Source organism: Crotalus tigris, unplaced genomic scaffold (assembly GCF_016545835.1).
Source record: "Crotalus tigris isolate CLP2741 ecotype Arizona unplaced genomic scaffold, ASM1654583v1 scf7180000017628.32516253702:7417878, whole genome shotgun sequence".
In the NCBI taxonomy this organism is placed as follows: Eukaryota; Metazoa; Chordata; class Lepidosauria; order Squamata; family Viperidae; genus Crotalus; species Crotalus tigris.
This window is the reverse complement of record NW_024096523.1, coordinates 5,037,321-5,109,409: the sequence shown is the minus strand read 5'-3', so window position 1 is coordinate 5,109,409 and position 72,089 is coordinate 5,037,321. Positions and strand designations below refer to the sequence as shown.

Sequence of the window (72,089 nt, the reverse complement as noted above, 5' to 3'; positions counted from 1 at the left end):
ACTGTTTCACCTAGGTACCGATATAATGGAAGGGAGAATATTATGGGATAGAGAAAACAAGAAGTTGATGTCAAAAAACCCTTCAAATTCTATCTTCAGGCAATCATTTTAATAGGCCTATTCAAAGGTGACACACAGGCATGTAAAGATAGATAAGAGACAGGGCAACTATTAGTGTTCATTCATTCATTCATTGATATCCCACCTTTATTATTTTCACAAATAACTCAGGATGGTAAACCTATCCAACACATGCTCTATCTCCTATTTTCCCCACAACAACAACCTTGTGAGGTGAATTAGACTGAGAGAGAATGACTGGCTCAAAGTCACCTAGCCACCTTTCATGCCTAAGGCGGGACTTCAACTCATGGTCTCCCGCTTTCAAGCCTGGTGTCTTCACTACTAGACCAAACTGTCTCTCATTACCAATATTACCAATATTGCTATTACTGATAAAATTATACAACCTTTCGGTTACGGCAGCTCTTGGAAAGGCCTTGTCCAACGGGTAGGCAACCTTGGCTCTTTTATGACTCGTGGACTTCAACTCCCAGAATTCCTGAGCCAGCACGGCTCAGCTTGGAAACTTCTCCCTTTCCCCTCAGCATGGCTGGCTCAGGAATTCTGGGAGTTGAAGTCCACGAGTCATAAAAGAGCCAAGGTTGCCTACCCTTGGCCTTGTCCAACTTGAATTCATCTAAGTATCTGACAGAACCTCAGCTTAACATCTCGAATCCCTCATGTTTCATTTTCATTCTTTAATTAATTGTAGACTTTGGGGTCTTCAACCTGGATCAATTTTTTCTCCTCCCTACCCCACCCCACAGATGTCTGCACAGTGGGCTCAAAAAAGAAAAAAAAGTCAAAATCAAGAAAAGACAAGGCAGCCATTCATCCACAGTGGTATAGGATCTCCTGCCTTGAGCAGGGGGTTGGACTAGAAGACCTCTGAGGTCCCTTCCAGCCCTATAGATCCTATATTCTGTGGTGGCCACAATGATGTGATCAAAACTCTTCCTGCTTTCATGGGGGACAGGTAACCGTCATCTTGACTTATTTTACCCTAACCTGCCAACTCCCTTGCCCCTTCCTTTTTGGTTGATCGGTTTTTCTTCAACATTAAACTTCACTTATCCTTGGTTGACCAGCTCTGACAAAGCTGGCCAGTCTGGCAACAGGCGGAGAATGTAGAAGTCGTGAGATCTCCATTCTAGTTTAGTAAGAAATTTATTAATGAAGCAATTATCAGTGTCTGTACTTTTTGTTTCTGGTCTCCGACCTATGACCTCATTCTTTGCACTCTCCTCCCCAATTCTGCACTCCTGACTATAACATTTGGTCTGTAGTCCCAAGAAACTTATAAACTCCTTTTGTTTTTGAAACAATGATATTTTGCATAACAACAAGGACAAGGACAAAGGGGGACTTCCTGCCAGTCAATAGATCAAAGGTTCAGAAATATACTGTATTTCCTCTTGCTTGGCCAATTCTGTTATCTTCCTGGTTGTTTTATCACATCCCCAGTTTAAGGGAGGGGTAAGCAAGTGAGGGCATCTTTCTCAAACTGGACAAGGTATCTCTTTCCTAAGCCTGTTAGATTTACCCATCAGATCCCCTCAAGAATCTGACCACTTAACCAGCCATCTGTGTGACAAAGGACTAATCAACCAGCAACCTCAGCTTGTAGTTTCCGTCCTGAGGTTTGTTCACCTGTGATGGGCTATTATTCTGGAATGGAAACTGTTTCATGGAAGTGGGGGTGGAGAGGGGAGATATATGCTCCTCCTCCTCCTGCTCCTTTGGTTCAGTTCAGGATTCAGAATGCACATGAATCAATCAAGTCAGTATGCATAAAGCTATGCTCAACTGCAGGATTTGTTCAAAAACTTCTACTCAGTTATTTTTGATTTGGGGAACATTTTTTTCAGAAAGCATATGGAGAAAGAGGCAAGGTGTAAGTCAACAAGGGCAGGGCAGTGGATTAAGTTTGAGCCAAAAAACTGGAAGGATAAATAATTAGTTAATTGGGATTTTAGTCCTTCTGATAGATACTTTGGTGCTGATACAAGTAGTCCTCACCTCACAACAATTTGTTTAATGACCGTTCGATGTTACAACTACACTGAAAAAAATGACTTATGACTCTTTTACATACTTATGACCGTTGCAGCGTCCCCATGGCCATGTGATCAAAATTCAGATGCTTGGCAACTGGGTTCATATTTTTGATGGCTGCACTGTCCTGGGATCATGTGATGCCCTTTTGCAACCTTCTGACAAGCAAAGTTGATGGGGAAGCCAGATTCACTTAACAACTGTGTTACCAACTTAACAACTGCAGTGATTCACTTAACAACTGTGGCAAGAAAGGTCTTAAAATCGACCAGAACTCAACAACTGTCTTGCTTAGCAACAGAAATTTTGGACTCAATTGTGGTCGTAAGTCAAGGATTACCTGTACTCTGAAAGACATGACATTTATCCATATCCAAGAAGTCCTTCATTTCCTGTAACTTAATTATAAAATTATTTGATTTGTTATGGTGGCTTACTCCATATGGATAGAGGCAGTCCTTGATTTTGTTTAGCAACCATTCAGAGTTACAGTGGCATTGAAAAAAGTGACTGACGGCCAACCAGTCCTCACACTTACAGTCATTGCAACATCCCCATGGTCACCTGACCAACATTCGGGCACTTGCAACTGGCATTTATTTGTTGTGGTTGCAACATCTTGAGATCCTGTGATTGCCATTTGCGACCTTCCCAGCTTGCTTCAGACAAGCAGAGTCAATGTTCATTTCCTGAACAACAGTATGATTCACTTAACAACTCCATGATTCGCTGAAGAAAAGTGGCAAAAATGTAAAACGCAGCATGACTCGCTTAACAATTATCCGGCTTAGCAACAGAAATTCTGCTTCCAATTATAGTCATAAGTCGAGGACTACTGCAGTCTGTGTTAAAATTCTTGCACCTCTTTCTGCCACCCAGCCTAAGTACAGATAGTCCTCAACTTACAACCATAACTGAGCCCAAAATTTACGTTGCTAAGTGAGACATCTGTTAAGTGAGTTTTTCCCCATTATACGATTTCTCTTGCCACGTTTGTTAAGTGAATCACTGCAGTTGTTAAATTAGTAACATGGCTGTTGAGTGAATCTGGCTTCCCCATTGACTTTGCTTGTCCCAAGGTCGCAAAAGCTGATCACATGATTCCGGGACATTGCAACCGTCATAAAGATGAGTCAGCTGTCAAGCATCCAAATGTAAATCATGTGGGGATACTGCAATGGTCATAAGTGTGAAAAATGGTCATAGGTCACTTTTTTCATTGTAACTTTGAACAGTCACTACATGAACTGTTGTAAGTCAGAGACTATCTTTAAAGGACTAGAACAGGGCTCTTCAAACTTGGTCCTTTTATGACTTGTGGACTTCAACTCCCAGAATTCCTCCGCCAGTGTGCTTGGTATAGGGTCTCCTGCTTGATCAGGGGTTGGACTAGACGACCTTCAAGGTCCCTTCCAGCTCTATTCTGACTAAATATGGGATTTGAGATCTAACATTTGGGGAAAGGCTGAGTTTATCTGACCATTATGTTCTCATCTTTCCTTCTAAGACTCTTCAAGGTTACAAACAGGATCACCTTCATTTTTTCCCCCCAACATCCTGTTAGACAGGCTGGATTGCAAGCCCAAGGCTCATTAAGCGGCACAGTCTCTGTGTTGATTTGAACCTTGACCTGAGCAGTCTTAGTTCAATTCTGTAACTATCAGAGGTACACCTCAACTTACAGCCATTCAGCCACCAACTGTTTAAAATTTCAACAGTGATTTATGACTAGTCCTTGCATTTATGACTGTTGCAGCACACCCATGGTCATGTGATTAAAATTTGGAGGCTTGGCAACTGGCATGTATTTATGATTGTTGCAACATCCTGGGGTCATGCAATTGGCATTTGCAACCTGGCTTCTTACAAACAAACTCAATGGGGGGGAACGCAGATTCACTTAACAAAGCTAAGGTTCATTGAACAATTGCAGTGATTCACTTCACAACTGTGTCAAAAATGGTCGTAAAATAGGACACGAGTCACTTTACAGTCATCCTGCTTAGCAGCAGAAATTCTGGTCCCAATTGCAGTTAACACTCAAGGATTACCTGCATACTCTCTTAATTCACAAAAATAGCATAACAGTTAAACTTGCAGAAAAGGAGTATTCAGGCATAGCTTTGAATTTCCACCCAAGACCATAAACTGCATCTGGTGGCCCTGGACCTTGACCATTACAGGTAGTCCTCGACTTACAACAGTTCATTTAGTGACCATTCAAAGTTACAACAGCACTGAAAAAAAGGGACTCATGTCCATTTTTCACACAGCCTTTGCGGCATCCCCAGGGTCACGTGATCAAAATTCAGAGGCTGGGCAACTGGTCTATACTTATGTCTGTTGCAGTGTCCCCGGGTCATGGGATCACACTTTGCAACCTTCTGACAAGCAAAGTCAATGGGGAAGCCAGATTCACTCAACAGCCACGTTACTAACTTAACAACTGCAGTGATTCTCTTAACAAATGTGGCAAGAAAAGTCGTAAAATGGGACAAAACTCACTTAACAAATTTCTCACTTGGCAACATAGATTTTGGGCTCAATTGTGGTCGTATGTTGAGGACTACCTGTATTACCTTGGGTTATTTGAAAGACAAGCAGGGCAAAAATATGTGTGAATAGCCCAGGGAAGAGCAACTTAATGCTTACATATATTTTGGGCCTCCATTTCCATCATCCCTATCCAGCATAGACATTGGCAAGGTAGAGGTAGTCCTCAACTTACAACAGTTCATTTAGTGACTGTTCAAAGTTACAGCAGTACTGAAAATAGTGACTTATGACCGTTTTTCACACTTACGATTGTTGCAGCACCCCCATGGTCACGTGATCAAAATTTGGAGGCTTGGCAACTGATTCATGTTAACGACGGTTGCAGAGTTCCAGGATCATGTGATTCACCTTTTGTGACTTTCTGACAAGCAAAGCCAGTGGGAATTCACTTAACAACCATGTTACTAACTTAATGACTGCAGTGATTCACTTAACGACTATGGCAAGAAAGGTCTTAAAATGGGGCAAAAATCAACAAATGTTCTCACTTAGCAACAGAAAGTCTGGGCTCAATTGTGGTGATAAACCGAGGAGTACCTGTACTTGGAGTCCAGAGAGCATCAGAAAATCTACAGTCCAGCAGGAGGTTGTCCTATACAAGCTATGTTAAAACGTGAGCTCTTGTCAGTAGGGACTTATGCAGGAAAAGTTTCTGGTGGCTTGTGCCCTTGGGTTAGTAAAAAAGGAAAGAAAGAAAGAAAGGAAGGAAGAAAGAAAGAAAGAAAGAAAGAAAGAAGAAAGAAAGTATTTTTAGCTAAATTTCCAAACTTCCTTTAAGTTTTGAAGCCTTCACTCTAGATCTCACCCTGGGCATTTTTAGCACCTTCAGAGCAAGCTCCCATGGCAGGAAGCCAAAGTGTAACATGCAGATGAGAGTGGAAAAAATGGTTTAGTGGTTTTTGTTTTTTTTGGTTTTGTTTTTTAGATGGCTTGTGCTTTAAATCTAAAAATAAAAACAGGTTATTAGAACCTGATAAAGATTCAGATAAAGCTGTCAAATTTTACCACTGGAGCTTCAAGATATGCAAAAAAGAGATCAGCATTCAAGCAACAGTCACTCTTCAAAGTAATCAAAATGATTGCAATTTTAAAAAAAGGTATCATCCTATATTGTATAGCCTGACTGATTGCTACAATTTATTTCCAAACTTCTTTACGTGTTTTTTCTTCTTCAGTGCAGCACACACAGGCAAGTCTCTGGAAGGAATGGCCCACCAGATCCAAGAGCCACATTACATTTTGAAACAGGAGTCTTGGGAGACAACATTATCTAGGCTTCCCACTTTGATATTCTTCAGATGTCTTAAGATTACAACTCCTGTAATTAAAAATCATGGGGTTCCAGTCTCCATACAAGTGGAACATAGCAGATTGAGAAAAACTGGTGTCATTTTTTTCAAAGTAAATAAATATGACCATGGGCATTTAGATTGAACACCAGAACTATTTAAAAGTTGCCTGATTTTCTGGCTTGCTCTAGAATGTCTGGTTACTGAAAATAATTTGCCTGAATACAGGTAGTTCTCAACTTACAACCGTTGCAGTATCCCCATGGTCATGTGATCAAAATTCGGACAAATGGCGACTGACTCATATTTATGACCACTGCAGTGTCCCGGGATGATATGCTCACCTTTTGCAACCTCCTTACAAGCAAAATCAACAAGGAATCAGATTCACTTAACAGCATTATACTAACTTAACAACTGCAATGATTCACTTAACAATGGTGGCAAGAAAGGTTGTAAAACAGGGCAAAATTTACTTAATAAGTGTTTCACTTAGCAACTTAGAAATGTCAGTCTCAATTTTAGTCATAAGTCAAGGACTACCTGTACTTTTAAAAATAAATCAGTATTGTGCCGCTCAGTTGGTTGCTAAGCTCCTTTTTACATTGCACAGAATGCTTTGAAACATCATCATACGACCCTAGAGGCATTATGGGAAATATACAATAGCCAATAAACTCTCATAGCCATTACCAAATAAAGTGAGCACCTTAACTTGTCTAACATAAGAATGTTGTAAATCTTCATTGGGATCTCTTTGAACTCTAAGCACATTCATAAAAGTTTCCACTGAAGGTACTTGTAATATGATTGGATGTAGTTCAGTGCTAAAACATCTGCATACATAATAAAAAGATCCTGGGCATTTGCAGAAAAGCCTTCTTAGTTCTGGATTGCAACTGCTAATTCCTCTAAAACAGACCGTGGCAGATTGAAAGGACCCACTTTCTTTGTTCCAACAAGGATCCTTTCCATAACTCAAAAAGAAATTCCAATACAGCTAATCCTTCACTTATGACCACAATTGAACCCAAAGGTTCTGAGGCTAAGTTATTGAGTTTTGCCCCATTTTGCAACCTTTCTTGCCACAGTTGTTAAGTGAATCACTGCAACTGTTAAGCTAGTAACACAGTTGTTAAGTGAATCTAGTTTCCCCTCTTTGCTAGTCAGAAGGTCACAAAAGATGATCACATGACCCTGGGACAGGGCCAGTGGTGGGATTCAGCCAGTTCGCACCACTTTGGCAGAACCGGTAGCTAATTTTTTGTTGCCCAGGCCCAGAACGGACTTCTAGAAATGTCATCCACACACAGAGAACCGGTTGTTCTCATATTTGAATCCCACCACTGGACACGGCAACTGTCATAAATATGAGCCAAGCATCCAAATTTTGATCACGTGACCATTGGGAGGCTGCAATGGTTAAAAGTGTGGAAAATCATTACAACTCACTTTTTTCAGCACTGTTGTAAATTTGAACGGTCACTAAACCTGTGGTTCTAAGTTGAGGACTACCCGTACTAGCTCTTCCCTGAGACCTTTAGCTAACAATTACACCTAATCAGAATTTCAAGTACGAAGAAAAGTTGGTCACTAGATCCTTCTGCACTGGATGCAATCTTTGGATTTCTGGTGCACTATTCCATTGAAGTTTCATTAGAGAGAATATAGCAAGAATCTTCAGAATATCCATTTCAGTTCAGAACTCTGTAGTCTCAACCCCATAAAGTCCTTCTTCCTTACAGAAGATTTACAAGCATATTTTTAATGTATCCCTTTATTATCACCTTCTTAGGACCTTCATGGTAAGGAGTAAAAAAAAAACAAAAAAACCCAGGGATCAAACCTCTTTTTCTCTCACTGCCCATATGCTTCTAGTTAGTTTACCAACATGGCACAAAATCAATAATCTTCCTTCATTGCTGCTTCCCAGTGATTAGAATATAAAGATGTGCTGTCTCTGAACTGGAGTAACAGCCACAACCCTTTGTTAACCAAGTTGTGTTGTTGTTCTTGTTGCTAATGTATCTTACTTCCTTTTAAAGCAGAGTAACAAGAGTTGGAAGGGACCTTGGAAGTCTTCTGATCCAATCTCTTGCTCAAGCAGAGATCCTACACCAATTGAGACAGTCTCTTCTTTAAAAACCCCCGTTATGGAGCACTCCCAGCTTCCAGAGACAAGCTGTTCCACTGATTAATTGTTCTCACTGTCAGGAAATTTCTTCATAGTTCAAGGCTGCTTCTCTCTTTGATAAGTTTCCCTCAGTTACTCCTTGTCCTGCCCTCAAGTGATTTGGAGAATAGATTGATCCCCTCTTTTTTGTGGCAGCCCCTCAAATATTGGAAGACTGTTATTATGTCACCCCTAGTCCTTTCTTCTCTAGACTAGGCATAACCAATATCTGCCATTGGTAGCTGGTGGCCACTTACCATAAGATCTAGAAACAGTGTTTACTGCATGAACATTAAACAACACATTATAAGTTAATGTTGATAAACTTGAATATGCTTTTTGTGCAAACTATGTTTTTCTGTCCCAACTCTGTAGTCAGCCTATTTCCAGAATAGTTCCCCATGCAAAAAATGTGGATAAAATGTGGAGCATTTTTAAGCATTTTTCCAGTAGGAAAAGGCTGCAACATACCCAGAAATCATTTTTCAGACTGATTGCATCTCCATGAACACAACAGAAGATAGTATTTTGCCTGCAGTGGTGCAGGAATGCTTGAGGAGGCTGTAGGCAAATGAAACTCCTTAAAGTGATATCAGAGTTAAGAGAGACCCCCTTTTTTCAGGGGTCTGAACTGTGGGAGGTAACAAAACTGACAGGCAGATTCTTTCATTCTTTTGGAAGATTTAGATTCAGGTTTTTGATGGAATAATTCCCAAACAGCCTACAGAAATAGGTTAAGCCTGTGTTTCTCAATCTTGGCAACTTGAAGATAGGTGGATTTTAACTCCCAGAATTCCCTGCCTGGCAAGGCTTGAAGATGTGTGGACTTCAATTCTCAGAATTCCCTTCCCTTGGAAGATATCCACATATCTTCAAGTTGTCAAGGTTGAGAAATACTGGTATAGGCCATGAACACAGGCTAAGAAAGTGTTTTGGCCGCAGTTTTTCTTTTCCCACAGCTGCCAAACTCTTAGGGCCAGAATGGGCCTTTTCTGACCCCAAACCTGGAAAAATGTGAGGACTTCAGAATGTATCACCCAGAGGGCCAGAAAGTGCAGCTTCAAGAAAAAAAAACATATTAAAGACCTAAATCTGTCTAAGCCTGAACAGAACAGCATAACAGAATTGGAAGGGAGCTTGGAGTCTTCTAGTCTAGTTCAACCCACTGCTCAAGCAGGAGACTCTATACCATTCTGGACAAATGACTACAAATCTCTTCTTTAAAAACCTCCAATAATGGAGCACCCACAACCTCTGGAGGCAAGCTGTTTGACTGATTAATTGTTCTAACTGTCAGGAAGTTTCTCCTTAGTTCTAGGATGGCTGGATCTCTCCTGGATAAGTTTCCATCCCTTACTTCTCATCCTGCCTTCAGGTCCTTTGGAGAATAGGTTGACCCTCCTCTTCTTTGTAGTACCTCCTTAGATATTTGCCTGGGCCTCTTACAAAGGCTCTCCCCAGCTGCCCTTTTCCTGCCCATGGCCTGGATGCTCTGGTAAAGCTGCTAGCCCCTAGAGGATATGGGGTGGGGAGGAGGAGGTAGTTCAGTGACTTGTTCTGAGTCACCAATGGTCCAGCACCTGTGTGTGACCTCAGGCAAGGGCTGGAAATAGACTGAGGCAAACCCCTGCAAGGCACTGGGTATTTTCTCACTCAGCTGACACCAAAACCAAAAACACACAATGGAGGGCAATCAAGCTAAATTTAAGCCTTATCTTTTGAACACTTTGCAACCCTCTGCAGATGGATGGGCCATTTAATATGCATATCATTCTAAACACAGGAACGCACATGAGAATGAGAAGATTAAAAGAGAGAGAAGACCCTAGGCAGATTTCCATAGGGAAGACCTCAGACAAGGCAGAGAGTGTAGAGGGGTGTTTCTCAATGTTGGTAACTTGAAGATGTGTGGACTTCAACTCCCAGAATTCCTCCTAACCAATTAATTCTCTCCTTGACCTGGTTCTCCAAACCAGGCTTGCAAAAAAGCTTTCAAAAGCTTAAGCCAGCATTTCAAGAAAGCCATGAAGGGATAGAAGCTGCTCAGATGTCCTGCCTTGCAAGTTTTCAGACATCTGTATTTCTTCCTCCTTCTGAGAAGGTCAAAGGCAGCCAGAGGTTTATCCTGTTTTCCCACAACTTTGGGAGCTAACATCGCTCAAGAGACAAGGTCTGGATTCACACCACACTAAGCTAAACTGCGGTTGGATAGATTGTGGTTGAATGTGTGGCAACACTCAGGCGGCCATTATGCTGATCATAATTAATGTAGTTTATTCATTGGTGCATAGCACACTATGAAAATTCAACACTCCTGTTTTGGTATTGCATGTTAGCGTGCCTTGGGAATGCAATCTGTGTTTTGTGGCTGAGCAGCAATTTTGCTTTGGAGGAATAACAGAATAGTAGAGTTGGAAGAGACCTTGGTGGTCTTCTAATCCAACCCCCTGCTCAAGCAGGAGACCCTATATAATTTTAGATGTATGGCTATCCAGTCTCCTCTTAGAAGCCTCCAGGGATGGAGGACCCACAATTTCTGGAGGCAAGCCATTCCACTGGTTGATTGTTCTTATTGTCAGGAAATTTCTCCTTAATTCTACCATAGGTTGCTTCTCTCCATCCATTACTTCTTGTCTTGCCTTCTAGGTTCCTTGGACCTAGTCAAATTCCTCCTCCTTGTATTTTCCATCTATATTCTCTCCATTGCTATCTTTCAGAGACCAGATTTGACCCTGGAAATGCCACTTGCTGATCCACAATGAATATCTGCAAAACAGTTACAATCATGCACCACATTCAGGTAAGTGGGTATATTTAAGAGCTGCTTGGAGCAGCCTAAATGAACACACCATTCTTTACTTTCTCCAGTCTTGTTTCCCCCTCCCCCCAAGTGAGCATGCCACTTTTTCTCCTTTCCTGTACAGATGGCACTCAATCTACAGAGGTATTTTATTTGCTTTGTACTGGCAAGTCTGGGGCAAGGACTGAGCATAGCATATGAGGCAAGGCTAGGCAAGCTAATGGATGTGGATTGTGAGATTGTGCTCTCTCTCTCTCTCTCTCTCTCTCTCTCTCTCTCTCTCTCTCTCTCTCTCTCTTATATATCCACCCACACATTCCTATATTGCACCTGCAGAAGAAACAGGATTTTACCCTTAAATATATCTATGGGACACCTGAGTGTTTATTTAAGCTGTCTTCACAATCAGTATGAGAAATATGCTGGTTATTTTTGGGGGGTTTTTTTTATCCTGCCTTTATCCCTTTTATTATTTTTATAAATAAGGCAATGAACATACCTACGGTAGTACTCTTTCCTCTTCCTATTTTTCCCACAATAAGTCTGTGGGGTGGCCGGGCTGAGAGAAAAAGAGTGGCCCAAAGTCACCCAGCCGGCTTTCATGCCCAAGGCAGGACTAGAACTCACAGTCTCCTGGTTTCTAGCCTGGTGCCTTAGCCACTAGATCCAATTATCTCTTATTCCCATTTCACAGACAAGGTGAAGGTGGAAAGGCAGACCTTCCTAGATCATCTTAGATCATTCCACAGTTCTGTTGGTTGAAGATACATGCTGCATACTCCTATCCTGGCTAGACTTTCACATTGTTTTTATTAATAGGTTCCTGAATTATTCGGCAATGAGATCAATGTTTCAAGGAGAAGGAGAGGGAGATAAATGATACTTAAAGATATCCTAAGCTATCACCCTCAAATTCCTCAGCCTCATTTTAGGTAAAATACAATATGCCTCATCATTTTGTAAAAACAGTAACTAAGGTGGGGGGGGGAGTGACAGGTAACAGATTAAGATGGTCAGATCCCTTTTGGAATTCAACTACTCTCTGGATCATTCTTCCTTGTCAACTTTCCCAGGTTTTTAGGAGGTGAGGTGAGAGGAATCAGTCAGAAACTCCTAGCAATGTTCATCTGCAGTATTATCTCTGCAAGATAGGAATATCCAACAATTTATGTATTCCCCATTTAAGCCAACAAACCACTCATCTGAAATAATTGTTATAATGCCAGTCTTTGTGAAATAAAGCATCTTAAAAATTACAGTTTACTCATAGATTTGATTCACACATTGTTTGAAAGCCTTATATGGTTATTTAGTCTTTGGCTTAATGTGCAGTATAAAACCACTCTTGAAAAATGTAAATTCAACCAATTATAAAGTGAAAGTACACCGAGTCAGCAGAATAAAAGAAAACGATGGCTTCTCATGATTTGGCAGTTATATTTCTGTCAATCCATTCTAGAACTGCATTTGGCTTTTTTTGCAGCTACATCACAACGTAGGCTGATATTCCTTTTACAATCAGCTATTATCCTTGACTTACAACAGTTTGCTTAGTGACTTGTTCAAAGTTAACAAATGTCTCATTTAACAAATGTTTCACTTAGCAACAGAAATCTTGAACTCAGTTATAATGGCTATATTCTTACACTGGTTCCCTTCCTTCCATATGACAAAGCCAGTTTGAGAACAGGGACCAATGGCTGGCTTCTCTCTTTTCCGCAAGGCTTTTGAGTACATCTAATATGGTATCCATCAGGACATTGAGAAAGCTGCTTATACTATGCTGACTTGACAGTATAAACTACTCAGTACAAAAAGAGAATCCACATAGCTCCTTTGTCAATTCTCTTCTCCTATTCCAGAGCCAGCAGGAAATCAGGCTGCCTAAATCTTGCTGCTACAGTAAGGGCAGTCACACTGTACAGTCTGTGCTGTGCAGTGTTGTCCATTCAGATTTAATGTGCATTTCAAAGATTGTGATTGGTGGTTCTCGTGGCTAAAATTCCATACACCCCCCCTTCAACATCACGAACCATGCAAAGCAGTGTTTCTCAACCTTAGCAACTTTAACATTATCTGGACTTCAACTCCCAGAATTCCCCAGCCAGGCTAGCTGGGAGTTGAAGTCCAGACATCTTAAAAGTTGCCATGGTTGGGAATCACTGTTGTAAAACATTTCCTCTAACTGGCAAGGCTCCGGTTAGTCCATGTGCCGCAGCACATATTTTCCCTTTTTTTTAACCATCAAACTGTTGATGGATTGCATCTTTTTCGTTTGACGCACACTTTTAAGGAATTAAAGCAATCAGTTGACCAGCTGACTTTTCAGCCCTTAGTTGACAGCAAAGAATTATCAGAGGGTTAGGAGGGACCTTGGAGGTCTTGTAGTCCAACCCTCTGTCCATTGTAGGAGTCTTTGTACCATCTCAGACAAATGGTTGTGCAATCTTTTCTTGAAAAACTCCAGCAATGGAGCACCCACCGCTCCAAGCGGTAAACTATTCCATTGCTTAATACTTCTGTGTCAGGAAATTCCTTCTTGCAGGTATTCCTCGAATCAGAAGCAAAATTGAGGGCACAATTTCTGTTATTAAACAAGGTAGTTGTTAAATGAATCATGCCCCATTTTATGACCTTTTTGCCACAGTTGGTAAGTGAATCATGCTGTCATTGAGCAAATCTGGCATCCCCCATCTACTTTTTGGAAGGTGACTGGGAAGATACAAATGGCAATCACCTGACCCCAGGACAGTGCAACTGTCATAAAAACATGCCAGTTGCCAAGCACCTGAATTTTGATCACATGACCATGGGGATGCTGCAATGGTTGCAAGCGTGAAAATCAACCATGAATCATCTTTTTTTACAGTGCTGTTGTAACTTTGAACAATCAGTAAATGAATGGTTATAAGTCAAGAACTACGTGTGGATTCAATTTGAATTTCTCCTGGAGACATATCGGAAATTGGTAAAGTGCATCCAAGACAGGTGTAAGATGACTGGCAGGCTTTGGCACATTCAAATACTGGTGGTAGACTTTGTTTCAGTACTGTAAATTGGGGATCTTCAAACTTGACAACTTTAAGACGTGTGGACTTCAACTCCCATAATTCCCTAGCCAGCCAACCATGGCTGGCTATGGAATTCTGGGAGTTGAAGTCCACAAATCTTAAAATTGCCAAGCTTGGAGCCCTCTGATGTAAATTAAAGGCACCGTGTCTTTCAAAGATACTTGCTCATTTAGTAAAACTGGGGCTGGGGACTCCCATGAAGATGGGATATAAAAATAGGTGCACAGGCCATCCTGTTGTGAGAGAATTCAGGTCAGCAAGATAGCCAAAAAGAGCAAAGCCCCGGGAGGGGTGCAACGGGAACGAGGATTATTTTTACTTGATGGGTTACTGGGCTGGCTTACTGGAGCCCTTTCGAGGAGTCCAGCTGACCTTCAGGCAGGTCGTGAGAAAGAAGGCGCAGGGCAGTGTCCCGGTGCAGGAAACAGACTGTGCAGGAGGACTGAAATGGGGGGGGGTGTGCCGGTACCACATCCCTTCAAGATGAGCCCATGAGATAGCAAGCTACAGGAAACAGCTGTCAGGGTGTCCCAAAAAACAGACACTGGGGAAAAACTGGCCACCAGCTGCTAACATTTGCTCAGCATCCTCTCCTCCTCTCCCCCTCCATTCCCCATCTCTTCTTTTCCCTTGTCTTCTTTGGCTAACCAAGGAGAACAAGGCTGTAAAATGTTTTTTTTTAAAAAAAAAAAAACTCATGAGTATGAAAGAATCTATCTGCCTCTCTGTATCCCAAGGATGATAGGTTCCTTTGTTGAAATGCATTTTTTTTTCCAAAATTCCTTGATGCAGCCTGACATCCAATCTGAACCTTGAGATGCAGGCGTGCGGTGAATCACCTCCCTGGCGCCAGCAATCTGCGGCACACAGTGTTTCACATCCTGCCCCATCTGACACCCTTGTGCCTTGGCCCTTTAGGAACTTCACATTCAGTCTCAGGCAGTTGAGAGTTTGGTTATAAAAAGCCAGATTGTCCCACAGCTGCTGACGTTCCTTCCCTTTCCTCTGATTCTGTTTTAGCCCTTTTGGAAGGCTGCTGTTTCTGATTTCAGCTGCAGAGATCGGCTGGGCCTCCAGTGCATAGAAGAAGGAGAGAGCGAACTTTGAGAAGTATTTGACCCATTCAGAAAAAGGTGATCCAAGGAGGTGTAAAATCCTGAATTGGGCCACACTTCTGGTGGCAAGGGAAGGAATTGTTGGTAGAAAATAAATACATCAAGATGATTATTATACTGAATCCTGATATGTTAGTTTATTATCAGTAAGGGCTTTTGAATGAAAAGGCTCCTTTTAAAACTAGCTTTGAGCAATTTGGAAGGGAGAAAATAGAGATAACTATGTTGTTACTGCTGTAAAGAATATTGGAAATCCCTTCCTTCCTTCCTTCCTTCCTTCCTTCCTTCCTTCCTTCCTTCCTTCCTTCCTTCCTTCCTTCCTTCTCTTCTTTCTTTTTCTTTCTTTCTCTTCTATTTTCCTATCTTGTCCATTTTTTCTCTTATATTCTTTTTGCATGTATACATAAGAGTAGCTGTCCCATCCTTACTCATTTCTATCACTTCTGAGGCTCATTCTGTTGCACGTACACCCCAGGTTCAAAGTCAGTTTTGACATCATACAAGCCACAGATGGGGAAAAAGAGCACCTTAGCCTGGAATTTCTCTCAAGCAACAACTGAAAACATGCCTAACCTGACCTTGCTTTGCCCCACTGACTGATTCACCTCTGTTGAAAACTGATGTAGGTGGGGAAAATATAGTAGAATAATGCTGTAACCTAAAGCAAGCACTCCTAGATTCACTGGAGGGGAAGAATGCTCATAGCAGGCAAAGTTATGAGATTGGCATATATGCATTCAGTTGGGGAGAAATAAAAACTGAATGGGTTTTCGTTAACTAAATAACTCCAGCCTGGGACCACTTTCATTTTTAGTCCTGCATCTTTATGATTTTCATGCATTGCTATAGATAATCCTTGATTTACGACCACTATTGAGCCCAAAATTGCTAAGCAAGACAGTTGTTAAGTGAGTTTTGCCCCATTTAACAAACTTTCTTGCCACAGTTAAGTGAATCATAAAGTTAGTAATATGCTTTCCCCAATGACTTTGCTGGTCAGAAGGTCACAAAAAGTGATCACATGACCCCGGGGCACTGCAATCGTCACAAATACAAGCCAGTTGCCAAGCATCAAATTTCGATCACAGGGATGCTCCAATGTTTGTACGTGTGAAAAACAGTCACAAGTCACTTTTTTCAATGCCGTTCCAACTTTGAACTGTTACTAAATGAATGGTTGTAAGTCAATGGCTACCTGTACAGTGTTTTTCAACCTTAGCAACTTTTAAATATATGGACTTCAACTCCCAGAATTTTCAAGTGGCTCAATATGCAGTTAATTTACTTGTTCCCAAAGTAAAATAATCTCTCTTGAGTCTAGTTCAACTGTGTGACCAGTCCATGAGGTGGTTTTCTTAGAAACAAGGCCGAAGGGGATTGCCATAGCCATGTTGTGGAATGGTCTTGAGACTTCCCAGCCCAGATTTCATTTCTAGGGCTCCCCACTGATCTTCTGTCTATTGGTGTTTCTCAAGCTTAGCAACTCTAAGACAGGTGGACTTCAACTGGAAGCAGAATTCTGGGAGTTGAAGTCCACATATCTTAAAAGTTGCTTAGCTTGAGAAAGACTGGTCCAAACGCTCATCTAGAAATCTTTTTCAAGATCATTCTAGGTCAACCCGAGATGGTCAGTCACCTGCTGGGTTCCCATTCCTCTCCCATCCCTGCATTTATATATAGTACCCGAGGTTCTTCTTCTGCAGGTACAGGAATGCTTGTTGGGCATCAGGCTCAAGAAGGTGATATGAGGGTACAAGAAACAGAAACAGTAATGGAGTTGGAAGGGACCTTGGAGGTTATCTAGTCCAATTCCCTGCTCAAGCAGGAGGTTCTATACCATTTCAGACAGGTGGCTATCCAGTTTCTTCTTAAATGCCTCCAGAGATGGGGTACCTACAACTTCTGAAGACAATTTGTTCCACTGGTTAATTGTTCTCACTGTTAGGAATTTTTTTCCTTAATTCCAGGTTGCTTCTCTCCTTGCTTAGTTTCCATCCATTATCTCTTCTCCCACCCTCTGGTACTTTGGAAAATAAGTTGACCCCCCCCGCCCCTCTTCCTTGTGGCAGCCCTTCAAGAATTGGAAGACTGCTGTTATGCCACCCCTGGCCCTTCTTTTCACTAGACTAGGTATACCCAGTTCCTGCAATCGTTCTTTGTATGTTTTAGTTAAACCCCCTTCCAGGCCCCAGTGGAGAACCCCAGCCCATCTGCTTGTAGGCAGGCTCCCTCCCCCCCCCCTCCGCACACACACGTAGACACACACGTAGACACAACCTCGTTCCCTGCACATTTCTTATACATTCCAAGCAACACACGCCTGGACCACGTTGCTCCATCCTCCTGCTTCCAAAGGCTCTCCTGCCTCAGCTTTAAAGACCTCCCCTCTTCCCAGCGCCCCTCCCCGCAGAGATGGTTCCTCTCCCACCCCAAATCTCTTTAATCTGTTGTTACAAAATAATGCCTCTTTTGTTGGGGGGGGCAGGGCGAGAGCCCGGCCGGGGTTGGGAAACTGGAGTTGGGGGGGGGGGGAAGAGAAGCGGATCGCTGGGCGCAAAGGCTTCAGTGAAAGCTGCTGGCGAGGGTCTGCCTGGCTCGCTCGCTAATTATGCCGAGCCCCGAGAGCGAGGCAGACTCGCTGACGCCAGCCTGAAAAAGCCCCAGTCACAGGCGAGAGTTGCTGGTATTGTTTTGCACGGCCTTACAAGCTCAGCACCTGGATTCGGCTTGACAATGTTGGCATCTCGGAGCCTTCGCGGGCGGCGGGGGACGGGGGGGGGTAGGAGGGAGGGGGCTAGAAACACAGCCTATCTGTGCAGCCCCGAGAGGAGGGAGCTGGGGGGCGCGGGGGGGGGGGAAGAAAGGCCACCTCTTGAATGAAGGCTGTTAACCTTTCACTTTGGGAAGGCTGCCAAGGAAGAAGAGCTCTTTCCAAGGCGAGACAGGGAGAGGACTGAAAGTTCACCCTAGGCCGCGCGCAGAGTACCTGTGGGAGAGAGACGTGGGAACAAAGGACAATAGTTAGGGTTGTGCACCAAGCGTGCACACACGCACACGGGAGGCATCCACGCCGGTAGCTTCTCCCCCGAAGGAAGCAGTTTGGGGGTTTGCACCGAGAGATCTACATGCACTCCATTGAGTAAACTTTAGCCAAAGTTTGCCGGTTGTGTAAATGGAGCAGTCGGGTCAAGGGCTGACCTGGGAGGGGTGTTGTAAGAACTCAGACTCAGGTCCTGAATGAAGAAGAAGAAAAACGGAGTAGGGCAGTAGGCCATTATGTGCAAGCCAAGCTTCCCTTAAAAACTCAGTCCAAAGTGCAGTGGCTTGACTCCAACAAGCTTGGCACAGGCAGAGATACATGCCTAATAATGAAGACAAGGGCATCTAAGGCAGGGGTCCCCAACCCCCGGTCTGTGGACCAGTACCGGACCGTGGCATGCCAACAACTGGTCCGCACAAACAGGGAAAGCCCCATCCACAGGATGCAGTCAGCACACAAAACCACACTCTCTCCGGTCCACGGAAAAACCTCTCTCCATGGAACCTGTTCCTGGTGCCCAAAAGGTTGGGGACCTCTGATCTAAGGGATGTCCTGATGGCCTGACAGCCCCCCAACATGAGCAATTTATGTTGAAACTATTCTGTGCTTCCTTCTCCTGTCTCCTCTTTGAACACTTCAGCTATAAACCCTTTTCTCCCACTCTAGTTTTCTATTCCATTGGTCGTCTCAGGTAAGTAAGCATACACCTGGTTGCCTGCCCATATGCCCCAATAAATTGGTGGATGTTTCCAAGTTCACCTGCATCAGAAGTGCACTTACGAGAAGGGACTGTAAGCAGTCCTTAACTTACGACCACAACTGATTGATTTTTATTGCTAAGTCAGACCCTTGTTAAGTGAGTTTTGCCACATTTTAGGACCTTTCATGCCGCAGTTGTGAATCAGTGCAGTTGTTAGTAACATGGTTGTTAAGTGAATCTGGCTTCCCCATTGATTTTGCTTCTCCAAAGGTCACAAAAGGTACATGACCCAGGGATGCCACGACTGTCAAAAGATATGAACCAGTTGCCAAGCATATGAAGTTTGATCACATGACCATGGGGATGCTGCAACGGTCGTAAGTGTGAAGGACGGTTGTCACTTTTTTCAGTATCATTGTAACTTGGAATGGTCACTAAATGAACTATTATAAGTTGAGAGCTACCTGAATTGGGAGAGATTTATATTAGAGACAGGCTTTTTTTTTTTTTTTAGGAATGGGTATTTTTTTGCTGGGGAGGGTCAGTATTATCCACATCAGAGCCTTCTTGATAGTGGTGCCATAGCTGAAATTACAGGTAGTCCTCAATGTATGACCACAATTGAGCCCAAAATTTCTGGTTATTAAGTGAGACATTGGTTAAGTGAGTTTTGCCCCATTTTACAACCTTTCTTGCCTCAGTCATTAAGGGAATCGTAGCAGCTGATAAGTTAGTAACCCAGTTGTTAAGTGAATCTGGCTTCCGCACTGACTTCGCTCATCAGAAGGTCGCAAAAGGGGAGCCCATGGCACCGGGACACAGTGACCGTCATAAATATGAACCAGTTGCCAAGCATCTGAATGTGGATCGCATGATTATGGGGATGCTGCAAAGGTCATAACTATGAAAAAAAGCTTATAAGTTGCATTTCTCAGTGCTGTTGTAACTTTGAGTGATCCCCAAATGAACTGTTGTAAATATTTTCTTCTTAGGGGAGTCAATACGATAGAATGGGGGGAGGAGGTGGATCCTTAAAAGGGAGGGCTGCATCCTAGAGGAGGAAGGGACAATTTAATCCAGATTTCATGTTTGAGAGAAACAGGGTGAAGACACCCCTTCCCTAATAGTTCACAAAGTATATAGGTGGTCCTTGACTTATAACTATTCATTTAGTGACCATTCAAAGTTACAACTGACCAGGAAAAAAATGACTTACGACTGGTTTTCAAATGACCATTGCAGCATCCTCATGGTCACATGATCAAAATTTGGATATTCACCAACCGGCATGTATTTATGACGATTGCAGTGTCCCATGATCACCATTTGTAACCTTCCCAGTTGGCTTCTGACAAGCAAAATCAATGGGGAAAGCCAGATTCACTTAAAGACCATGTGATTCACTTAACAGCTGCAGTCATTTGCTTCAGAAATGTGGCAATAAAGATTGTACAATAGAGCAAAACTCAACTGTCTTGCTTAGCGACAGAAATTTTGGGCTCAATTGTCATAAGTCAAGGACTACCTGCATTGTAGATGCAGATGAGTAAAGTCTTCAGTCTGGGAAGATTTTGCCTGTGGTGTGAAACAATAAAGAACTCAACTTGGAAGAATTGCAAGGTGTCATTTGTGGCTTTGGGCCTGACAATCAAACATCCTTGAAGGTGTCCTTAAACTTACCTCTGCTGTTGCTGGTATGTATGTATGTATTTATTTATCTATCACATTTGTATAGCAGTCCATCTCACAAAAGGTGACGCTAGGCAGTGTACAATAATCTGATAAACATAGATATATACAACAATATAAAGATATTCTACATTTTGTTCTGCCTGGCTGTATTATTAGTATTTTGCATTGTGGCTGCAAAAGCCTCTGCTCTTTAGCTGTTCTTTAGAAAGTGCAACTACGGTAACCACAGCACTAGCAACATTATTATTGCTATTATTTCCACTTGGTTGCTACTGGTTAAAAAAATTGCTGGGTTTTTCTTTTCCCCAAAGCCTGCCTCGCAGATGTAAAAGTGAGATCAGCATATATTTCATAGGCAGAAATTCCTCTTCAGAGTTCATCAGAAAGCTTATTAACAATCTCCATCCTAAATTATCTCAAGTTTACAAAATTAAAGTTTAACCAGCAAAGGACGCTCTGGTGCTCATGGATAAAGGAATACGTGGGAGGTGTCTATTAATAGTTATCTATGCAGCGAAAAGTCTGACTCAGTCTAAATGTTTAGAGCTGGTTTATGATTCTTTAGAATCAAACATTCCAATATGAGTGTATATAACCTCAGAACTTTTGGGCTGGAAATTTCAGCTGTAGAAAATTAACTCAGCTTTGCTAATAGATCTGCAACATTAAACGTTCCTAATCAGAGAATCCGATGGTGGTGGTTTTTTTTAAAGAATTTTGAGTAGCTTGGTACAGATTATACATCTGAACTTCTTCCCTTCTTCTCTCATGCATACTAATATTGTCTTTGGAGATTCTCAGTCATGATTGTCCCAAAGGAGCTTTCTCAAAAGGCAAGTGAAGACATTTTACTTCTCATCCAAGAAGCTTCTTCAGTTCTGACTGAATTCTCCACAATTCTGTCAGAACTGAAGAAGCTTCTAGGATGAGAAAGATCATCAATCACAATAGTCCTTGATGTACAACCACACAATTGAGCCCAAAATTTCTGTTGCTAAGCGAGACAGATTAGCCCATTTTACAATGTTCCTTCCCACAGTGGTTAAGTTTACTGCAAGGGTCAAGTGTCTGAATTTTGATCATGTGACCATAGGGATACCGCAACAGCATAAGAGTGAAAAATAGTGATGTGTCACTTTTTTTAGTGCCATTGTAACTTTGAACGGTCACTAAATGAATGGTTGTTAAGTCAAGGACTGCTGTATTGAGAACATAACAGCAGCTAGAGAAGAAATTTGCCATGTGCTGGCTATTGCTGATAACTGATTTTTAAAATCTTGCTATAATACTTTGCTAATGTAATTTCCTGGTGTCAAGGAGTTCCAAAGTTCCTCACATTAAATATAGACATTGGCTTCTCCCAGCCTACCCTCTGAGAAACACCAAGATAGATATGATAGTGTTAATTAAAATATTGTGTGTGGTTAATCTACAGTTAGATTCAGTTGAAGACAGGTGGAAACTTAATAATTCAAGTCCTAACCAAGGATCTATGAATTATTAAAGTAGCATCCAGGAATGTACAGGTAGTCCTCAACTTATAAACATTGGCTTGAGAAAAAATGATGTACAACTCTTCAACATGACAATGTATCATGACCCCCACAGCTACAGGACCACAATTTGAGGGCTCAGGTTTATAACAGTTGCAAAGCCTAATGTTAAATGTAATTGCAATTTGTGACTTTCCTACCTAACTTTGACAAGCAAAATTAATTGGGGAAGTCAGAAATCAAGATGGCAGCCATAACAGTGTGATCAGAATGCAACCGTTTGTAGATGGCCAGGCTGAGCCCGACAGAGGGAGTCAAATGCATCATTAGTCTAGACTCCCTTCGCGCCCACAAGAGATCTAAGCCCAGCCCACCTTGAATTCCTCTGACTCTTACCTAACGCTCATTTTCTTGGACTGTTGGTAGTTCATATTCTTGTAGAAAGCCTAAGCTTTCAATAAATCTTTATACCCATTTGAACTGCCTGGATGTCCTGATGTCCCTAGTGCATGACAGCTCATTTTTAATGTCCCTTACACACCACAGCTGCCATCTTGACTTTTCTGACCACACCCTGCAGACAGAATTAGACCAAAACACTCCTGCCAGTGGGCCTCTTCTATGGACGGACAACAACTGTTATCCTCAAGGGGGACAAATCTTGAGTCACAGTCAGTTTTAGAAAAACATTCCAGCTGGAGCTGCAGGGATTCCCATGATCTGCTTTAAAACCAGAATTGGCCAGGGGGCATTCCAAGACAGTGTTCCTTAGGTAAGGGACTGGAGAAGAGGATTACAACTCACTGGGGCAATCTAGACTTTGACTGAGGGTGGCCATGTGCTCTGTTTTGTTAGGAATAGTCCTCCATCTGAAGGATGTCTTTCAATAGCAATAGCACTTAAGACTTCTATACCACTTCACAGTGCTTTACAGCCCTCTCTAAGCAGTTTACAGAGTCAGCATATTGCCTCCCAACAATCTGGGTCTTCATTTTACTGACCTTGGGAAGGATGGAAAGCTGAGTCAACCATGAGGTGGTCAGGATCAAACTCCTGGCAGTGAGCAGCCTACAATATTGCATTCTAACCATTGCACCACCACAGCTCTTTCAGTTGAAAGTATCCCAAATTTCAAAAGAACATAAACATTGTAGGTTGATGGGCACCTTTGGCATTTTGAAAACCTATTATGAATTCTCTTGCCTATTCATAAAATGACTGCTAGAATTGGCTGGTCTCCAAATATCCATTGATCAGGTGAAATAGTCCCAATGCTCTTAACTTCCAACATGTTCCCCATAGACCTCAGGCTTACCTTGGCTTCTTTATTCTGGGCAAAGGAGAATATTTGCCAGGAAATGTCAGAATGCCATGCAGCCACCTGCTATTTTCCAAGAAAGTCTGTAAGGATCAAGGGAAGCTTACCATTGTCTTGGACACAACAGTGTCAGAATCTGCTGCTTTGCTTTGCGGTGAGTGCTAATTTGGCATTTTCCAAGTATTTTTGAAGCAGGAAGATCTGGGACCTCAACATTATCCTTCTAGTTAACTAAGAGCAAGCAAGTTAACTGAAAGGAAAAACCTCCAGGTTTAGCCTGGAGAAGAGAAGATTGGAGAGAGATGGGATCACTGTCTTCTGATATCTGAAGCAATGTCATGTGGAAGACGTGGCAGAATTGTTCCGATAAATTTCAGAAGACAGAAACAATGGCAAAGAATATTTTCACTGGACTTCAGTTCCTAAAGTGAGAATGGTTGGACAATGGAATGATGGTATCTCAAGGGATTGCGGACTCTTCGTCACCAGAGGTGCTTAAGCAGAGGCTACATGGCCAGCTGATGGGATGCGGTGATAGGGAATTTTGCAGGACAGTTGAGCTTGAGGACTTCTAAGTTACAGGATCCAATCTAGGTTGATCATTAGGACCAGAGGTTTAGTCTTCTGAGCTTTCGGACTCATGCTGGTGCACATCCTCAGGGAACTTCTCTTTAGCAGAATGTGTCTCATGGTTGCAGTATACCAGCAACCGGTCCGCACAAACAAGAATAGCCCCATCTATGGGATGCAGGCAGCACCCTCCGGTCTACGGAAAAACCTCTCTCCATGGAACCAGTCCCTGTTGCCCAAAAGGTTGGGGACCTCTGCTCTAGCCCACTCTGCTAGAGAGGAGTTCCCTGAGGATAGGATCCAGCATGAATCCAAAAGATTAAATCTCTGGTCCCAATGATTGGATCCTGCAACATTATCCTGGGACACATATATTCACCTTCATTCACCTCTAGGTTACCTTCCAATCCTATGATTCCACCATCCCAGATTTCTTTTGTCTTATTATCTGCACAGATAGATAATTTTCCAAACAGAGTAGTGAGCTGTAGCCATTCACTGTTTCCATTTTCCACGAAAGCCTATGTAGCTAAGAACTGAGATAATACTAGAGGCGGGTGGTTTGTTTTGCAGGATCCCCATTTAATTTTTTTTAAAAAAAACAGGCAGATGGGACAACAGGCCAAAGTTTGTGAATTTATTATGTCTATTGATATATTGTATAATCCTGCCGTGGAAACAGATGATCCTCAGTTAGATCCTAATTATCTAAACTAATTGAGGTTACATTCCTATTGGTGTTTACCACGCCTGGCCACTGTCATTTCTGCTTTCGTGACCTCCAGATTAGACCAAACATCATGTGCTGTTCATGTGACTGCCTGCAACATAAACCAGGTTCTCTGATATACAGGGTGACACCACACTGACTGGCAACAAGGTCAGAAGAGCATTATCAGTAGTAGAAGTGTGATGGCTTATATTAATCTACTGAAACACCATGCCTCATCCTGATGGATTCCTGACTGCCACAAGAAGATAAAACTGTGTCTCCCGTTGGAGGCAGAGTACTTATGAGAAAAAACAAACCAGCAAACTCATTCCCAAGTTGGAGGAGGAGGAGGAGGAGGAGGAGGAGGAAAGTGTTTCCTATTTTCAGCAATTTCCACTTATGTTGACTCCAGCTTTTTGTCTAGGTTCCCTAAACTGGTGCCCTTAACACGGTCCCTTCCAACTCTGTTACCCTGTTATTCTGCATTGGACAATAACTCCCATCCCTAGAGTACCATCTTAGAGAAGTTTGGCTGTGTCCTGTTCAAGAGCCACAGGCAGTGAGGCTGCTAAAAGAGACTTTGCAGAAACTCTTGGATCTTCAGGCACAACTAGGAAGCGGCCATTTTTGCCTCTTCGTGACAATTTCTCCCAGTCACAGTCTTCATGTTACTGACATGTATTCTTAAGCTCACCCTTTCTTAGGAGGCTTGAACTGAAGTTGCAGAGGAAATAACCTGCTCTTTTAAAATGTCCTGCAACTCTGCAGACTGGAATGACCCTGGAAAATATGGGGTGACTTGCAACTACCCATTGAGGAATCCTACAAAGAGGACTTAGATGAGGTCTCTGTGAAGAGCTCTTCTCCAAATTTGATTCTTCTTTACTAGGTTCATTCTTACCTTGTTGGAAGAAAGCAACATGCAGATTTATGTTAAGACAATACATCAGTCAGTCTATTCTCTCTCTTCTGTCTATCTACTTCATCTATTTGTCTATTCTCTCTCTCTGTCTCTCTCTCTCTCTCTATCTATCTATCTATCTACCCTCACCTGTTTTATATGCCACCCATTTCTATGGGATTCCAGGCAGTTTACAAAGTCAATATTAGATATATAAGTCATAAATTACATGACTTCTGGGCTCCAAATGCTTGGTGGAACAGATCAGTTGGGAAGGTTTGGGGAGCGTCATATATTGGGAGGCAAATGTGGGGTAGCTGTAGAGAAATCTCATTTCAAGATCTCCAATTGCTTGACTGCATGTAAGGGGAACCTTCAGAAATCAATTGCTCGGAAAGATGGTTTTGCTAATTATCTGGGAGCCAAGTTGTATAAAGCTTTCAGTTGGTGTTGAAATGGACTCGGAAACAAACTGGTAGCCACTGTGTTAGAGAGCCAAACCTGCTCCCTCTAGTTAGATCATTGGGAAATTTCTAGGTGGCCCTCAAAGGCAGACCCTTTGCAGTTCTTTGCAGTAGACTATTCACTAGGGTGAGGATATGAGTTCCTGCAGCTGGGACATTTTAATCTTGATAGGCCCCAAATTAGCTATCCCCAGTTACAATTTTTGCTGTTGCGTTGACCCAACATGGTAAATGAACTTTTCATCTTTTTATAGCTTAGTATGTCACGAGAATCTCAACCGTTTGCTCAACTTACAGTTCACTGCTAAATTTACAGTAATTTAATAAATAGGTTACACATGTTGTGTAAATACAGCCAAAAAGATGGAACAGTGATGGATCCAGAGGCAGAATGGTACCTCGGCACTCACATTAATTGCTTTGGGGAAGCACAGCCAGTACTAAAAACGACGAGTATCAAACAAACATATGATTTTCCATGTGACCTTTTATTTCGGCCAGAAAGGGTAGTGAGTCACAAGGCTGCCAATACCAACAGGTTCTACCTTATGCATTGAGTACCAGGAGAAACAATTATTGGGACAACATTTTTGCATCAAAACACGCTGAGTACCAAATTAGATGCATTTTGAAGTACTCGAGTACTGAGGTACCACTGTATTTATTTATTTTCCATCTTTATTATTTTTATAAATATTTACTCAACTGTGTTGATGTAGAAGTCAAAGAATCCTTCAAAGCTAACAGATTCTGCCATAGAGCATGGAAAGAGATCTCTTTCTTCATTTCATCCTCACAAGAAACAGCAAATGATGCAAAGTCAAGCAAACTATGAGGTTGAATAGACTGGGATCCGGGTCTCTTACCCCACTTTCAGAAATGGAAAGTAGTGCCTGCCAGTCATATAGATTGGGATTGCTGTGAATTAGAATTCAGCTACATTGGTTGGCAATGTCAGAGTTTGCTTTAGCCAATAATAGGAAGGAAGGAAGGAAGGAAGGAAGGAAGGAAGGAAGGAAGGAAGGAAGGAAGGAAGGAGAGGGATGAAGGAAGATAATGACAAGAAGGAGGAAAGGAAGAAAGAATAGAACATAGCAGAACACAGAACAGAACAGAATACAATAGCTTTATTTGACCAAGTGTGATTAGACACACAAAGAACATGTTTCCAATGTAGAAGCTCTTGATGTACATGCAAAGCAACACAGTAATAATAATAATATGATGCCAATAAAAGGGGGTAGTAGAGAAGGTGAGAAGGATAATAATAAAATGCTACATCCATACAACCTGGGTAAATATACTTAGACATAAAACAATACTGTGGGGATTAGGTGTTCAGCAGAGTTTTGGCATGAGGAAAAAAAGTGTCTAGTTGTTTTGGCATGCAATGCCCTATAGTGGAGTCTTGAGGGGAGGGGTTGAAACAGTTTATGCTCAGGATGTGACATGCAGTATACAGGTCCTCGATGGAAGGCAGGCTAGTTGCAATTGTTTTTTCTGCAGTCCTAACTATCCGTTGAAGTCTGTATCTGCAGTTTGGTTGCTGTACCAAAGCAGACAGATATTGAAATACAGATGACAGACTCAATAATTCCAAGGAAGGAAGGAAGGAAGGAAGGAAGGAAGGAAGGAAGGAAGGAAGGAAGGAAAAGAACAGTATTTATTACTAGAAAAAGCTATGAGGAAAGGCCAGGCCACATTCTCTGTGTATAAAGAAAACCAGGAAAGCTTCCCAGCATATAATATAAATGGTGATAGGAAGAGCAAGAAAAAGCTGGAGGCAATCACTTATGCGAGCTGCTATAAAAGCACATAAACAAAACACTAGAGAACTGGCTAGTGCAGAAACAGCCTATGAAAACAGATTGGCACTCTGGAGACTTGCATTTAAAGGAGCCCGCCAGCCAGGTGTCCTTAGCTGAGCTTGCCCTCCGATTCCATCCCCAAGCCCTTAATTTGGGACCACACTGACCATTGTCTAGATGACACCAGCTCCCAGAACTGCTTTTTAGGTCTTTTTCAATCAAAGCGGCCCAAAGTGGGAAAGGACGGGGGAAGCTAACGGCATCTAAAATCTCGCTATATTTGTCCCTCCACCCAGCCCTGCACTCCCCCACCTCACCCCACCCCACCAGTGTTTTGTGAAGGGTTAATCCCCTCTCTAAACAATCTGCTTGAAACTCTCTCTGGGAAAAGATCTGACATTCCCAGAGGCTGGCTCCGGGTTTCCCAGAGACGGGTAGCCTTGACCATCCTTTTGGGCCCAGGAGAGATAATAACAAGAGTGGATGCAGCTGTGCGACAAGGATGGGAATAGAGGAGGCTCATCATAATGAGCACTGAGCCACCCCTAAAGAAAGGAGAGGAGGGAGGGGGGAATGAGACAGAAGGACTCTCCTTCAATGCAGAGCTGCTGGTGTGAGATTTCCAGCTATCAACCATTCAGGATGAAAATTTTGGATACCGGCTGTGTGCAGTTAAGTGCAGGGGCTTCAACTCCGTTACTGGAACTTCTCCCATAATACCGATTACTCATCTGGGGAAAAGAACATCTTCCATTAAAGATAGTCCTCGACTTACAACAGTTCATTTAGGGACTGTTCAAAGTCAAGCTATTTTCCAAAGCGCCTGAAGGCAGGACAAGAAGCAATGGGTGGAAACTAGCCAAAGAGAGAAGCAACCTAGAACTAAGGAGAAACTTCCTGACAGTTAGAACAATTAACCAGTGGAACAACCTGCCTCCAGAAGCTCTGAATGCTCCAACACTAGAAGTTTGTAAGAAGAAACTGGACAGCCATTTGTCCGAAATGGTATAGGGTTTCTTGCCTGAGCAGGGGGTTGGACTAGATGACCTCCAAGGTCCCTTCCAACTTTATCATCATCATCATCATCATCATTATTATTACCATGGCACTGAAAAAAGTGACTTACGATGTTTTTCATAGTTATGACCTTTGCAGCATCCCTATAATTACGTGATCAAAATTCAGATGATTGGCAAAGGGTTCATATTTATGACCATTGCTGTGTCCCAAGTCATGTGATCAACTTTTGCAACCTTCTGACAAGCATTGTCAATGGGGAAACCAGATTCACTTAACAACTGGGTTACTAACTTATCTCGCAGTGATTTACTTAACAACTGTGGTAAGAAAGGTCGCAAAATGGGGCAAAATTCACTTGAGAAATGTCTAATTTAACAACAGAAATGTTGGGATCCATTGTGATCATAAGTCGAGGACTGCCTGTATTATCTGTTTACATGTACATACTCAAATTTGGGGTGCAGTGCTGGTGGGGGAATTGGGATCCTTAGTTTCTGGGAATAGTCACCGAATAGCTTAAAAAGAGCAAGTTTAGTCAGTGGTCTAGGCACCAGGCTAGAAAACAGGTGACCGTGAGTTCTAGTTCCACCTTAGCCAGGAAAGCCAGCTGGGTGAACTTGGACCAATCACTCTCGATCTCATCCCAACCTACCTCACAAGGTTGTTGTTGCGGGAAAAATAGGAGGAGGAAGGATATTAGGTATATTTGCTGTCTTGAGTTACTTATGAAAATCAGTTAAAGGCCGGATTAAAAAAATATTTTTAAAAATGTGTGACTGATCCATTCTTAATAAAAAATGAAAATCTTGAATGCCTAGGACCCATCTCTCTTTATTTCCAGGGCAACAGAAGAGGGGATAATTCTTGGTGAGAGCTGTCCAGTGATGGAGAAAGTTATTGAAAGGAGTTGTGGTTTTCAGAAATTAGACTGAATGTGTTTTTTGGGGTCAAGGACGGATAGAATTTTTTTTTTTTTTATTCATTCAGCAGATTTATATAGCCGCCTGTCTCAAAAATTTGGAATTTTGGGCAGTGTATAACACAACAGTTAAAACTCCCTAACAGTCTAAAAGCAATAAAATAAATAAATAAATAAATAAATAGATAAAACCCAAGAAAACAGGAAGACAAACATCACTTAATCTTACTTATACAGCCAAGTTGTAAATTGTTCCTGGGATCTCCAAGGCTGGTGAAAAAACTGTTTTTTTTTCTGGTTTCTGGGAGGCTCACAGAGAGGGGGCTAACCTCACCTTGAAAGCGGGGGGGGGGGAGATGTTCCAGAGAGAAGGGCCACAACAGAAAAGACACCCCATCTGAATCCCACCAGGTGGGGCTCCCTTTCCAATGCTAACAATGAGGAGAGCATAGCTTGCAATGGGGACTTGAGGTTTCACTTCACGTGTCTCAGGTACTACCTCCTTAGTACAGGAAATCCTTGACTTACAACTGTAATGGACCCTGGAATTTCTGTCATCACACATGACCGCTGTACAATTTTACATCCTCTTTCAGGCAGTTGTTAAGTGAATGTGGTGGTTGTAAAACGAACACCACAATCATAAAGCAAGTCCATTCATTTCTATGGGTGATGTTTACTGGAAACTGGCCCCAAAGGCCAAAAACCAGCATAACTTCATAAATTACTGCATAATACTGCAACTGGTCATATAAATGAGCCAGCTGCCAAGCACCCAAAATGTAGTCATGTGACCACAGGAGGGGAAACCACTTCCAATACAGGCAGGTTGCAAGTACCTTTTCGGGGTCCATCATAATTTCAAACGGTTGCTAAGTGACCAGTCATTAAACAAGGACTACCTGCAGATCAATAAATTACCTAAAGTTGCAGTCCCCCATTTCTCATCTGCCCCCATTGTGCACAAGTGCAGAGTTACCTCTTACAAACTGAAGACACACCAAGTTGTGCTTTACAGGAAGATCTGTAACAAGTCAGTGGGTGGTTATGAGTCTCAGTGGGTTAACCATGCCTAAAGTAAACTTCCCCCTTGTAAACTAGTTTTTGGAAAAAGAACTCGGGAGGTGGAATCAGAAGTAGTTTTTATGAGAAAAGACATGGGTGGTTTGGTTTGGTTACTAATCTCAAATTCTTGAACATGTACACCAGCTTCCTGTTAGTAGCTAGTGCACCAATGCTACTCATGGACTTCTGGACGTTACAGCCAGGTAAAGAAGAGGCCAACAAGCTGGACCTGGATAGCAAAAGATAGATTAACACTTGAGCGGTCCTTGTGACTGTCATTCTTTCTCCACCACGTGTACCTTTCAAAGTGGTGGTTTGGGAAGCTCTTCCTTGTCTGTCCTTGAGTTTACCAAGCAAATGTCAGTGTCAATCAGATTTAAAAAATAGAATAGATGCAACTGACTTGAAACCTGCTCAACCCTGGCAAAGAACATGTCCACATGGATTCCCTGGCAGATCCATGGCTGATCCTCAGGAGCAGGGGGTCTATTCTATGGTTCTGCTGGGTTTGCATCAAGAGGCTGAAAAAGAAAAAGGAAGAGTAGTGGAGGGCTTGTTTCTCTCTTAATCTTTCTTGTTTTTTGATATATTCTTCTCCCACCACCAATGGGAAGGAAATTATGCTTCCCAAGAAAGTGGTCTAGTATAATGGTCCCCAACCTTTTCGGCTTGGCAGACTGGCAGAGGTGGTAGTGGTGGCAGCAGCAGGTCGGAGGGGAGGAGACAGTTTCACATGTGCATGTGTCGCTTTCATAAATACAGCGTCACACGTGCATGCTTGTCCACCACTTGCACAGCCCAGTTCCAAATGGGCTGTGGCCCGGCACTGAGCCGCAGCCCAGTGATTGGGAACCCCTGGTCTAGTAAATCCAGTTCTCCTACAGTCCGTCAATGGCATGTTTCTCAATCAATTTTTTTTTCTTTTTACTGATGAAATACCAACCTGTTTTCTTGTAAACTCTATGGAAGTTAGGTAAGGTGTCCATCTTGGCTTTAATTTATCCTTGTGACATTGTAGGATGCCCTTCCAACGGTGACCAGAATTGCAGCCTAAAGTCTCCTTCCCTAACAGCTGAAGGGAGAACCCATCATTTGGCCCTTCAGACATTGCTTGGTGCCACAGGGTGTTTGCATTGCAACAGGTCATAGAGAGGATATAGTTAGTTTGCCATCTGGCATTGGAGCTTTTTAATCCCTATCCAATTGTCTCAGCTATCTTGTTTAGTTTGCCTTCCGGCTTTCTTGTGGAGTCAACACAGCAGCAGTCAGATGACAAGGAAGCTAATGAGGCAGGTGGTTGAGTTGTCAAGGAGTAATGACAGGAGAAGTTAGGAGGAACTTTAAAGAGAAGGAAGACATTATAAAGAGTGACAAAAATGAACTGATCCCTTACCGATCAGACCGGTATAAAGCGGGAAAGGATGACGTTGAAATAAATGGAGATCTGCCAGCAAAGGCCTGAGAAGAGTGGACCTCAGGGAATCTTCAGTTGTTCCAAAGAACACTGGGTGTGTCAAATGAAGCCAAGCCAAAGCTTTGAAGGACAATCTTTGACAGATTTCTCCAGGAAATGACAATCGCATTATTGACTTTGGTTTGTTCAGTAAGTTATTTCCCATGGACAAAGGTGGCATTGTCAACAACGTAAGCCTTGAGTTTTCCAGATCTTCCACTAGGTGTTTACTTATGACCCAGCTCCTACTGGGGAGAAGGCAAGACAAAGGCAACATGTCCTTCCTTCTTCCGGAATATGCTTTTACTGCCCCGGGTATAACAAAATCCATCTAAATAATCAAAGAGAGGTGTTGAATCTTTTACTAATCCATTTCAACAGAGTTGACAAGTCATCTCCAAAACCTGACAAGAAATACTTCTTCACCCAGATGTTGCTGATTTATGGAACTTACTGCCACCAGCTACACTGAGAGCCACCACTTAAAATTACCTCAAACAGGTTACATTGACCAAAGTTTGCCATCCAGTATGATAATTTGCAGTACAGTTGGCCTTCAATTTACAGCCATTCATTTAGCGACCATTTGAAGAAAAAAAAAATTAGCACTGAAAAAAGTGACTTACGATTCGCAACCTTATGACTGTTGCAACCTCCCCATGGTCACGTGGTCAATATTTGAACACTTTACAATTGGCATGCCTTTATGCCTTTACAATAGTTGTGGCATCACAGGATCATGTGATGGCCATCCACAACCTTCCCATATGGCTTCTGACAAATTAAGTCAATGTGGGAAGCCAGATTCATTTAATGTGGTTCATTTAATAACTCCAGTGATTTGCTTAACAAATGTGGTTAAAATAAGGTTGTAAACTCTCAACTCACTTAACTATCTTACTTAGCAATGGAAATTCTGTTCCCAATTATGATCATAAGTCAAGGACTACTTGTATAGCAATACATAACTCCTGGGTTTCATTGAGTAACAACTACTGGGAAGCACCTTACCTTTGTGTTCTAATGTTCAGACCGCACAACTCCCTGAGCACCTGTTGTCATTGGAGGGGATGTAAGCATGAATAATCTCATAGTGCAGGTGACCTTTGAATCTTGCAGCTGAACTCTAGGTGAGAATTACAATGTTCCCAGAAATAAACGATTGTGGGATTGCCTGCAAGCAAGTATTCCAGACCTAAGCCAAAAACGTCACGGAAGATACAGCTGACATTTTAGAATGAGTTAATTTTAATGAGAAATCACCCTAGGCTAGGGGTCTTCAAACTTGGCCCTTTTGACTTGTGGACTTCAACTCCTAGAATTCCTCAGCCAGCGTCCACAAGTCATAAAAGGGCCATGTTTGAAGACCCCTGATCTAGGCAAAGTCACAATTCTGATTCCAGGTAATGTAGAACAGTGTTTTTCAAACTTGGCTGCTTTAAGATGCGTGGACTGTATGTCCCAGCTAGCACCAACCAGGGAATTCTGGGAGGTGGATTTCACACAGAGTGGTCAAGTTTGAATAATGATGAAGAGCCATCTGCAGCTTATCCCACTGAGGCACACTGGGATTCAAGCCCACAGTCATACACTCTTCCATATCTCATAGATCAGGGCTCTGCAACCTTGACAACTTTAAGACTTGTGGACTTCAGCTGAAGTCCACAAGTCTTAAAGTTGTCAAGGTTGCAGAGCCCTGTCATAGATGAAAACTGGAACATGCTTGTTTACACCCTAATTCTCAGACAAAGAATCAATTCATAAGCTTCACCCACCCATGTGTTTAAAGCTTTTTCCTCTCCCAGCTATGCCTGCAGCGACTCTTCTATGTAACTCTGCTTTGTAATGATTTCAAAGCCAGTAAATTCTGAAATACATTACTGAAAGTGTGAAATATATCTACTAATACAATGACAGACAGTCCTTGACTTACAACCACTTGTTTAGTGACAGTTCGAAGTTACAATAGCACTGAAAAAAGTGACTAATCACACTTATGACCACTGCAGCATCCCCACTGTCATATGATCAAAACTGAGACGATTGGCAACTGGCATGTACTTAGGACAGTTGGAGTGTCCTGGGATCATGTGATCCCCTTTTGTGACCTTCTGACAAGCGAAGTCAGTGAGGACTACCTGTATTGCCCAAAGCCTGAATATTGAAGGTGTTTGTGAACCTTTTACCTAGATATGGCACTAGAGAAGCATTTCTCAATGGTGGCAACTTCCACATTGGCAGATGTCCCTTCCCAGAATTCCCCAGGCAACATGGTCATTGCTCAAAGGTCTGCGAGCTGAAATCCCAAATTGTCAAATCTGGAAAACTGCAATGCAAGAAACATTGATCCACCCACTGGAGGATTTTATTTCTATAAGGAAGTAATTAAACTCTGAACACTTAAGTAGACAGTGCCAACAACACTCTGAGCTGTTTGATCATCATCTCAGCCCTGGATAACAAGGTCCTGGTTGATCTTTTTGTTACAGAGAATCCTCCACTTGCAATCATTCCTTTAGTGCCCATTTGACCTTATGATGGCATTGAAAAAAATGATTTACAGTTGGTGCTCACACTTACAACCAGGCATCCCCACACAGGCACATGATCACAATCCAGATGCTTGGCAATTATTTTGTTGCAGCATCCTGCAGTCCCATGATCACTTTTGTGACTTCCCAGCCAGCTTCTGACATGCGAAATCAATGGGGAAAGCCATTTTCTTGTGATGTCTTGCTTAATGACTGAAGCAAAAAAGTTTGTACAATTGTATCATCCAGGCTCCGGGTTATTGATGATATTGATTCTGCCCTATCATCTGCAGAATTGATTAACGAGAATTTTGCACATGAACCCTGGAAAATGTTTACTTTTCTGTTGTATAAAAGGGTATATACGCCTGGAGGCATCATCAAAGTTGAGAGATGGTCCATGTCTTTCCTTTGAGATGGCTGCTGCTCTAGTTCCCATCTTGTATACTTGTTAAGCGTCTTTTTGTTTTTAGGTAAGTTCCTTTCGCCTTCTCCTCTTCCTACTATCCTCTATCCATCAACCCCCTTCCAGAGCCAAGCTGTGAGGCCATCTAAGGCCACCAATTGCACAACAGGAGAAGTAAATTAATCAGATGTATTTGCACAATGGCTTAACTGCCTTTAAACTTGGTGATGGTGGTGATAATTACAATCATTTGTGGCTTGGTCTATTGTGTGAATCTTGACCATTGGGTGGGTTTAGGTTTCAATGTACTAAGTAATCATTCAAAATGGGTGGATGTTAAGAATCAAGTTAAGAGTACTACATGAACACAACTTAAAAATCATATTTCCATAGTAATTTTCTTGTCTGTAGAGTCTTCCTTTTGGATTTGACCATTTTCAGATTTGAACAGGAATCTTAATAAGCTTTGATCAGGGAGCCTTGGTGCTCCCTGAGCTTGATTGTTTTCTTGCTTCATTACCCAAACATGGTAACATCATCAGTGCTAGTAAAGGAGTGTGATTTGCTGTAAGTTTTGATCAAGAGCTAAGATGGGCCTGAATGAAGAATCTCTAGTTGCTATCACAGAAACCTTTGATCGTTAAAATCAGGTTTACAAGAAACTTGCCTCAGCAACTAGCAATCAACAACCAACTACAGACAGTCCTCGACTTACAACAGTTCATTTAGTGACCATTCAAAATTACAATGGCACTGAAAAAGTGACTTATGACCATTTTTCACAGTTACAACCTTTGCAGCATCTCCATGCTCATGTGATCAAAATTCAGATGCTTGGCAACTGGTTCATACTTGACATTGCTGTATTCCAAGGTCATGTGATCCCCTTTTGCAACCTTCTGACAAGCAAAGTCAATGGAGAAGCTAGATTCACTTAACAACCAGGTTACTAACATCCAACTGCAGTGATTCACTGAACAACTGTGGCAAGAAATGTCGTAAAATGGGGCAAAACCCACTTAACAAATGTCTCCCTTAACCACAGAAATGTTGGGCTCAATTGTGGTCGTAGGTCAAGGACTTCCTGTACATACATTTAGATCTAGATTTACAATCAATTAGGGAGAGCATCAAAACTGATCTAGTTACAGTCTCAAACAATTCTGTAATTGGTCATCTCAGTTTTCTCCAATACATTAAAAATTGCACACAACTGTCCTATTTCCCCCTTTGCAATTTTCTTCTAATATTTAGATATTGATTTGTACGTAGCTTTTTGAGCAGGGAATTGCATGCACACCAAAGGGGATCTAGATTTCCATCTACATATTAATTCAGGCTGTGCAGGTTAGTTGCTTCATGCAACTGCAAAACCCACTCTGCCCTCACTTGACTTTGGAAACCTTGGAGCACTTACAGCAGTATTTTTCAAACCAGGCCACTTGCAAGACGTGTGGACAAATTCACACATATTAAAGTGTTCAAGTTTGAAAAACACTAGAGCGTACGCAGGCAGTCCTCAACTTATGACCACAATTGAGTCCAAAATTTCCAGGATTAAGTGAGGTGAATTTTAGGTGAGTTTTGCCCCAATTTATTACCTTTTTGCCATAGTTATTAAGTGAATCACTGCAGTTGTTAACTGAATCATGTGTTCATTAAATGAATCTGGCTTCCACTCCATTGACTTTGCTTGTTGGAACCAGCTGGGAAGGCTACAAATGCGTGATCACATGATCCTGGGAAAGTGCAACTGTCGTAAATATAGGCCAGCTGCCAAATGCCCAAATTTGGATCACACAACTATGGGGATATTGCAAGTCATAAACGGTCAAGTCACTTTTTCCAGTGCCGTTGTAAGTTCAAACAGTCTCTAAATGTATGGTTGTAAATTGAGGACTACCTGTACTCTGAATTTTCCAGGAATAACGAGACAAAGGTGAGATGACTAGGCTTGATTTCCTGCTTAGTGGGGACAGGACATTGAATTCTAGTTCACAATTGCCTTGGAAGGGCAGGAAAAAAATGGGAACAACATTCCAGTTTGACCATCCAATTATTCAGAAGAGAGATCCCCACCAATTCTGTTAATCTCTCCCCTCTTTAAAGGAAGCTAAAGTTAGTACAACTGTTAAAGTAACAGCACTGATAGGATTTTAGGCATGCAAAGAAGGCTTTAAAAAAAAATCAGATCTCTTTAATGAGTAACGGAGAGGATGCACTGCACAATCCCAATATTGATCACCTTCAATATCAGAGCCAGTGTCTTTCAGTGCAGGCACCGGCTGGTAAATGTGGGCTGCGGGGAGGGAGGAACACATAGCAGTGCTTTGAATTTCCCACGAGCAGCTGGTTTAATTTACCACTGTGGGAACAGAATGCTGGACAATGCTTTGATCTGCACCAATTCCCTAAAAAGTCATTTTTCTCCCATTATTTCCTCTAGATGTGAAGCTCTTTGAGAACCCACTTAAATACAGGAGTGACATATATGCTTTAATATACTTTGGATGAAAAATAAGAGCTCAGTCCGCGAACATATTAACACAGCACTGAGCTTAATGAACCTTACTTCCTAGGAATGAGGTGCCAGCTTGTAGAAAATCTTCCCAATGCTAAGCCATCCAAAGAAAGATCTTTAACTGTAGCCAGGCTTCTATCAGTTAGACTTGCACAACTATTAGGGAGATTTACTTTTGTGTAGTTATGCACAGAATGGCACCGTCTTGCCCATGTTTGGTATGGCATTGATTGTAGCCAGCATCAATTTTTAAATCTGTTGGGTGCGAAACTGATGGGACATCATCATTTTGGGAAGTTTGTGCAAAATTCAAGCATGGTTTAAAGCAGGTAAGTCTAACCGATGGCCTATTTACAGCTCTGGTCAGCTAGTAATTGTGTTCCCATGGAACAATTAAAAATATAAAAAAATAAAGTTTGTTATTTATATACATAATATTATATATTTTATATGTGACCCAAGACACTTCCTGTTCAATCCATGTAGCCCAGGCAAGCCAAAAGGTAAGGAACCATGGTTTAAAACAGTGGCTCTCAACCTGGGGTCCATAGACCTATGGGGGAGGAGCATTGTTACCACAAGGAGTCCATGAAGACTTGAAATCTTATGATTTAAATCTTGAGTGAAGTCTTAGTGGTCCCTGGTCACAAAAGGTATTTAAAGGGGGGGGGGTCTGTTGTGAAGGAAAGATTGAGAACCACTGGTTTAAAGGAATCCTATTCTTCAGTGGGAAACCTATCAACAACAAAGAGAATAAAATTATTTGGCTGTCATTTAATCTCTCCTCCCTCATTTCCATCCTGATTTAAAAGAACCAGTAATCATTCAAAGCTGAGAGTACTTTTTAAAACATTAGGCATTTGATTTGGAGAGAGAAAAAAATTAACTCTCAAGAATTTCCCTGTTTAGAACTTGCTGGGGCTGGAACCATTTCTCACTTGTCTATGGCATCATTTCTTTGATTGCAAAGCTGCCAGGAATCCCGATTCTGGAACCCAGAGATATTTCCTCCACCTCCCCCTAAGCCAGCATTCTTTTCCAAGAGTTTGAGGTTAGCCTGGTATGATCAACATTTACTCAAGAAATGCATTTCCACTTTGCTGCCTTTACTGTTGCACCATCTACTTTCGACTCCAAATCTGTCTTCCCAAATCACATTTTGGTAGATTATAAACGTTCTGCTTTGATTATACAGTATTCCTGTCTTGTCACTTCTGTACTAAACACCTTAATCTTTGTTTTTTCTCTCCCCAGGTTTTTTATGTATGCATTAAGTTTTAAAGTACTTTAAAAAAGACAAAAACCTCAGCTTTATTTTGGCTGGTAGCTTTGAAGCATGTTCTTTTCTTTTCTTTTTTTTTCAAACCAAATGAACAAAATAATAGGATCATCGATTCCCATAAAGGAGCAACAGTACAAACTATTTTGAAGCAGAAAACTGTCTTGTGGGCAGGAACAGGGGGGATTAGGGCAAATTGTCCAGGAGGCCAAGAAAAGCAATGAAGTAGATAAACTGAGGGAGAATAAACTACCAGAAAAAAAAATCCTTTGGAGAATGAAGTGGATAAGGGATGGAGAAATGAAAGCCAGATTGTTCCCCCCCCCAAAAAAAATGTTGCATTATATATGTCGTTCGCGGGTTGGACTCCCTTGTTCAAAACCAGAGTTTTGGACAAATCAGACCTTAAAACGATACCAGGCCTTTCCTGGGAATCGGACGCTGTATTCAAACTCTGCACTCGAGGGCATAGGAGGGGCTATCGGTTATCACTTCGAAAGCCAAAAAGCATGCTTACAAGCAACTGGCCTGAATTTGCTCGTGATAAATGATACTCCGATTCTGTTTCTGATTATTTTTACTTTTTTGGCTCCGGAACGGGGCTCGATTCCAAAATAAGAAAAGCAAAGAAAGCGGCCTCCATGCTTTTCGTTAAAAATTCAACAAACTGCCCAGTTTTAGCAGGGGAGGGAGGAAAAAAAAGCCGCCCTTGAAAAGAAACGCCTCGTCTCCAAACTTTGCGGCAAGGACTCCCTCTTCCTCCCCGAAGCCCCGCCCCCTCTACCCTCCAGGCCCCGCCCCACCCTCTCCTCATTGGCCAATCCGGAAAAGAAGGGTTCGGTGCCTGAGCCGGCGGAAAGGTTGCCTTGGTCACCCATCCCTGTGTGAATGCATGACGTTCGCAAAGCTGGCGCCAGGCTGTCTGGAGCTGCGAGTTAGATCAACACAGCTGGAGGGGCAGAGACACAGCTGGGCAAAGGGAGCAGATTCCTCAACAAAAAATAGGATTGTGAGAAAAGTACTTAAACAAAAACAGTTCAAACAAAAGCCTTAATGACATCCTTTCATAAAAAAAAAAAAACCACGCTTGCAGGACTTGGGGGGGGGGGACGGAGTTGGGAACAAAAAGCGCAGGGATGCGCTGGAGGGGCGGCCTCGCTGAATAGCTCCGGCCGGGAAGATCGGGCAGCCAAAAAAGGGGCTTGCGAACGAGAGGGGGGAGGGTGGCCGCTGCAACCGGCCTTTAGCTGCTTTTGCATGAGTTGCTTGCAGGACTGGTAGAGTCTCTAGCCCCCCCCCCTCCCAAAATAAGGCCAGATTAAACCTGGAGGCGCAATTGGAGGCATCCAGGGGCTCCATCGCCGCTGTGGGGGGGGGGGGGCGCTCCAATTGTGCGGGAAAAGTTTCCATGGGTGGGCTGCCTGCCTGCGCGCATTTTTGGATCCAAAGGATAGCAAATGCGTTTAGGACCGGACTGCAGATTTCTTAAAAGTGAGCATTCTGCTTCGATGTATAGGAATTGCCGCATTCACATTCGGGATAGCTGATTTTTTTTATTTATTTTTTAATAGTCATGGTTGGAAGGTGGGAGATGGAAGGAGCAATCATTCTAGGGTAGTCTAACTTGGTTGGGGTGCATAGTTTTGAAAAGTTCACTTGAAAATCCCTACTGTTTCCAATTTTGCAGCAAACCTCACTGAAATCAGGGGTACTGTATGTACCACCAAAAGCAGGTACTCCTTGACTTGTGACCACAGTTGATCACATGACCTTAGGACACTGCAACTGTTATAAATATGAGTCAGTGGCCAAGTGTCTGAATTTTGATCACGTGACCATGAGGACACTGCAACGGTCCTAAGTGTGAAAAATGGTCATAAGTCATTTTTTTTCAGTGCGGTTGTAGCTTTGAACAGTCACTAAATGAACTGTTGAAAGTCGAGGACTACCTATAAGGAGGGATGGTTGATATCGACATTGATTTATATGTAGCATGTTTTTTGCTCTCACAAAGATGAGAAGCCGCAGAAGGTGATTTTGTTCAAAGTGAACCTATGAGGGAGAGTTACAAAACTGGAAGTTGGGTTTTTTTCCCCCTCTTCTTGCAAAAAATGGAGGTTACCCTCAGGTCAATCTAGTCAGTTGCCTTTTTTGCTTAGCAGTGAAAATTGGCCAGCCAAAGAAAGGAATAGGAAGAAGAATGGAGCAGTTACTCAAATTTAAACCATTCAACTGGTTTGAATAACAAGCATGTATACTCAATGTTCTTTAAAACGTTTTTTTTTTCTTTCAGTAACATGGACTGGAATTGTTTAAGGAGGGTGGTGTGTCTCTCTTCCCCAAGTGTATCAAAGCATCCACAAAGCAAAAGTTGATTTTTAAAACTGAGAAATATAAAGTGGGGGGAGGGGAAAACTTGGAAAAGGATGATATCACAGTGTGGTGAGAGAGTGAAAGAGACAAGTCTAAGTAAGGTCCAGAAAATAGCTTTATTTAGAGTAACTGTGGCAGACTAGAAGGAAGAGGAGAGAATTAATAGAGGGTAGACAGGCTGGATACGTTCTTCTGGGGAGGGCCAGGAATAATCTACCCCAGTTGTTTCAAAATTACATTTGAGATTGGATAATCACCACAAAGAATCAATTGGCATATGCAAATGCTGCTGTGATTGCGTATTTATTTAATCTATATGCCATGCTGTTTTGTTTGTAACACCAAACAAGACCTTGCAAGCTTTGTGCATGCTAGCCCATACCTTTGGATTTGGCCACAAACTTCATTTAAGTTGAATGGAATTTACTCCCAAGTAAATGGGAAGGCAGCCTTATTCTTTTTATTTCACTTCCAAATAATCAAATAGGGGTGGGGGTGGGGAAGTCCAATAATCAAACTTTATGGATTTATAAATTGTTGACTAATTACATTTTAGCATCATGTTCAAGCAGGTGAGATACAAACCCATCTGCATTCACATACATTGTGTATGTGTGTGTGTACGAGGGGGGTGCCTTAGTATAAAGTTTGAACTAAAGAATTTTGATTAATTTATGGTTCAATGCATTGTGCAAACCCACAATGTGGGTTTCAACAACATCTGGCCTTAAAAAGACAAAAGAAAACGAACCGGTGAAGGGAGCAGGCTAGATTTTTCCTATCTGTCCCAGGTATTATCTTAACAGCTAGAAGAAATTCCTGGACAAAGATAAGATATAAGAGAAGGTAAGATAAGATAACCTTTATTGTCATTTTTTTACTGTGGGCACAACTGTCACACATCAAAAATGAAATTTAGTTGCCTGTTCTCTAAGTGAAACACATACATGACACACACCTAAAACATACTATGTACAACATATGTATAGACCCACACCACTACATATACATAGCAAATAAATATTAAATACTGTCCATCTTGAATATATAATGGAAGGAGGAAGCTTGAGAGTTCACAAGGTTAATGCTGTATGGAATGAAACTATGGCTGAATCTGGATGTTCTGCTACGGATACCACGAAGCCTCCTCCCAGAAGGTAACAAGGAAAACAGGTCGTGAAGAGGATGTGTAGTGTCCCAGATAATCTTACGGACCCTGCTCAAGCAGCGCTTCTGTGCTATGTCCTGGATGGGAGGGAGGGAACTGCCAATGATCTTTTCGGCCATTCTCACCACTCTCTGCACCGCCTTCCTGTCTGAAGCAGTGATGCCTCCAAACCAGACTGTGATGCTGCGTCCCCCTGTAGAAAGTGGTCAGGACAGGGGAAGGAAGATGTAGTTTTCTCATGCGACACAGAAATTGTAGGCGCTGCTGTGCCCGCTTTACCAGTTTCTCACTGTTGAGCGACCAAGCCAGCCTACTCATTAGCCAGACAATGATATAAAATTCTGTAAGATACAGAAGCTTTCTGCGAGGGCATTTCCACACTGTGCTAATTCAAAAGCAGTTTAGAAGTTCGGGAGCCCATTAAGGTAGTTCTCGACTTACAACAATTCATTTAGTGACCGTTCAAAGTTACAACATCATTGAAAAAAGTGACTTATGACCATTTTTCACATTTACAACCTTTGCGGCATTCCCATGATCAAAATTCAGATGCCTGACAATTGACTCATACTTATGACAGTTGCAGTGTCTAGGGAGCCTTCTGACAATCAAAACTTTACTACCATAACAACTGCAGTGATTCATTTAACAACTGCGGCAAAAAAGTCATAAAACAGGGTAAAACCTACTTACCAAATTTTGGCAGCAGAAATTTTGGTTCAATTGAGCTTGTACGTTGAGGACCACCTATATACTTTCTACATTGGAAAGCTGAGTCAATTCATTTTTGGCATAGGTATATTTGAAACTAGTCAAATGTCCTTAACAAAACATACTACAACTCTATGGATTTGTGGCGGGGGGGGGAGGGGGGGAGAGTTCATTCTCCATTTACAAGAATGCTGCTTTATCATCCCTCCCAGCTCCTGGGATGCAGCTCTCAACAGAAAAAAGTGGATGGATGCCTTTGTGACTTTCCCTCAGGAGCTGATGGGATATTTTCAGTATAACCAGACGAATGCATACAACACAAAGTAAGGTTGTGATAGATACCTGTGTACATTAAACAACATTTATTTATTTATTTATTTGTTTGTTTGTTTGGTGAGGGGAATTCTGTAACTGCCGGTCCCATGGCAATTCACTAGATTTTCCCGCTTGGTATCAGCTTGCAAGATTGAAGCCCAAACATCACTTTGACAAGACTGAAACAAACTTGTAACATACTCCCTCTACCTTTATAGGTGGTCCTCCATGTACTACCACTGTTGGACCCAACATTCGCTGATTGCTAAGTGAGACAATTGAGTTGTGCCCCATTTTACAATCTTCTTGCCACAGTTGTTAAGTGAATCACTGCAGTTGTTAAGTTAGTAACACAGTTGTTAAGTAAACCTGGCTTCCCCATTGACTTTGCTTGTCAGGTGGTCACAAAAGGTGATCACGTGATCCCGGAACACTGCAACTGTCATAAATATGAATCAGTTAACAAACATCCAAATTTTGATCATGTGACCATGGGGAATGCTGTAAAAGTCATATGTGTGAAAAAGCCACTATTTTTCAGAGACATTGTAACTTTGAATGATCATTAAATGAACTGTTGTAAGCCGAGGACCACCTGTATGGGCAATCAAGTTTCCAAATATCCTGAAACATAACCTGCAAATTTAGCCTCAGTTTTCTCATCCAGAGAATGGGCCTGCAATGCAAGCTGAGTATTAGGGTGGTAAAGACTTCCTTCATCTAGTGGGTCACAGATGACATCTCTGAATTCCCAATCATAAGGGAAGAGTAGGAAAAGGGTTTTCACACTTTTAAAGTCAGCAGATCCCTTTTTGAAATAAAGTGATGATGCTCAAGAGGTTTAAAGCTACTTAAAGCAGCAGTCTCCAACCTTTCTGGAACCAGGGACCGGTTTCATGGAAGATATTTTTTTCATGAAAGACCCAGGGGAGATGTTTTCATGCACAAATTAGATCCTGCGCATGCATAGATGAAGCTTCACTCGCTTCCCCACTGCTTGCCTGACCCTGTTCCTAACAGGCCACGCTTATACTAATCTGCCACACCAGTTGGGTTGGGGACTCCTATCATAAAGAACATGTGCACTAGAACAATCTCCCAGACACTGGTGGGTGTCATAGTACCTAACAAATACATAAAATTCCAAAAGTCTGCTTGCAGTTGATCGATGTATTTTTTTTAAAAAATGAGCATTGATGAATGCAATTTTAGCTTGACAATAAACAAACCATCTTTGCAGACTCCCGTGTTCTCTTTTCCCAACCTGGTACCCTCCAGCTGTGATGGATCATCTCCTGTAATTCCCAACCTGCATGGTAGTTCCTGGGGTTTATGGAAATTAAAATCTTATATATCTGGAGGACTGTGGGGTGTGAATATGAACTACCGTACATGATACCCAGTGGGCTGACAGATCTTAAAAGATGTCCAGCATTAGCTTGCCAAGTTGCTATTGTTTCCCCTCCCCCCATTAGAATGGTTCACTTCTGGTGACATTCCAGTCATCTTGCAAGCAGAAGGCTTACTTAGCTTTGGTTAAAAACAGTAGGATCACAATAGGCTAGTATTTGAGGGGCTGCTACAAAGAAGAGGGGGATCAACTTATTTTCCAAAGTACTAGAAAGCAAGACAAGAAACAACGGATGGAAACTAACCAAGGAGAGAAGCAACCTGGAATTGAAGAGAAAGTTCCTAACATTGAGAACAATTAACCAATGGAATGGTTTGCCTTCAGAAGTTGTGGGTGCTTCATCACTGGAGGTGTTTAAGAAGAGACTGGACAGCCACTTATCTCAAACTGTATAGGGTTGAACTAGAAGATCTCCAAGGTCCCTTTCAGCTCTATTCTGATTGATTGAACACATGGTTTGTTCAAACCACCCTAGAGCTTAACCATAATGTTTTTGGGGAACCCTATTGAATGAAATCACCCATGTGGGCTTAGGGTGATGTCTTGTTAAATAGACAATAGCTTGTTTCAAAATAAGAATCTACTATTCATTATATCCCCTATATTCAAATAATTCATAATTTATGATAATTCATTGGCATATGTATCAGATCAAATCAAGAAACTCTATTATGGTATTTGACCAAACAGAAGGCAACAGTTTGTTATTGGGAAAGGAAAAAAATTAATAGGACAGTAAAACAGTTGTATAACTTGGTGAAGATATTTGGCCACCTGATAGGTGTGTGAGAGGTTAGCAACCTTAAGTAAACAAAATTTATCTGCATATTTGGAAATGATTGGGGTGATCAGAGCACGCATCATGGGGCATTAGAGAAAGGAGGCATGTGTATTATTTAGAAATATAGGCAAGAGACTTAGATTTGTGTCAGATTATTTTGTGCCAGTTTATCTTCCAGTTCATCTTATAGTTTCACTTTTTTTTCCCAAGGATAAAAAAAAAAAAACTGGTTGCTAAAAGCTAACTAGCCGCTTGCTAAAAGCTAAAATCTCTCAGCCGTTCTTCCCCCTGGGGCATTTATTTGTCAAACAAAAGATTTTTGTGTGCAATTCCCACTTTCACTGCACTCTCACACCACAGAAACTCGGGTTTCCACTATCATTACTTTGGGACCCAATCTGTTTTCTCCATCATAACCTCAGCTTTCCCCGCAATTAATTTTCTTTCTTTTCTTTTTTCTTTTTTTAAAAAAAAACTTGGTCACAAGATAATTCCTGACGCCAGAAAGTCTGGAGGTCATATGAGTAGCAAATTGAGGAACAAGGCGGCACTAAGTCCGTACAAGTTTGCCTCCCCCAATGATGAGGTGGGGGGGGGGAAGAGATGCAAAACCTTGGGAAACGCTTTAGCTTTTAAACGATGAAAGATTAGGCGAAAAGAGGAAGGCAGAAAGGGGGGAATCTGGCCGTTTTCTATGGTCTAAGTATCTGGCGCCCCTCTCTGCTCCATTCCCCACCCCCTAATCATTATTTTAATGAAAAAGGAGAGGGGAAGATGCGATCGACGTATCTTTTGAATATAGCTGGACTTCACTGAATGGAAGCGGCATGGGGGGAGGGGGAAGGAGGGAAGCGCCGTTTGATGGCTAGCCCCGCCCTCTTTGCAATCAGAGCTTCCTCATTCCTTTGATGTCCTTGGCTATGTGGTGTCCGCCGAAGCCAATAGAAACCTGTTTGGCTGTTGAGCCGCCTTGCAAACGTTCCATTCCAACCTTTTCGCTGTCATCGGAGGGGGCGGGCGCTCCGGCCTCATTTGTATAAAGAGGAGGGGCCGGGGCCAGATAAGACAAAAAGCGCCGCTGTCAGCGCTGGCGCTTTGCGGGCAAAAAAGTGTCTTAGAGCAGATCCTGGTAGGAGATCTCGGCGGACAGCCTTCCTCCGCCTCGTTGGCCGTGGCCTGGTTGCATTTCCTCGCCTGCCCCGCTTCTCCGCCCGTCCTCCCCATCCAGCATGAAAGCTATCAGCCCGGTGCGGTCCGTCAGGAGCTGCTACGAAGCCGTGTGCTGCGTCTCGGATCAGAGCCTCGCCATCGCCCGGGGCAGCAGTAACAAGAGCCCCGCTCTGGAGGAACCGATGAGCATTCTCTACGACATGAACGATTGCTACTCGAAGCTGCGTGAGTTGGTGCCTGGCATTCCGCAAGGCAGTAAAGTCAGCCAGGTGGAAATCTTGCAACACGTCATCGATTACATCTTCGATCTCCAGATCGTGCTAGAGGAGCAGGCGAAGAAGGGGCAGGATCCCTCGACCGAGGCTTCTCTGCTCTCCTTAAAAGTAAGGAAGGAAGGCGGCAACCCTACAAGGGTGGCGGGGAGGGGATAGAAAAGAGCCACGCAAGGTAGGGAGTGGAGGCTTAGTGCGTTAAGGGTAAGAGTGCGCCCCAGACTAGTCATTCCTCGACCTTGTTGCTCTTCCCTATCAATCACGCTGGCTCGTCGAACTACAACACCCATCGTCCTCGGGATGATGGACAGTTGTACTATAATGTGGGGGTTCGCCCACTGGGCTCCTCACTGACGCCGCCAGATGATAGCTTGAACGGCTTCTAGCAGCAGTTTGCGCCGGTCCCCACGCGCGCCACTGGGTCAAGAAGAGCCGCTTCGTTGGTGGAGGGGGCGAGGTTCATATCCCGGGCTTGTCTGGAACAAAAACCCTAAGAAATTTATTTGGGCGAGGGGGAAAAGGCGCTGAGGACTTCCACTTGCCTGCATAAATTTGAGCATCCACTAAACTTAGTTCGTTTCCTTGAATTTTTGTTAAGTTCTATTATAAATTACAACTTCAGCGTTCAGGCTTGTCTGGGGTGGGGAGGTGGAAATGAGGGAGCCACTCGCAATCCATCCAAAACTGGATTAAAATTTGGCCCCAGAAAAGTGGATCCCTACGAAGGAAGTACAAGAACAGCAAATTTGGCTTTGCGATCTTGAGTCTGAAATCTTTAACAAAAAGCCAAAGATTTACACAACTGGTTCCAAGGAACAGACCTCATTGAAAGCTGACTTACTTGAGAGTAAGATGCATTGAGGGTGATTACTGCTGATGTTTTCTTTCATAGGAAGCCCCATAAAAAAAATCTAGGTGTTTTCAAACACTCCTTTGTTTGGAACCCAGGGTCTTTTGTGATACTTCAAAATGGGTTAATTATGAGTAAATACAGGATTTGAAATATTGATTCCATTCAACCAGTGGGTTCATCCGGTAGAGAGAGCGACCTAGAATCCTAAATCCTTTTTCAAAAAGCCTGTAGCAAATTGGAGGTATTGGCAGAGAGAGTAGCAGTGGGGAAATAAAAAATAGGCCTAAGAGTCTGAAAATTGACCTTTGAAGAACCTGGTACTATATTTAAAAATTTAGTCAATATTTCTTCTCATCTTCTCCAAAGGCAGCTGAACTTGCATCGGAACTCTGCTCAAAGGAGGAAAGAACCCTTTGCCACCACTAAAGGCTTAACAGGTACAGCCAACTTGCGCGTAAGACCTCCTAGCTCATCCCTTCTCGATCCCTCCTCCCTTTAGCCATGAAAACCTCTTGGAATCCTACAAAAGGAGGAAGCCTTGTTTTAAGGGCTTGCTGGCTTGGAAACTAGGTTACCCACAGTAGCCTTATATGACTCCTCTCATGCTAAGAGAATGTGTCTTTTATGCCCCTTGTTCCTGCTGCCAATTCTGCAGCAGCTTGGGCTTTCAGGTTTTTTTTTGCCTGTAAATGGAGTCATTATTTTTACAATGTCATTCTTTTAATAGCTTTAAGTCTCTGCAGCTGCTTAAACAGCCCTGTTGAAATGAGTGAATCAAGAGGCACTCTGCACTCGCCCCGCTTTCCCTCTCTCTCCTCCCCCCCTCCCTTTGGTAGTCAGGAAGACACAGCTCTACAGTTGTTCCCCGCTCTCCCTGGAATCTGTAATTTTAGATCCATCTGCAGAGAGTTCCGAAAGAGAAGAGCCTGTGGCTCTCTGCCTTTTGGCCCCTCCTGCCTTCCTCCCCCCATTCCTTTTGGTTGTTTTGGTGCCAATTAGCCAGCCCCCAGCTTGAGTATTGGCGGCTGATTCCTTATCAGCTGGAGGTACATAAAAGTTTCCTTCCAGGCGCCAGGCTGTCTGCAGACCTGCCTCTGATCTGTTGCTCAAACTGACAAGAGCTTTTCTTCCCCACCCATTCAGGCTGCAGGTGTGGGATCCTGACACTGGGTTCTCTCCAGCGAAAGAAAGGGGGAGGAAAAAAGAAAGAAGGAAAATTAAGACCTTGACTGGAGAAAGAATCAGCTGTTCCAAAACTGGGCATCCCTAATGGACGGACGGACCTCCCTCCTGTGCCTTTATCTTCCAGATAAACTGCAGAACGAGATCACCCAAGGCAATTTCTCCACTGGGTCTTCCAATAACAACTTTTTTAAAAAAAACAAACAAACTTGTGTTACTTTTATCTTCCATCAGCCTGAAAACAAGAAACTCTGCAGGCCAGGACTGGGGGTGCTGGGGAAAGCATCTTGCCTTTTATTGTCAAATTACTCATTCATTGGATTGCTGCCTTGCACAAGAAGGAATTTGGTATCCTAAAGCAGTTTTTTGGCAAAGGTAGAAGAAAGGGGGAAAAAACCCTCTTGAGCCATCAGATTTGTACTGCCCATTGTTTGGGCTGAAGAGAGCTAAAAGAATGTGGATTTCATTCTTCCACAGTTGCAATGCTTTGGTGTAGAGGTTTATGGAGAGAGATGTTTTTTGCTCTTTTTTAAAAAAAATGAAGCAAAAAAAAAAATCGCAGATAACTCAGCTTGTTTGTATATTTTGGATTATAGTTTTTTAATGTCAGTTTGGGGCGGGGGCTGGGAAGGGATGTAAGACTATGAAAATTGAACTCACTTGAGGTTGGTTGAGCCTCATGAGTTAAAATTGTTGAACTCTATAATAGAGATGACATACGTACCTTTTTTTGGCAGGAAGGTGAATTTCTGTTTCCGAGAATTGTACTTGCTTTGTAAAAAAAAAACTTTTTATAAAAGTTTCTTAATAAATTTTAAACTTTTTTAAATTCTTTGGAAATTTTTACAGGTTTTTTTTTTTTTGAGAGGGAGGAAAGACTAACTTAACATGCATGGACACATCCAAATATAGCTTGATCACGTAATTTTTCATACTGATGTTTAAGTCAGTATTTTAATGTAGCGCAATTGTTTCATTCTGCTGGATGCTGAAGAAGAGAATCTTCCAAAGGCACCATAATCACTGTAAATTGTAACTTCCTGGATCAATTATAGTTCCATTGGTAATTATTTTAAAAATGATTTGAACTCCCAAATTTAAAATGCTGGCCTTAAAATTGGGAAGCAGCCAATCTGAGAAAAGATTTAGAGCAGTTTCAGCTTTTGCTGATTGCAATAAAAGACATTTTTGGCAAGGAGGAACACTTTGTGTTATTAGGGCATTAGCATAAAATTGCCAAATAGAGCTTCATGCAAATTTAAATTGGCCAATAAAGTACTTTAATATTAGAAAATAATATGATCTCTCTAGGGAACAGGTTGAAAATTTCTCAACCAATATTGAGCAACAAATCTATCTGGATTTAGAATTTAGATTTATGTTTCTAAGATTCCCCCCCCCCCCCAAAATCCGGTATTGTGAATGTGCAAGTGGAAGGCAGATTGATACCTGCAAGAGTTAAAAGTGACATTGACAAATTTGGGATTTGCCTCCTGGTTGAGTATGCAACTTACATGTATTCTGCTAGCCATAATATGGCTTTTATTTTAGCCTGGCATGGGAGTGAATTCTGCTTGTTTCTGGGAAAAAAGTTTATGGTATAATGTGCAACCTGGCTTAATTGAACCACAGTGAAGCAAGCCTATATAATGCTAAGCCTGCTTGGAGATTTGGCTTCACTAATGTTTGGAGTCACTACACATAACCCATCTTGCAGATTTGTACAGGTAGTCCTCAACTTATGACCATAATTGAGCCCATAATTTAAGTTGTGAAGTGAGAAATGTGTTTCTCACTTAAGACTTTTCTTGCCACAATTGTTAAGTGAATCACTGCAATTGTTAATTTAGTAACATGGTTGTTTAGTGAATCTGGCTTGCCCATTGACGTCGCTTGTAAGAAGGTCGCAAAAGGGGATCACCTGACACTAGGACACTGCAACGTCATAAATATGGGCCAGTTGTCAAGCATCTGAATTTTGATGATGTGACCCTGGGGATCCTGTGATGGTCATAAGTGTGAAAAATGATCATAAGTCACTTTTTTCAGAGCATTTAAAATAGGCCAGGACCCAGAATCTGCACCATAAGCTTCCAGAGAAAAGGAGAGGTATAAATGTTAATTAATAAATATTGTTGTATAGTGTGATCTGTGATCTGGGCCATATAGGTAGAGAAGTAGAGGTTACATTTAAAATGTTATGATATGTAGTTGTGTTACAAAGTGGGCTAGTATTCAACAGGTCTTTCTTAAATGGTAATGCCAGGATATTTGCTGGTTCTTTTTTCCTCATCCTCTTGTAAGCTTAGAGCAGTAATAAGCTACAGTATATAATGCTTAAAGTAATGGTGCAATAGGGTGGACAAGGCAGGTGACAGGATGTTGCCTACTGAGTTGCATTTAAAGCAATTCACCTAGGATAAAGTTACATGGGTATACCTCAGTCTGTTGTGTGAATCCAGGAGCGTGTGATAGGTGAGCAGGCCATCTATAGTATTACTTCTGAAGGGTTCTGCATATATTAGGCTGCAAAAATAAGTTGAAGATGCCTGAAGACATCTAATAATTTCCATTTATGTTTGGTGTTTGGCCAGGAGTTATTAGAACCAACTACAAAGAGCCATTCAGTGCAAGTGGTTTTGCTGTGATACCAGTTGCCAAGGATCCTAAATGCCCTGTGGTGAAAATGAACTACAGATCCTGGGTTAAAAACATCCTGGAGTGGTAGAAACCCAGCAAGGATGCCATATTGTGTTTTTTTATTTTTAAATTTGCCCCCAAATTGATTTAGAGCACTTGGCAGCTTAAGACTTGTGGACTTCAACTCTCAGAGTTTCCATATGTCTTAAAAGTTGCCAAGTTTGGGGACCCTTGCTTGGTTTAGACTAGAGGACAAAAATTTTACTCTGCAATATGAAATAGTCCAATGCTATGTTGGTTGTCTTTATAATGGCAATACTGAAGTGTGATGTGTAGGCATTCCCAGAAAACTGTTTGTGCAAGGAAGGAATTTAGGCACACAATAGTTCAAAAATGTTTGGCAATGTTAGGAGAGGATAAGAAGGCTGAACACCTTCTCCAGCCTCACCCCGCCAATATTAGTGATTGGTTTACAGCAGTGTCTCACCACTTTTAAGACTTGTGGACTTCCAACGCCCAGAATTCCCCAGCTTGCAAGAGGTTGAGAAATGCTGCCCTATGGCCTGCTACTAAGGAGAAAGAAGAGAGGGCATGGGAAATTGCAATTTAATAGAAATTAGGCTGGGACTTAAAGATGAGTGGGACAGAATAAGCATGACTGGCTGGGGAATCCTGGGAGTTGAGGTCCACAGGTTTTAAAGTTGCCAAGATTGAGAAACATTGGCTTACAGACACCAGCCAATATGATGCCTCTTCCAGTTTCATGCATGAGACTTTCCAATAAGGCAAAGTGTTTAAGTTGCTGTCTCGGCATATGATTTATGCAATCAGGTTGTCCTTTTTTTTTTTAATTCCTCAAGCTGTTATTTATGTTTTGATGTACTGCCAGTTCTCTAGTATCACAGGCTAAAGGTCAGATATGTTAACCAGCCTTGCTGACAATCTTTGCTTAGTCCCTTGCTTTGAATCTCTGCTCTGCTAACATTCAGTTAATAATCACTATGGAACCTAGTTGGTTCCTTTTTTAGCTTCACTGGAGATTGTATCCTCAAAACTAGTTTGTAACAATAACAGCACAAAGCCATATGGTGGTTTGTTTGGGTTTCTCTTAGGAGATTGCATGAAATTAAGAGATTGCATGAAATTAAAAACCAGCCTCCTTGTCACATCCAATTATTATCTGGCTGTTATAGTCAGAAAAACTTCTTAGCTAGACCAATTTCAATCATAGCAGCTGTATTCACACAATACATGTTTAACTTCGATGATTTTTAAATAGATTAATGTATTGTGTGAGGCCAGACTACTTTGATAAGTTTATTCCCGAGTTGTGTAATTTAGAAAATTGGATTAATTCAGTAACCAGGTTTAATACGCATGTTATGAAAATCTACCTATTGAGGAATTGATTATTTTATTGACCCATCAACTGATCCATCACTATATTTTTATTTCAAGAAGTAAATTTCCACTGTTTCCTGATTTGGGAAATTTCGTGAAACCATTCTTGGGTTTGGTCAGAATTGGGATTGTCCTTCTTAAAGAACACCAGTTCAGAACCTTCTTTCCCTTCGACATGAGACAGATGCTGTTGGCTTAATTTTTCAATTCATAGTTGAGACAAGCTGAAAAAAATTAAAAGAAAAATGCTGATTCTTGTGCAGCCAAAGAACAATTCTATATCTCCAAGAGAGAATGGTTAAAAAGCTTGCAATGCTGCAAGTTTGAAAACTGCTGTACATCAACACAGAAGGAGATATGACCATGAGTAAGTGGTTCCTCAACAGCTTAAAGGGTGGGGTCACAGAATCTAAACCAGGGGTGTTCAAACTTGGCCCTTTTATGACTTGTGGACTTCAACTTCCAGAATTCCTCAGCCAGCATGTCTGGCTGAGGAATTCTGGGAGTTGAAGTCCACAAGTCATAAAAGGGCCAAGTTTGAACACCCCTGATCTAAACCATTGGAGAGGAGAATGAGTCCTCTCCACTCAATAGATATCTTGAGGGTACAAAGTTTAGGATTGCAGAACTGCAGATGCCGACCAGGTGGCAACATGGACTAAATATATTTGTCTCTTGGCTGCCCTCTATTGATTGTCCACATTTTTGCAGCTTAGTTGTAGTAGTTTGAGACAGTTGGGCAAAGCTGCCCTTGGGTACGATTGGAACTTGAACAAACCTTGAGGGATATTTATTTTTTTATTAAATTGATATGCCACCTGGCTCACTATCAAGTGACTATATAAGATAGTATACGTAAAAATGTTTGGGGACAAACATTCTAACTTGATTTAGTGGTGGAGTCAGACTGTTCCACCCACACTTCCCTCAAACGGAGGCGTGAACGTCGTCATTTGTTTCCCGGGCGCAGATGTTTGTAACTTTGAACTCTTGTCTTCCTGTCATCAGTCGGATGTCTGCTGGGGTGGGGAGGGAACATTCGCCTCCAATCTCTTCTCAAAACAGGTGAATGGAGAAAACCTAATCTCTGTGGCAGCCCACCCCTAGAAGCAAAGGACATGCCACAAGAAGAGGGCATGTGTTTCCTGCCCCCTTTGGAGAGAATGGTACAACCAATCTTTGTTATTGCCACCACTTCATTTGAAGCCATCGGGACTGAATAGCCTATTCCTCACCCAGAATTATGGTGCATTTCTTCCATCCTTTGGCTCAAGCCCAGAAAGGTCACATAGTGAGCCATATGATTGGTGTCTTGTAAATCAAGCTTTATGGCTTAGCATATTACATGAAGCTAAATAAGAGTGGTTTATTTTATCAGCTGAGATTAAGGAAACTTGGTTTCCTCCCTCCTATTTCATTTTTTCTAAGATTAGTAAATATTGCTTTTGCCTAGGTAGAAGTTGTCACCTTCTCTAGTCCTGATGCTACAAGTTTACACCTGGCCTGATTTACCCCAAGAACGGCAGCCTAGAGCATTTCGTATGAAAAAAGAAAGTTGAGATCTAGATAACATTTTCATATGCTAATTTATACATCTGAAATACAACTGTATTTTAAAGTAGAATATTTTATTCTTGCATATGTGTAGATCACCTAGAATTCTCAGCAGTGGTCATGCTGGCTGGGGAATTCTGGGAGCTAGAGCTAAGTTCCCATGCACTTTGAAGTTGAGAAAACTACTTCAAAAGGGAAATGTAGACTACTTATGCCGGACATCCACCAGGTATCTTGTGAATTGTCTCCAATTTGTTACCAGATGCAAAATGTTAGAGCAGATCTTGTTAGGAAGTTTTTCAAATGGAAGAAACCCTCAAAAGGAGAATGGACATTTGGGAGGCCTTCAAATAAGATCACAACTCATAGATCAGGGGTCTTCAAAGTTGGCCCTTTTTATGACTTGTGGACTTCAACTTCCAGAATTCCTCAGCCAGCATGCCTGGCTGAGAAATTCTGGGAGTTGAAGTCCACAAGTCATAAAAGGGTCAACTTTGAAGACCCCTGTCATAGATGATCATCCTTCAGGTCACATGGTTCTTGGAGATTACAGCTGCAGAAAGAATGTAGACAGCAACTTGAGGTACATGTAATCATTGACTAGTTGTATTGTGTTGGCTTCTGAAATGGCTACAGTAGAATTCCCATCTCATAAAAGTAGCTTCTTTGAATAAGCGATAATGCCTGAATGGATATATAATTCTAAGCAAAAAGCAAACTATATTTATGGGATGAGATCTCAGTCATGGTCAATTCACTTAAATGCTATCTCTGACTTAGGCTTTCTGGGTGGGATCTTCAAAACCTAAAAGGGGCAAAAACTAGTACATCTTGAACATTTTATGTTTTGTTCAAGAAATTCCACCCTCGTGACAAAATGGGCTATCATTAAACTGGGGCAGAAAGTGGGGCCTGTCCCTTGCCAAAGGAGGATAAGTAGCAAATATGAAGATGACTCTTCTAGAGGTGATTCACAATTCAAATTTGGTATTTTTCATTCATCAATATGATTCAGCTATATTTCTCCTTAGGACAAACTACTTCAGAGAAATCTAAATGAGGGTTCAAGTAGTCATTTCAGCAGGACAGGATGAGGTCAATGTCAATTATCTTTTATTTATTTTTATTTATATGTATCCTGCCTTTATTACTTTACAACTAACTCAAGGTGGCAAACATATCCAACACACCTTCCTCCTGTATTCCTCACAACAGCAAGACTATGAGATGGATCAGACTGAGAGAATTATTTGCCCAAGGTCACCCAGCTGGCTTTCATGTCTAAGGTGGGACTTGAACTCATGGGTATCCATCCTAGACCAGGGGTAGGCAACCTTGGCTCTTTTATGACTCGTGGACTTCAACTGCCAGAATTCCTGAGCCAGCATGGCTGAGCTTGGAAACCTCTCCCTTTCCCCTCAGCATGGCTGGCTCAGGAATTCTGGGAGTTGAAATCCACGAGTCATAAAAGAGCCAAGGTTGCCTACCCCTGCTCTAGACCAAACTGGCTCCTGTGGAAGCACTTCAAAATAGCTACTGCTTCAAAATTGTAAGATTCTACAATTGATTTGAAATATAATTTGTGGTACAAACTATAAGTCCTGTTCACCTTAATGCCAAAAGATTGGGCAATTTTCTTCAGGTAAATGTATTAAGTTCCTCAGGGTTAATAAGTTGGAAGCTGCATGGAAGTTGAGGTTGAGGCATGGATATGCTGAAAGTGGGAGAATTTTTATTTTCTTGTTGACCCACCTCAAAAAAAAAACCCTTTCTGATACTCTCTTTTCTCCAAGTAACAGGCCATAAGGCAGTGTATCTCTCAACATCAGGAGCTTTAAGATGTACAGACTTCAGCTCCCAGAATTCCCCAGATAGCTATGCTGGCTGGGAAATTCTAGGGGTTGAAGACTGCACATCCTAAGCTCCTAAGGTTGAGAAATACAATTACAGAGAATAGGTGTTTCTTTCATCAGGCATCTGAGCCAATATTCTGGAGAAGAATTTTGAACTTAGGCAACAGGTTACATAATATGATACATCTTGAACTATAGCCATAAATAGCCTCCCCCTAGACATAAACCATAGTTTATAAACTACAAAGGGTTCCTTCATATTCAAATGAAAATCAAATAAATCACCTTATGGCTTAGAGACAGATATGAACCCCCACCATAATGGCAAAGACAGCTCCATGTTGGAGTGGCTTAACCCTAAATATAATACAGTAGTTTCTTCCATGAGCAATCAAGTTTCTGGGTCATTTAGAAGAAAAGGTAGGATGGATGTTTATTACAGGTGTATGCGTGAGAGAGAGAGAGAGAACTGGCCTGATTTGTTTTTAAAAGCAGAATGCGGGACTGATCCTATCTATAGGGCTAACCAAGCCATTCTTTGCTCACAAAAAAAGTCCAATCAAAAATGTCTATCTGGAAGTAGGGCCAGAACCTCAATGGACAATACAATTGGCCTTTCCTAAGCCCATAACACATCTCTTCTCCATAAGTCTCTTTCTGCACCTGGAAATCTAACTTACAAGGAATATTAATGTGAGAATCCTTCTCCCTGGAGCAAGGCCAGCATCCTCAGATGCTAAGAAGGCAAGACCTACATGTTCAAGCAGGAGCTTCATTGCTAACTTCTGGAACCTCCTGGCCCTCTTTGCTTACCTCTGTTCAACTGACTTTTAGGAGTAAGCAATGATGCCTAAAGCAGAGATGAGTATTCTACAGCCTTGCAGACACATATCACCCTTGGGGCAATTCTCCTGACCTTTTCAAGAGTGGTATGCCTGTTTCCCATCAACTATTGATGGGCAGAGAGAAAGGGATTCCTAAATGGAAGGGTAACTCCATCCACTTTTGGCTCTTGTCTTGCCCATCCCTTGCTTCATGCCCATCCACCAGTTGAGATGTGGTCTCTCTCATACAGGAACAGTTGCTCAAGACCCTGGGGCTAAGGAGAAGAAAGGACAACCTCTGCTTATCTTCTCTGTTCTCTTCCTGGGTCCAAAAGGAAAAGGTAGAAGACAAGTTAAGCAGGGTGGCCCTGCTGGGTGAACCACTGGTCTAATCCAAAAACCTCTTGCTCTGAAGGAATGTGGTTTGGCTGAAGATATCTCTTTGACTGTTTCTGTGTTGTTTCAGTTTGCAGGCTTAGGTGAAGGTGAGTCAGTGACACAAATACCTGGTTGGAACTAGAACCTCGAAGTCTTGACTGGTCTCCGTCAGAACCAGAATGGCTGGTCCTGGAACAACTCTCCTCCCACAAAATAATCTGCCATTATCTAAGAGACTAAATCCACCCACAGTGACTTCTAAATCACCTTCCCCGACCTACTACCTCCATAAGAGTTGGACTCCCAGAATTCCCCAGTTAATGTGGCTGTTGGTGAAAATTCAAAGAGTTGGATTCCATATATCTGAAGGACAGCCATTTGGGGAAGACTGTCACCACATTGCTGGCTGCATTCACACAGTATTGCTAACCAAATCTGTTAGGTAGCTGCCTTGGTACAGTTCAATTCATGTTCAGCTTGGTTAGTTCTTTTTGGCATCATATTTTGTGTGCGCCATTTGATTAGTTGATTGTTGAACCAGCCCTTTGGAATATTTGTTTCCCCCCCCCCAGTGAGATTTGCCCCCACCCTCCTAACCGTCTGTAAGAGCCTGAAGACCTGCCTCTACCAGTTGGCCTGGGGCCCCAATGGAGGAGTATCATGCTGGAGGTGGTTGATGGACTAATAGTAGACCTCCCCCCTGCACATCCTGCTCTCCCCCCTCCCAGTTTTTTAATAATGCATGTGGGGTGGGGAGGAATAAAGGTTTCCCTGTCAGTCGGGCCGATTTTAGTGCACGGTGCTCATCTCCATTTCTTGGCCAAGGGAGCCAATGTTGTGTGAAGACTTTTTTGTGGTCATGTGGCCAGCATGACTATATGCCAAAGGCACACAGGACAATGTTACCTTCCTATTGAAGTGGTACCTAGTTATCTACTCGCATCTGCATGCTTTTGAACTGCTGAGTTGGCAGGAGCTGGAGCAAGGAATGGGAGCTTCTGCCATTGCTCAGAGCTTGAGTCTCGAACCCAGGCTGCCAGGTCTCCAGCTGACAAGCTCAGCATCTTTAACAGCTGAACCATCACACCCTTGTATGTACAGTACAGTGCATACATACATACATACATACATGGTTTTACTATTCTTAATATCGTAAGCAATCCAGCCTTGCCTCAGGTTGAGATGGATGGCAAACAAACTTAATAAAAAAAAACCATCCAGAAAAAGAGTTGACTGATTCCACAGGGCTTGTTGGGTAAACTCAATCTTTTTGTGAAAGAAGCAGGCTGGGTGAATAAATATCTCTCAGCCCCACCAGCCCTACAGGACAACCCCCTCCCCACAGTGTGGGTGGACAAAAATGTAGGCCAAGGGGAAGTAAGGCTCTTGGTTGTATGAGATGCGAGTGCATCAGGCATCAAGGATGACGTAGAGAAGAGGCTCAGCCTGCCTCACACGTGTAGTGGTGAAGATACAGCCACAGAGCTGGTTACCTTGATCTTATGCCTCTGAGGCAGTTTGGATACAGCAAATGCTTTTATCTGTACTTTGTTTTGTACTGCATAATGGATGAGGAGCATTGAGTGGTCCAAGTGGGTGGTTTCTTACAGATTTAATCCAATTTCTCCATACCCTACATCATCACCAAGCTCTCTGTGGCAAATTAAGGCAGCTTGTTCTTATTTTTTGCAAAAATGGGAGCTTTAAAGAGTAAAGCACTTACACCTTAACTTTGCACCCTGTACCCTTTAATCTGCAAAGAAAAATTAGTGCCCTGTTTTAACTTATTTTGGAGATCCATAAATATTTTTATGGGTTTTCTTTTTTCTTCCCCCCCCATTCTTGTTAATGTATGGTGGTTTATTTATTCAATCAAACATCTTGTTAGGCCTCTCCTGTATCTCTCTTGAGAAATAACAGTGTCAGACCTACATATCTGAATAAATAAAACTTTTGTTCATCCTGCTCCTCAGCCCAGGAGAAAGTCAAGTCTGTCGTTTTCGAAGCTCTTGGTTTAATTCCAAAAAATCTCTGCAAGGGATCAGTTCGGACCACTGATTGAAATATTATCTGCCTCATCTCTGCAACCTACTGTTTGGAGGAATGAGGGTGAGAGAATGAGAGGGAGTCAGAACAAAAGGAAAAAAAATAAACTCTCTCTCCCCCCTCTCTCCCTTTCTCTCTCTCTCTCTCTCTCTCTCTCTCTCTCTCTCCCTCCCTCCCTCCCTCCCTCCCTCTCTCCCTTCCTCTCTCTCCCTCCCTCTCTCCCTCCCTTCCTTCCTCCCTCTCTCTCCCTCTCTCTCTCCCTCCCTCCCTCTCTCTCCTACCTGCTATCTGGCCTCAATAGATTATCTAGGAAACAATGTGGCCTCTCAACACAACTAAAAGATTTTTTTAAATTGTATTTATTATTGTTCTTACACTGGACACCGATTCCTTTGATTAGCTTTTCTACAGTATTAGGGATTCATTAAACAGTTTGTTTGTTTGTTTAATTTATATACCACCCATCTTGCTGTTTAGGATGATTTTGGGCACTTGTCAAGATAGAGGCAGTCCAGCATCAGGATGCAGCATAGATTACTTTAGCTTTGTTTGATAGTAGGCCTCAACCTTTAGTCAGCTTGCCCCTTTTGTCAAAGGTGTGCTAAGAGGGAGCAAGGTGCTTGGGTGTGTGAGGTACTGGTAGTCCTCAACTTATGACCACAATTGACCCCAAAATTTCTATTGTTAAGTGAAACATTTGTTAAATGAGTTTTGCCCCATTTTACAACCTTTCGTGCCACAGTTGTAAAGTGAATAAGTCGATAAGTTATTAATCTGGTTAAGTGAATCTGGCTTCCCCATTGACTTTGCATGTCAGAAGATCACTTGTCACATGACCTTGGGACACAGCAATAGTCATAAACAGTGCTTTTTTTGTCTAGAATGCACTGGAACAGTGTTTTCAAGGGATTTTCCAAGTTTTAAAAGTAACTTTTGAAAATTTGATGTTTGTTCCACGTGGACTTGAATCACCCTGTCGAGCGTAGCAGGTCAATGGCAAAATCATTAAAACGGTGCATGCGGGCTGCTTGTGTATCAAGTCCGATGCATGTGTACTTCGTCTGTGCTGGTTGTGATGGCGCTGCTTGGCTTGTGATTGGTCATGTGGTCTTGCGCTGAGTGCTTACTGCAGGCAGTGACCGTTATGTTTTGTTACACACAACTGATTAACAAGATGTGAGTTCTGGCACTTACAAAAAAAGCACTGGTCATAAATATTAACTAGTTGCCAAGCAGCTAACTTTTGATCACATGATCATTTATTTTATTTATTTTACTTATTTTTAAAATTTATAAGCCGCCCCACTCCCGAAGGACTCTGGGCGGCTAACAATAAAAAACACATAAAACATAACAAAACAAACAATGCAAAGACAGTCATCCAGGGGTCAGGTTTTATAAACCCCAGGCCTGCCGGAAAAGCCAGGTCTTAAGTAGCTTACTGAAGACCAACAGGGTGGGAGCGGTCCTAATCTCCAGGGGGAGCTGGTTCCAAAGCATGGGCGCCATCACAGAGAAGGCCCTCCTCCGCGGCCCCACCAAATGGCACTGCTTGGCCGACGGCCTGAAGGAGGCCCAGCTTGTGGGATCTAACCGGACGTAGGGAACTATGAGGTAGTAGGTGGTTTCGCAAATAGCCTGGCCCTGAGCCATATAGGGCTTTAAAGGTAATGACCAACATCTTGAATTGGACCCGAAGACCAATAGGCAACCAGTGCAGCTCACGGAGGATAGGTGTAACGTGGGTGTATCGAGGAGCACCCACTATCACTCGCGCGGCTGCATTCTGGACCAACTGTAGTCTCCGATTACTTTTCAAGGGTAGCTCCATGTAGAGCGCGTTGCAGTAGTCCAGACATGAGGTGACAAGGGCGTGAGTGACTGTAAGGAGAGCCTCCCGGTCCAGGTAGGGTCGCAACTGGTGCAACAGGCGAACTTGTGCAAAGGTCCTCCCAGCCACAGCCGTCAATTGATGTTCCAAATTCAGCTGTGGATCAAGGAGGACACCCAAGTTGCAAACCCGCTCCAAAGGGGGTATATTTTTCCCCGCAAGAGTCAACATGGGGATCCTGCAAAGGTCGTAACTGTGAAAACGGTCATAAGTCAATTTTTTCAGTGCTGTTGTAATTTTGAACTGTCACTAAATGAACTGTTGTAAGTCAAGGACTGTCTGCAACAGGCAGCAAAGAGTGATGCACAGAAGAGATTCCCTCCTCTCTGCACACTTGTGATGGTGAAGGTGGAAGATACAGCCACAAAGTTGGTTACTATAGTCTTGTGCCTTTGAAGCATCTCTTAGGGCATTGCCATAGTTACCAAGAAGCACAATTTGAAGAGATTCTGTGCTCAGAGGCAAGCAGCAAGCAAAATCACAGATGAAAATCAAATATCTTTAAAATCTGAGAGTGATCAATAGACTTTGGCCTGATACTTAAAAATAACAGTGGTTGAAGATCAATATTTGTTCAGAAAGCCTTTCATGAGGAAGACCCCTTCCATGACTAACCTTTGCCTCCATTCTGATGGAAGAAGTTCTCAGAAAAGAGAATTGTCCTTGATGCCAATTTTATTTATTTGTGATATTCATATCCTGGTTTTCATTCAGGAGCCCAATAGCATCATGCAAAGGGCCTCTTCCTTACAACACACACACACACACACACACACACACACACACACACACAAACAACACACCAATAATAATCCTATGAGACCACAGAACTTCTGTGATTGAAGGTAAACTTTCAGTCTGGGTTTTCCTGGTCCTGGTTCAGCAACTGAAGCTCCACACCAGTGTGGTTCCTGGGCTGAAATTTGGGCCGCCTCATTCCTGATTTAGGACATACATCAGAGGTGTCCAACCTTGGCAACTTTGTGGCATGTGGATTTCAGTTCTCAGAATTCCTCAGCCACCACGGTTGGACACCTGGACCAAAGTGGTGCTTTTTAAATACTTACAAACCTAGATAAGGTTATTGATATTGATTTGAATGCCCTAATCCACCAACCTCTCTTTAAAACCTTGCCCAGCCTTTCTGACTGGATTTGTTTGGGAAGGACATTTATTTTTTAATTGTGAATTAATGTTAGTGTTAAATCTTAATATATATTATAAATATTTCATGTTCTAGATCTTAGTTTTAGGTTCCAGATTTTGGGTGGAGAGTTGTAGTTAGTCACTGAAGGCTATAAAGGTAGAGTATAAATCAAATGGCTAAATATTACTAAATTATTTTAGAATCCAGATAGATTGTTATTGTTGCTGTCATTAGCAGGACTGAAAGTCTACTGCCACGAATATATGATTATATGACAAGCTGTGTATTGTTACACATTTATCAGTCGCACCTGCAGCAGCAGGACTTCATGCCTAATACAGCCAAATGTCCCATGCCATTTCACTATGACTGCTGTTGTTTTACCTGGCACCTCCTATATCTATGTCCATTTAAAGCATTGCCAACTCCAAGAAAACACCTGGCATCCTTGAGCACCTGCCAGGCAGTTGCACCTTGGGTGGACCCATTGCTGATGCCTGTCCTTCTCTTTTCCCTTTCTTATTGGAGCTCTCAGCATCAGAGTGAAGCGGCCATATTTGTGTCCCATTACGTCCCTGCTGTAGGGTTCATTTCAGTCCACTCTGGGAAATTTAAAAGCTGATCCTCTGCCACACCAGTGGCACCACATCTAGGTAGCCAACGAGGGTGCCTCGCTTGATTAAGCATTGTCCAAGAAGGTTCTCAAATCAAGACTCAGTGCTGGCTGCTGTTGAGGAATGATGGCCCAGAATAAGACAATGGGAAGTATTTGGATGGATGCTTGTTTCTCATCCAACATTGGATCTTCATTGCTGGTGCCACAGTAATCATGGAAGGAACCATTGATCTTCCCAATGCTGCTGAATTCCAAACTCTAATAGCAACAACCATGGTAAGGGATGCTGAGAGTTGTAATCCAGCAACTTTTAGATGGCCACTGACTCATTAAATTCTGAAGATTAGGTTCTCAATGGCTACAATCATGAGGGCTATACATTCCTCTGATTCTGCACTAGAGGCAGAATCAAACTCTGAATCCCATCAACTGGAGAATACAAATTGGAAGGTACTCCTTGGACTTGCAAAAGGCATTTGGTTCACTACCATGGGAAAAGGATTCTAACCATGATTCTAACTAGTTTGATCCAGCATGACTTCTTTCATCTTCTTAAACTCTCTTTGTAAGTGGGTCTATTTAGGCCTGGTTCAATCCACAGTACAATTAAGAGGAACCCTGAACTGTATTTCTATTGGGTGGTTATATACATTTAATTTTTAAAAAGAATGAATAGAGTTCTGTGTTAAAGAACAAGATATTGTCTTTCATTCTTCATTTATGCTGGACTCAAGTCCATATTTTCTTTGGACATCATCCAACATTTCCTCAAGGAATTTTGTCTTTTCTATTAACACTGTTCAGGTAGTTGCAAGAAGACCTTCTCAGAATTCCAATCATGGCATTTGGGGTGGGCTTTGTTGAGGATCCTAGCTTGGAACTCAGATCGCACTTCAGAACTAACTCTCCAGGTTTCCTTGTACACATCCCTGCTCTCAACTGCAGTACCCCTGGATGTCACAGGAGAAGCATAGATAAGGGCTGTTAAAAAAGCCCTATATAATTAATAAGCCCTATTCCCAGAAGCTAAGCAGAGAATAGCAAGCATGAACTCAGCCACCTACACACACCCAGCTGCACAGCTGTTTTGTGCTTGTTGTGAAACAATTCTTTATAGATGTCACAAGTCAGCCTGGAGCATCCTGTTGGGTTTAAAAAGCATTGGGGGGTGGGGGGAATAAGAAGAACAGAATATCAGTACCTCTGTGGAAAAGATTGCTAGAGTAATCCACAAGAAACTTTCTGTAAGCTAAAAAAAAAAAATCAATCTCCACTTTCTTTGTCTACAAAACAGTCAACAAGCAACTATTTTAGTCAAGTAGACTATGGAATTTCTTGGAAATCATCCCACAATAAATCAGAGTAACACAATATAGTAAGTCAGGATTTGTTGGAGTTTAATGTAGCCTGTGGTATATACACCCAACCAGTTTTGGTTTTTTCCATAAAGTAAGGTCAAGCCATCTTATCATGAAGTGCCAACCTAAACTTTTTTCAGTCATTTCAACCAGGTATGAATCTGCTTCAAATCCCGTGACCTCGTGCTTCTGCTACAACAAACACATTCTTCAATCTTTAAGATACTTACAAACTATTGTTATTAACTGTGTAATCTTTTACAAGTCATGAGAAGAAAATTGAATGGTGTTCAGTGCAGTTTACTCCTAGATATGTAGGTAAAGAAGAAAAGAGAATATTTGTAGCTCAAAGTTGAAATTAGGGTTCCTTGGTACTTTCTGAGCTTGGTGATTTTCTTGCAGATATTTCATTACCAAACTAGGTAACATCATCAGTGCTAGTTTAGTAATGAAAAGTCTGAAAGAAAACCACCAAGCTCAGAGAGCACAAAGAATCCCATAGATAAAGAATGGCCACCTAGCTATTTAGGGAGATGGACTATAGCAGTGATGGCAAACCTTTTAGAGACCAAATGCCCAAAAACTGGCCCTGCCCCCCTCCATCCCCTGCCCTGCCCCTGCTCTGCCCCCACCCCATCCCCCACCCCACCTGCCCGCAGGGCCACTCACTGCCTCCAGGGCACACTACAGATCGCCCAGGCAGCCCAGCAATGCCATGGTGGCCATGCCGTCTGCCCGCACTTCGCAGCATCAACTGTACGGGATGGGACATGAGGGCAGAGTCTTGTCTACACTGCCTGGCTGCCATGTCCTTGGCTGCGCTGCTCTGTGTGGGCCACGCTCAGGCGTAACTATCCTCCAGGGGGCTGCTGATGAGGAGGGGGTCGTGGGGGGAGGTGAGGCTAGGGCAATGGCATGTGTGCCCACAGAGAGGGCTCCGAGTGCCGCCTCTGGCACACATGCCATAGGTTCACCATCACTGGACTATAGCCTACGCTAGTGAGAGGCCATGGTTTAAATGTAGATCATAGTTCAATACTGGAACAGTCCCAAATAGCAGGTGACAAGGGAAAGACTTCTCTTCCTGGGACTATAGGAATGGAAAACCTGCAACCTTGTGATCTTAACTGACTTCAGACATTAGCAGGCTCAATCATGATGGCCACAGTGGTGGGATTCAGCCGGTTCGCTGGTAGAACTGGTAGCTAAATTTTGGAGAACTGGCTGAACCCATGCTGCTTCTGGAAGTCCATTCTAGGCCTCAGAGGCCTGGAGGAGGTCTCCCAGGCTTAGAACAGCCCACAGGAAGTGCATGGATGTCAATTCTGTAAGTCCATTCTAGGCCTCGGAGGCCCAGGCCTGCATCCACATAGAGAACCGGATGTTCAGGTATTTGAATCCCACCACTGAATGGCCACCATAGTGATGGAAATTGGGAAGACATAATAAGTTTTGTCTGATATAAAACACTTCCCTATGAACTTAGATTACTTGACTAAAATGATTAAACAGGAGTCCTTGGTGCTTCCTGAATTTGGTTATTTGTTTGCCGATCTTTTGTTACAGTACAGCACTGATGATGTTACCTAGCTGGGTAATGAAATGTCTGCAAGTAAACCACCAAGCTCAGAGAGCACCAAGGACCTCCCAGTTCAACCCTGAGCGACATATATTAGAGATTAAATAGTGATGCTGATAGATTAGTCAATCTATTTTATTATAGATATTAATGTTATACTTTCCTTGGCACTTACGTTATGCAGTGCTGTTTCTAACTTCATTTGAACTGTTTATTGAATTCTGGGTTTATAGAATATTGGAATGTTGGTTCTGTTATCTTTTTTGTTACTTTGTTGGTTAATAGTCTATTAAAGTAGTTTGGATACAAATCCTTGTGGGGAGGAATGTTGTATGCACTGGCTACATTGTTACTTCCTATAAAAAAATAACATTGTACTTTCTTTATAGGTAAAAGTATGTTACAGGACATACTAGCTAGCAAATTCTGGGAGTGGAAGTCCACACATCTTATAGTTGCCAAGGCTGAGAAACATGATCCAGGCACGTGTGCAACAATGCAAATAGAATACAGGTAGTCCTCGATTTACAATAGTTCATTTAGTGACCATTTGAAATTATAATGGCACTGGAAAAAGTGACTTATGGCTGTTTTTCACACTTACGACCATTGCAGCATCCCCGTGGTCATGTGATCGAAATTCAGACACTTGGCAACTGTATGTATGTATGTATGTATGTATGTATGTATGTATTAAAAATTACATTAAAAATTGAAGAATAGCGATTCCTGGGTACATACATTTCAGTAAAAAAGGAAAGCGATCACCATGAAGTAAAACACCAAGGTTTTAATAAATAAAATCAAGCTTTCGATGGCTAACATCTGCCATCATCTTCAGGATACAAGCCAGTCAGTGAGGAAACCTGCTTATAAGCATAGCCACACCTAAACTCTACGCATGGACCTTGTAACAGGTCCAAGCCAACTAATCCTTACTTCACTTACAGCCTTCAGTGATTCTTTCTTATAGCTCTTACTTACATCCAACTAGCTTTCAATGGCTAGCACCTGCCATCATTGTCAGAATACAAGCTAGCTAGTGAGGAAACCTGCTTACAAGCATAGCCACGCCTAAACTCTACGCATGGACCTTGTAACAGGTCCAGGCCGACTAATCCTTGCTTCACTTACAGCCTTCAGTGATTCTTTCTTATAGCTCTTACTTACATCCACACAACCACCCACTTCCTCCCTCCCTTTAGTTCCTGAATCACATAGGCAACGTGTGTTTCTCAAAATTAAAGGGTCCTCTGCACTATTGAATTGATTCTTCTTTCTGTGTTCCTTGGGACGTTTCTCTCCTCCACTCCTCCGGCATGCATCGCACTCATTTGCATTCTTCAATCCTGTCACTCCTTCAATCCCCCCACAATCCTTGCCACCAATCTCATCCACAATTTTATTTCCCCCCACTGTTCCCAGCATATCGCATCCTCCATGCTCCTCCTTCATGCCACCTGGTGCGACTCTCAATCTGGTTGCCTCTCTTTCAGTCTTCTGTAACGCCGCTCTCCGGGAGCGCGTGACCACCCCCATAATGGTGGGTCACCTTGAAATAGGTGACCCCATGGGGGTGCCCTTTATTTGCTCATACATTATTGCTGAGGCTGTATTGCAGCAGTTGGAACACGTAGCGATGACCCAATACTGCCCAAAGTTCTGGGCCCGCTACGTTGACGACACGTTCGTCATAATTAAGAGGAGTCAAAAAGCTGACTTTGTGGACACACTTAACTCGGTGTGCGTGGATCTGCAATTTACGGAGGAGGAGGAGTATCAGGGTAGGCTGGCATTTCTTGATGTCTTAGTCCAACGCCAGCCAGATGGGACCTTAACCACCCGGGTCTAACGCAAACCCACGCACACCGATAGAATTTTGCACTACAACAGCAATCACCCGGTGGCCCACAAAGTGAGCTGCATTAGAACCCTCTTTAAGAGGGTGGACTCCCACTGCAGTACAGCCGAAGCTAGGATGGAGGAAAGAAAACATCTCCTCCGTCTCTGTAGGTACAATGGGTACCCCATGAAATTCATCAGACGCCACAGTACTCTGTCCAAACCATCCCAAAATCCATCAAGTGGGATGGCACCATCACAGACGACTCGTATTACCCTCCCTTCCATTAGCAACGTCTCGGAAGCCACCACCAGACTATTGGCACCCTATGGTGTAAGGGTTGCACATAGACCTGACCGGACGTTGTGTTCCTGCATTATGAGACCAAAGGACCCACTCCCCATAGTTGAGAGATCTGGAGTCGTTTACAGGATTAACTGTAATGATTGTCCAGGCAATTATGTGGGAGAAACTTCCAAAAGGGTCGGAACAAGAATGCAGGAACACAAGCTGGCAATAAGAAGAGGTGAGCAGTACTCCCAAATACTGACTCACATGGAGGAGTTTGGTCATAAGTTTAATTTTGACGACGTAAGGGTGGTTGCCAGTGACACCTCCAAGAGTGGTAGGTTACTCAAAGAAGCCTGGTTCTCAGACAGCATGTCAATCAATCGACATGTGGACCTACGCCCGGCATATCAGACCATGAAGGCATGGGAAATGCGTAGACGACCTGGGAAAAAACATCTGAGTAACAAAAACTCTGGGTGTCCATTAGATGAAACTGGCAACAAAGAAGAGAGACATCTACAATCTAGACCCCCTTTAGTTAACGATTCGTGTGTACATCCGCCGTCAATTAAGAAATTTGTTGATATTAGTAGCCCATCCTCGGATGCCCCAGACACCTCCTTGCATTGTACCCAATACTCAAGAATAAGAACAACAAGTGTCCCAATCAACACAAAACAAACTCACTACCCCAGTGACTATATCGGCTCCATTGTCCCCAATGGTGCCCCCGCTACAACGCATCTGGTCGCTGGCGCCTTGGAAATGGATAGGAATTCAAAAAAGGCAACACCTACCATGAGCGATGGCAGAATAACACCTTTGCTAGGCGGCCACACTGATCAGAGCCACCGAGACAGAGACATGCCTTCAATGGATGTACAGAAGATCAATACTTACAGCCGCCCCATTATGGGGGTGGTCACGCGCTCCCGGAGAGCGGCGTTACAGAAGACTGAAAGAGAGGCAACCGGATTGAGAGTCGCACCAGGTGGCATGAAGGAGGAGCATGGAGGATGCGATATGCTGGGAACAGTGGGGGGAAATAAAATTGTGGATGAGATTGGTGGCAAGGATTGTGGGGGGATTGAAGGAGTGACAGGATTGAAGAATGCAAATGAGTGCGATGCGTGCCGGAGGAGTGGAGGAGAGAAACGTCCCAAGGAACACAGAAAGAAGAATCAATTCAATAGTGCAGAGGACCCTTTAATTTTGAGAAACACACGTTGCCTATATGACTCAAGAACTAAAGGGAGGGAGGAAGTGGGTGGTTGTGTGGATGTAAGTAAGAGCTATAAGAAAGAATCACTGAAGGCTGTAAGTGAAGTAAGGATTAGTCGGCTTGGACCTGTTACAAGGTCCATGCGTAGAGTTTAGGTGTGGCTATGCTTATAAGCAGGTTTCCTCACTGACTGGCTTGTATCCTGAGGATGATGGCAGATGTTAGCCATCGAAAGCTTGATTTTATTTATTAAAACCTTGGTGTTTTACTTCCTGGTGATCGCTTTCCTTTTTTACTGAAATGTATGTATGTATGTATGTATGACAGTTGCAATATCCTGGGGTCACATAAACCCCTTTCACAACCTACTGACAAGCAAAATCAATGGGGAAGCCAGATTCGCTTAACAACCATATTACTAACTTACATCCTTCAGCGATTCATTCAAGAACTGTGGCAAGAACAGTCGTAAAATGGAGCAAAGCTCACTTAACAAATGTCTCATTTAGCAACATAAATTTGGGGCTCAGTTGTGGTCATAAGGCGAGGACCTCTTGTAGTAAGCACCTAGTAAGAACAGAATTCACAGAATTCATTGTAAGTATATACGATTACTCATACAAGAACTTTAGTCAAACAAGAGCCTCTGCCTTAACCTTTTGCATTTCATATTAATGTGTTTGACCCACTGAACTGAACATGAAAGCCTGAAAATGCCCTTCCTAGTTCAGTCATACTGTGTTGACTCAAATATACAGCTTTTTATTCCATGAGGTCATCGGTCTTCTTCAGAACAGCATGTGGGGGGGTGGTGCTGCTATGCAAAGGTGGGACACGGAGACCAAATTTCTACTAATCATTTACAAAGAAATAGGAAATTTACTTTATTGTGAGATAACAAGAGACCTTTTTAAATCTGCCGTTTTTCAGTGGTTTTCTACTGCTTCCTATGATTGAGGAGCTGAAAGTAGGACAGGTAGTCCTCAGCTTACGACTACAATTGAGCCCAACATTTCTGTAGCTAAGTGAGATCGTTGTGAAATGAATTTTGGTCCCATTTTACAACCTTTTGTTGCCACAATTGTTAAGTGAATCACTGCATTGTCACTTAACAACCATGCAGGAACCCAGTTAAGTGAATCTGGCTTCCCCATTGACTTTGCTTGTCAAAAGGTCGCAAAAGGTAATCATGTGACCTTGGGACTCTGCAACCATCGTAAGTGTGAGTCAGTTGCCAAGTGTCTGAATTTTGATCATGTCACCAGGGGGATGCTGCAACGGTTGTAAGTGTGAAAACTGGTTGCCAGTCACTTTTTTCAGTGATGTTGTAACTTTGAACTGTCACTAAACAAACAGTTGTAGGTTGAGGACTATCTGTCCCTATTTCTCATGCCCTTAAAATATCCCAGGCAACGTTTCAAAAAATTGGAATTAAAAAGAGAGAAGAAAAGAAAAAGAAGGGGGGGGGAAACAGCTTTACAGGTAATCCTTGACCTATACCCATTCAGTGACTGTATGAAATTGCAACGCACTGAAAAAAGTGACATGACATGTTTTTCACACTATTATTGTAGCATCCCCACGGTCACATGATCAAAATTTGGTTGCTTGGCAACCAGCACATATTTATGACAATTGTGGAACTGTCCCTGGGTCATGTGATCACTATTTGTAACCTTCCCAGCCAGTTTCTGACAAGCAAAGTCAATGGGGAAAGCCACATTCGGTTAATGACCAAATGATTCATTTAACAGCTGTAGTGATTTGCTTAACAATTGTGGCCAAAAAGGTCATAAAATGGGGCAAAAATTTAAATTTAACAGATGACTTGCTCAGCGACGGAGATTTTGGTCACAGTTGTGGTGGTATGTTGTGGACTACCTGTATCTCCCCAACAGCCTCATTCTGATTACCATCCTTTTGGTAGTTATGAATTTCATTTTTGAAAGATCCACAGTTAAAAAATAAACAATGCCATACATCTCCAGGGCTTTCCTCTATAAAGATTCAGTGCCTGTGTGATTTTTTTAAAAAAGCCAATTCCTGAAAAAGGTTATACATGGTTTTATTTCTTGTTTCCCTTAGTCCTTCTCTGAGACCTGCAAAGAAATCCATAAGTAAAAGTAACAGGAAGGACCTATGGGAATTCCTGTAGATTATCATGCCCTCCTAGCTTACAGCAGTGATATATGTTCA

General features: G+C 42.4%; 1 protein-coding gene across 1 annotated transcript; it reads left to right on the top strand.

Moving 5' to 3' along the window:
* Window positions 1-46,841: 46,841 nt before the first annotated feature.
* Window positions 46,842-50,084, top strand: ID3 (inhibitor of DNA binding 3, HLH protein). The gene is made up of 3 exons (XM_039334295.1): window positions 46,842-47,326; window positions 48,435-48,505; window positions 49,212-50,084. Exons 1-2 carry the CDS (start codon window positions 47,003-47,005, stop codon window positions 48,492-48,494), a joined length of 384 nt encoding a protein of 127 aa, XP_039190229.1. The 5' UTR covers window positions 46,842-47,002; the 3' UTR covers window positions 48,495-48,505; window positions 49,212-50,084.
* The last annotated feature ends 22,005 nt before the right edge of the window (window positions 50,085-72,089 follow it).

Bases quoted from the DNA above. Each gene is read 5' to 3' on its own strand.
- ID3 (XM_039334295.1), top strand. From the start codon at position 47,003: ATGAAAGCTATCAGCCCGGTGCGGTCCGTCAGGAGCTGCTACGAAGCC. The intron at 47,327-48,434 runs GTAAGGAAGGAA...TCTTCTCCAAAG, and splicing joins CTTCTCTGCTCTCCTTAAAA to GCAGCTGAACTTGCATCGGA.